The sequence below is a fragment of the Amphiura filiformis genome, chromosome 15 (assembly GCF_039555335.1).
Source record: "Amphiura filiformis chromosome 15, Afil_fr2py, whole genome shotgun sequence".
Classification (NCBI taxonomy): Eukaryota; Metazoa; Echinodermata; class Ophiuroidea; order Amphilepidida; family Amphiuridae; genus Amphiura; species Amphiura filiformis.
In genome coordinates this window covers 44,415,280-44,487,368 of record NC_092642.1, presented here as the reverse complement: position 1 = coordinate 44,487,368, position 72,089 = coordinate 44,415,280, and the positions used below count along the sequence as shown (strand labels likewise).

Here is a 72,089-nt window from a genome sequence, read left to right as displayed (position 1 = left end):
GTGATGTTACATACTGATACAATCGTATAGGACATCCAAATGTAGGAAAAACAACATTGGTGTGTGATGTTACATACTGATATAATCGTATAGGACATCCAAATGTAGGAAAAACAACATCAGTGTGTGATGTTACATACTGATATAATCGTATAGGATATCCAAATGTAGGAAAAACAACATTGGTGTGTGATGTTACATACTGATATAATCATATAGGATATCCAAATGTAGGAAAAACAACATTGGTGTGTGATGTTACATACTGATATAATCATATAGGACATCCAAATGTAGGAAAAACAACATTGGTGTGTGATGTTACATACTGATATAATCATGTAGGGCATCCAAATGTAGGAAAAACAACATTGGTGTGTGATGTTTCATACTGATATAATCATGTAGGGCATCCAAATGTAGGAAAAACAACATTGGTGTGTGATGTTACATACTGATATAATCATGTAGGGCATCCAAATGTAGGAAAAACAACATTGGTGTGTGATGTTACATACTGATATAATCATATAAGACATCCAAATGTAGGAAAAACAACATTGGTGTGTGATGTTTCATACTGATATAATCATGTAGGGCATCCAAATGTAGGAAAAACAACATTGGTGTGTGATGTTACATACTGATATAATCATATAGGACATCCAAATGTAGGAAAAACAACATCAGTATGTGATGTTACATACTGATACAATCGTATAGGACATCCAAATGTAGGAAAAACAACATTGGTGTGTGATGTTACATACTGATATAATCGTATAGGACATCCAAATGTAGGAAAAACAATATTGGTATGTGATGTTTCATACTGATATAATCATATAGGATATCCAAATGTAGGAAAAACAACATTGGTGTGTGATGTTACATACTGATATAATCGTATAGGACATCCAAATGTAGGAAAAACAATATTGGTATGTGATGTTTCATACTGATATAATCATATAGGACATCCAAATGTAGGAAAAACAACATTGGTGTGTGATGTTACATACTGATATAATCGTATAGGACATTCAGGTGCAGGAAAAACAACATTGGTGTGTGATGTTACATACTGATATAATCGTATAGGACATCCAAATGTAGGAAAAACAATATTGGTATGTGATGTTTCATACTGATATAATCATATAGGACATCCAAATGTAGGAAAAACAATATTGGTGTGTGATGTTACATACTGAAATAATCATATAGGACATCCAAATGTAGGAAAAACAACATTGGTGTGTGATGTTACATACTGATATAATCATGTAGGGCATCCAAATGTAGGAAAAACAACATTGGTGTGTGATGTTTCATACTGATATAATCATGTAGGGCATCCAAATGTAGGAAAAACAACATTGGTGTGTGATGTTACATACTGATATAATCATGTAGGGCATCCAAATGTAGGAAAAACAACATCAGTGTGTGATGTTACATACTGATATAATCATGTAGGGCATCCAAATGTAGGAAAAACAACATTGGTGTGTGATGTTACATACTGATATAATCTTATAGGACATCCAGGAAATGCAGGAAAAACAACATTGGTGTGTGATGTTACATACTGATATAATCATATAGGACATCCAAATGTAGGAAAAACAACATTGGTGTGTGATGTTTCATACTGATATAATCGTATAGGACATTCAGGTGCAGGAAAAACAACATTGGTGTGTGATGTTACATACTGATATAATCATGTAGGGCATCCAAATGTAGGAAAAACAACATCAGTGTGTGATGTTACATACTGATATAATCATATAGGACATCCAAATGTAGGAAAAACAACATTGGTGTGTGATGTTACATACTGATATAATCGTATAGGACATCCAAATGTAGGAAAAACAATATTGGTATGTGATGTTTCATACTGATATAATCATATAGGACATCCAAATGTAGGAAAAACAACATTGGTGTGAGATGTTACATACTGATATAATCGTATAGGACATTCAGGTGCAGGAAAAACAACATTGGTGTGTGATGTAACATACTGATATAATCATATAGGACATCCAAATGTAGGAAAAACAATATTGGTATGTGATGTTACATACTGATATAATCTTATAGGACATCCAAATGTAGGAAAAACAACATCAGTGTGTGATGTTACATACTGATATAATCATGTAGGGCATCCAAATGTAGGAAAAACAACATTGGTGTGTGATGTTACATACTGATATAATCATATAGGATATCCAAATGTAGGAAAAACAACATTGGTGTGTGATGTTACATACTGATATAATCTTATAGGACATCCAGGAAATGCAGGAAAAACAACATTGGTGTGTGATGTTACATACTGATATAATCATATAGGACATCCAAATGTAGGAAAAACAACATTGGTGTGTGATGTAACATACTGATATAATCGTATAGGACATCCCAATGAAGGAAAAACAACATTGGTGTGTGATGTTACATACTGATATAATCTTATAGGACATCCCAATGAAGGAAAAACAACATTGGTGTGTGATGTTACATACTGATATAATCTTATAGGACATCCCAATGAAGGAAAAACAACATTGGTGTGTGATGTTACATACTGATATAATCGTATAGGACATCCAAATGTAGGAAAAACAACATTGGTGTGTGATGTTTCATACTGATATAATCATATAGGACATTCAGGTGCACGAAAAACAACATTGGTGTGTGATGTTACATACTGATATAATCATAGAGGACATCCAAATACAGGAAAAACAACATTGGTGTGTGATGTTACATACTGATATAATCATATAGGACATCCAGGTGCAGGAAAAACAACATTGGTGTGTGATAGAGGTGAATTATAAATAAAATACTGGAATAACTTACGAATTTTGCGAATTTTCATCCAATCTCATTGGACTTCATCTGGCAACTGCAAAGATGCTCCGGTATTGATCGTAGTCGGAGACTGGTCACGTGTCAATCGGCAAGGAATATTGACAATCGATGAATCCCAGGCGTGCGACAGTTGGAATCTCAGGCCCCCTCGTTTGTTGAGGGATGGCTTCTCCACTCGTTCCCAAATCGCTTCACGAACTCCCCGCTCAAACCACCTCTCCTCATGATCTAGAATGATAACATCCTCCGTATCGATTTGATGTCCGGAAGTTTTGGCATGAGCGTATATAGCAGAATCCGGTTGCCAGTCAGTAGAACTAGGCCGTCTATGTTGACCAAGACGAGCTTTAAGGAATTGCTTTGTTTCTCCTACATACGCTTCTGTGCAGTCCGAATCCCCACACTTATAACCGTAGACAAGGTTAGACTGTTTGTCTCTGGGGGGCTTATCTTTAACATGCACTAGTTTTCCGCGCAATTTATTTACCGGCTTAAACGCGGTTGTGATGCCGAAGAGTTTATAGATGTTCTTTACTCTTTCAGAGACACCAGCACAATAGGGGATAGTTATCAGTGTTTTGCGAGTAGCTTGTTCAGAGTCTTCATTGGGGGTTACTGGGGCTTTTTTGGCGTCAATTTTTCTTTTGGCCTGCTCAAAGGCCCAGTCCGGGTAACCGCATTTCCTTAAAGCTCCATCAATGTGATCTTTCTCATGCGGAATGTTGATTTCTTCGCTTATGATTGTTTCTGCGCGATAGTGGAGAGTGCGTATGACCCCAAGTTTGTGGACGAGTGGGTGGTGCGACCCAAACTGCAGGTAATGATCTGTGTGGGTCGGCTTACTGTAAACTACTGTTGTGAGCTTCCGTTCGTTGTTAATTTGGACATGGCAATCAAGGAATGCGAGTTTGTTGTCCGTGCACTTCTCTTGAGTGAATTTAATATTGTCACTAATACTGTTGATATGTGTGAAGAATTTGTCCTGTTCGTGTCTGTTGATAATCACAAAGGTGTCATCTACGTAGCGTAGCCAAAGTCGTGGAGGAACACCTTGGTATGTCTCTAGTGCATGCTGTTCAAACCATTCCATAACCAAGTTGGCAATAATTGGAGAAATGGGATTTCCCATGGAACAACCATATAATTGTCTATAAAACTGGCCATTGTTGGAGAAATAGGTTGTATCAAGACACAACTGTTCCGCTTCAATAATATGGTCGATAGTCCAAGTTGTCCTATTTGCCAAGTTGCTGTCTTCCTCTAAACACTGTCTTGTGATCTTAATCGCTTCCGTAGGGGGTATACCGGTGAAAAGTGATGTGACGTCATAAGAGGTAATTATCTCATCATCACCAAGTTCAATGTCTTTAATTTTGTCCACAAAGTCCTGCGTGTTGGTAATGTGATGGGGTGATTTACCAACAATGGGGGACAGAATTTTAGTCAAGTGTTTGGCGAGATTGTATGTCACAGAACCAATGCAACTGACTATAGGCCGAAGGGGGATTGGTTCTGGTTTGTGAATTTTTGCATTCCATAGAAAGCAGGAACACTTGGCTCGGTAGGAGGGATGAGATTGTATTTTTCCTTGTCAATAATCGCTCCGTCAGTTTCTAACTTGTTGACAAATTGACAAACCTTCTTTCTATAACCACTTGTAGGATTATAACCGATCCGTTTATAGGTGTTGTTGTCACTTAATAGTTCACTGCACTTATTTCTGTAGTCTGTTTCATTAAGTACGCACACACATTTTCCTTTATCAGCGGGGACAATGATAATACTTGTATCCTTTTCCAGATCGTTTAACGCTGCACGTTCCTCTTTGGTTAGATTTGAGGGAGGTGGTTTGCTGTTGCGTAACGTAGAACTAATCCTTTGTCTAAGTTCTTCAGATTTCCTGGATCTAAATGGGCTTGTTTAATTGCTGATTCTGTAGCTGTTACAATGTCAGCGATTGGGATTTTATTACTGGTCACTGCATACCCAAGACCTTTACACAACAAGGATGTTTCGTTGTCAGTCAATTGACGATTAGAGAAATTTCTGACCCATTTTTCTTGATTTCCCGTATCGCGTGTACTGGTATTAGCACGCCAGTTTCTGTCCAAATCCGACCTTGATCTCTGTGTTTTATCCTTGAGAATATTAAATTTGTTAGTCTGACGTTGTTTAGTGATCAAATGTTGGGATGTTTGGGCACGGTTAACAAATTCTTCAACTTGATTGAAAACTTCCGGGGGTAGAGCGGCCCGTAGTTTGTTGGATAGTTCGTTAAATTTATTAGTGAGCACCGAGATAGTAAAGTTCACGTGTCTTACTCTTTCATTTAGAAGTTTCCTTTCTGTCGCACGCCTGGGATTCATCGATTGTCAATATTCCTTGCCGATTGACTCGTGACCAGTCTCCGACTACGATCAATACCGGAGCATCTTTGCAGTTGCCAGATGAAGTCCAATGAGATTGGATGAAAATTCGCAAAATTCGTAAGTTATTCCAGTATTTTATTTATAATTCACCTCTGTTTCTACGACTGGATGAATCATAATATACATCAACATTGGTGTGTGATGTTACATACTGATATAATCATAGAGGACATCCAAATACAGGAAAAACAACATTGGTGTGTGATGTTACATACTGATATCATATAGGACATCCAAATACAGGGAAAACAACATTGGTGTGTGATATTACATACTGATATAATCATAGAGGACATCCAAATACAGGAAAAACAACATTGGTGTGTGATGTTACATACTGATATCATATAGGACATCCAAATGCAGGAAAAACAACATTGGTGTGTGATGTTACATACTGATATAATCGTATAGGACATCCAAATGCAGAAAAAACAACATTGGTGTGTGATGTTACATACTGATATAATCGTATAGGACATCCAAATACAGGAAAAACAACATTGGTGTGTGATGTTACATACTGATTTAATCATATAGGACATACAAATGCAGGAAAAACAACATTGGTGTGTGTGATGTTACATACTGATATAATCTTATAGGACATCCAAATACAGGAAAAACAACATTGGTGTGTGATGTTACATACTGATATAATCATAGAGGACATCCAAATACAGGAAAAACAACATTGGTGTGTGATGTTACATACTGATATCATATAGGACATCCAAATGCAGGAAAAACAACATTGGTGTGTGTGATGTTACATACTTATATAATCATATAGGACATCCAGGAAATGCAGGAAAAACAACATTGGTGTGTGATGTTACATACTGATATAATCGTATAGGACATCCAAATACAGGAAAAACAACATTGGTGTGTGATGTTACATACTGATTTAATCATATAAGACATCCAAATGCAGGAAAAACAACATTGGTGTGTGATGTTACATATTGATATAATCATATAGGACATCCAGGTGCAGGAAAAACAACATTGGTGTGTGATGTTACATACTGATATAATCATATGGGAGATCCAAATACAGGAAAAACAACATTGGTGTGTGATGTTACATACTGATATAATCATATGGGAGATCCAAATGTAGGAAAAACAACATTGGTGTGTGATGTTACATACTGATATAATCATATAGGACATACTAATAATTGGTAAATTATGCTTTACAAATCCACTTGATTACTCACGTTTTTAGACGTTTCATCTTCCTACGGAAGACTTCATCAGTAATGTGATGAACCAGCAACACTCCTACTCTCATCTCCAGAGGGTGTAGTTCTTTGTAATAGCTGGTCATATACATGGTTGAGTGAGTATGTCCCTTCATCGCGGTTGAAATGTAGGAAAAATAATATTGGTGTGTGATGTTACATACCGATATAATCATATAGGACATTCAGGTGCAGGAAAATCAACATTGGTGTCTGTTGGTTCACCCCTTTAACTTTCTGATGGTGATGAGACAAAAATGAGAGTTCTTGTCCCTATTAGGTTTGCTTGTCTATTAACGCAGAAGGAATCGCAAGACTTACATAATTGCGGTGCAGCATTTTATTTCCTTGGCAGATTCTTACGATGATGATGCCTAGCTATGCAATTGCATAATATAATACAATTCTGTCTTTTGTAAGATTTGTCAATAAGCTATCAAAATGGCCAATGCGGATAGGAATTATTTATAAGTATTACAGCTCAACGCGGCCATTTGATGTATATAGAATTCGCTTCATTATTAACTAAATGCAAACTATAGATGGCGCTATTTATCCTAAATCATATTTCTTTATTTGCATGGGTTAGGTGATTAATACCGCCATTAAACCAGCTGGAATAAATGAAACAAGCAACAAGGAAATTTTATAAACATATTTTATCAAACAATAAAAGGAATTATTTGTATTAAGCTTGATAAGAATTTATTGACTTGCATTATCATTTTTATATTTCAGCTACAAATGCGTACTGTTTATATTTTAATCCATCTGATAACGTTAATATTTTTTAACTATACATCAAGTGAATACTATTTACTTTAATCCATATGATAGTGTCAAACTTAACTCAAGCGAGATGAATGCGCAACTGTGGGCGTATTCTGATATAATAGATAGGTTCGAGAAAATATGACATGTGTGACATTTTGTTTGAATTGTGCATGTGTGTACTTCAATTCTTAAAACATCCAAATGAACGGATGAACTAGTGCCCATTTGCAACCATTGCATTCTCTCGTGGCAGCCGATACTACTTTCGGATCCTGTCTAATTCATACTGTGGTCTAGTCAGCCATAGTTCAACAGCGAGCTTTAGGGACTTTTTAAAACACTTTCCTAATTCCTGGGGTACCGGTGAATAACGAGACGTATGGCGAATGATACCATTATTCACCAAACTGTGATGGCATCAGAAGTTAACACAACCCATCTAACGTTCGCATGTTTCATCGCATTATCTGCAACCATTGGTAACATTGGAATCATTGCAGCCTTTTGTTGCGATCGTAAAGTCCGTGCCAAACCTGACGATTGGATTCTGTTTGCGATCTCCTGCCTGGACCTTGCCGTTGCCTTAATTGTTCTTCCAATAGAAATTTTAAACATAATAGAAGGTGAATTGTGGATTCTTGGAGAATCACTGTGTTATTTTCACGTATTTTTAGGGTATACACTAGTTACTGGTGGTACGTATTTGATGGTACTTTTAAGCTGGGATCGATGTATTCTTATAGCTAAAGATTTTTCGGATTACATAAAAGCTCAAACACCATATCGTGTAGTTATATCTATCAACGTCATAATTTTGTTAAGTATGTTTCCAGGATTACTTGAAGTTGGATTGTGGAAAAAACTAGCACCTCCGTCAGAGACCTTTCATTGCATTGTACCAACAGCATATTATCCGGCCATAAGCGCAGCAATGGTATGTTTTTATTGCCTTATCCCAGTTCTGATAGTGTTTACGTGTTGTGTTATATTCTTGATATGTCTTCGCCGTAAACTAACACATTGGAGACGTGTCTCACCAGATGCTTGTCAACAGCCATTTACCGACGTTATTCCTGTACCAAAATGGCCGCATCAAATGAGACAGGAACGCCGTCCGCAATGCATGACTAATCCAAAGGCCCTTCAACTTCAGCATGTTACCCCAGTTGCGCGCGTTCGTGCTGCAACAAATCACCAAAGCACATCTAGTGACATGCACTATAATTGTGCTGGGACCTCTGACAATGTACAAAATGGCCCTGTTCCTGCAATCGTTGTAAGTTCTGGTCGGGATGAGCCAGATATGCCAGAAGAAACGCAAGAACCAGAAGTATCTCAAAGGGATGTTTCGGAAATACAGTTTTCTAGACGATATATAAAACCGGCGGCTATTTACAGTGCCTTAGTTATTTGCCTTTTCATGTGTACTACACCATTGGGGATGTACAGTATCAGCATCAGTCTTTTATGTAAAGAATGTTTCGATGAGCACATATTTTTGAATCTTATATTTTTGGCTTATTTGAAGTCTAGTCTAAATCCAATTATAAGTACAATATTAAACACACGAATTCGTCGTTTCTTTAAACGTAAATTACTTGCAAAATATAAATCAATGAATTGCTGTAAAAACACATAACATGTCTGGATATTTTGTAACAATCTATAGTTTTACTAAAACGTGAGTTAAAAGTGATAAGCAGCTTTGCTTTAAATTATGCTCTTAAAAACGCTGTCTTGGTGTTAGCTTTCAAAAAGATTCGGTGCTATACATCGTTTATTAAAAACGGCTTTATTATGTTGATGATAATATTACTTGTAGTTGTACGAATGGAGTAAAAGTCAATCGATTATTATTGGCAGTTCAATTGACTGGCATTACGTGTTTAAGGGTATACGATGTATTGTTGGTCGAAGCAGCAGAAACAAAAGTAGTTCACAGCATCTTTCTATTTGTTTTAAAATAAAACAAAAATTGCATTGCTCAATTCATAACGAGCGTGTAGAAGAATTCAAATATCACAGATACATTTGTAGGTCCTGTGGTTCTTGAGTTGTGTTGTAAAGAGGGCTGAAACAACAACACTTTTGTAAAACGTACATAACTCGTTAACAACAATAAATTAAGCAAGTTCTCAAAGTATATGGTTTGTAGAATGAACATTTGCAAAACACCAAAGTGTTATTTTTCAATAATATATTGATTCAGATATGAAAATCGATGGCTGCTTCGACTAACAATACCTCGTATACCCATAAACACAAAGATAGCAATACAAGAACAATGTAGATAGCACAACGGAGGAAATTAAGATGCATATTTTGTAAATTACAACATAATGTTACACATTGATATAGTCTTATAAGACATCTCAAGGGAGATGTTTGCATGAGTGTGGGCGTAGCCTTTTTTAATGGCTTTGATTAGATATACACTAGTGTGTATTGTGATTTAAATTGCGGATGTTTGATGTTTCTACGCCAATGCTTAAAATATCCAAATGAACGGATATGACGCTGAAACTAATGTGCCCATTTGCAACCATTAACAAGTATTCTCTCGTGACAAACGATACTACTTTCTGATCCTAGCGAATTCAGTCTAGTGAGCCGTAGTTCAACAGCGAGCTTTAGGGACTTTTAAAAACACTTTCTTAATTCCTGGAGAACGTTTCATAACGAGAAGTATGGCGAATGGTACCATTATTCACCAACATATGATGGCCTCAGAAGTTAAAGGGGCAAGAGATATCGCACACAGAAGCTCACAGAACGCCCTCAATTTCGGTCATTATTATGTTTTGATGGATCCAAGTTCTGATAATATTGGATCCAAAACATAATAATGATAAAATTGATGCTTTACGCCAATATTTATTGGTCTCGCTATGAGTTGTAAAATATTGGACTCGATACGTCTCGTCCAATATTTTAAAACTCATAGCTCGACCAATAAATATGGGCTCAACCGATCCAATTTTATATCAAAATCTGGTTGTGTACATATACAAATCATCATCTGAAATAGTTAGGCAAAATTCGGCGTCTTTCGGGTGAAATCCGGGGGTGAAATTTCATGATTTTGGAATAAAAGTCTAGATCTAGACATAAATTTCCGTTGACTGTGTGCTTTGCATCATGGGATTGTTCATCATTCTATTGTCTACGTGTAACACGGGTGATGAAATGCCGGTTAAAATCCCCGTACTCGATCATCCGTTGGCAGACCAATGACAGGCTTAGCTCTATTTTGGAAGGATTCAAGCTGAGCTAGTGATGTGGGGATGTTTGATGAGGATGCGACAGGAAATGGGAGTTCCTGTCCCTGTGCCATATAACTTAGCTTGTTTGTCTGTAAACATGGTAAACGCGGGAATCGCAGGACTTACATATAAACGGCAAGTGCAGTATTTTATGTCTAAATTGATTACAGATTTGTCACAAAAGACCAATACGGTTAGGTATTGCTTGATGGAGCACGGTGGCCGAACGGAACGGGTTCTGACTCATAATCGAAAGGTTTCGGGTTCAAGCCCCGGCGATGCCATCGTGTTGTGCCCTTGAGTAAGGTACTTTATCTCGATTGCTCCTCTCTACACAGGTATATAAATGGGTATCGGCATTCTTTAATGCTGGGAAGCCCAGACTTGCTGTGGAGGAGGGGTAACGATCCCCTACAGCAACATTACATGGAGGAGTCTGGCCCAATCGGCAGTGAAAGAGAGATGGGCACTCCGTTCACTGTTTATATTTACAGGTTCGCCTCCTTTACCTTTAATGCTTGAGGTTAAAGTGGATACTATTAGTTTTTAAACTCCATCTTATAGCGTTAAAGCGTAGCTCAAGGGAGATGTTTGCATGACTGTGGGCGTAGTCTGTTTATTGGCTTTGTTTAGATAAAGTGTGAATCGTGATTTAAATTGCGGATGTTTGATGTTTCTACGCCAATTCTTTATCCAAAATGAACGGATATGACGCTGAAACTAAAGTGCCCATTTGCAACATAACCATTAACAAGTATTCTCTCGTGGCAAACGATACTGTAACGGGATCCGATACCCCTGGGTACGTTATAATAAATCACGCCCTCTTTGGGTCCTTTGAGTCTCCATCATGGCAGAAAAGCAACTAAACCACGTCGTCTTTGCCTCCTGATTTATTGTAGTTTTATGAAGCGTTACATCACGCAACATGGTGTCAGAGTGGTCTTCTGACATTGTGGAGGACTCCCGCCCGTACTGAAACGAGTCCAGTCGCCGTGGACGTCGTTAAGACTGTGAAAATGCAAGATTTCATCTGGTCATCGGGGCGTAAAATATAAGCTTTCTGAACGAACTTCGTCAGTTTCCTTGAGAAGCCGATTGGCCGAAAGTTGAGGTGACGAGCTGTCGTACCTAATTGCCTACGGCTGTGTTTTAGAGAATTGATGGAAGTGCGTATCGGCGAATGCATGAATGTGAATCTGGTCCAAATTTTAAGAATGTCACTGTATAATCGTCCTTGAGTGTGGACACCAGCTTGGAAGAACTGACGTTTGTAAATCGTCGTGTATCATAAACTGTTTGCTGAGCTAATGTAAGCAAGATTGCAAGCATAATAAATTAAATAAAGCAAGTGACAGTGAGCTGTACTTGAACTTTTGTTGATGATGAGTCAATCTTCAACCGCCTTGAGTTGAACTGTAACCTGTATGTATATAGTTATCCAAGACCCTTAAAACCGTGAGGAAGCTATACTATTGTGGTTAAATTTTGCAATCCAAGACCCTTAAAACCGTGAGGATGCAAATGGACTTAGTTGGTCATCAAGATGCTCCAAGAGATGAGATGCACCTGGACTCGAAGAAATATCAACAGAAGCCCAGCAACACAGTGGATGTTGTTTAGCGGTGAAAGGATCTGCTTTTAATGGGACTTGACTTGCTGGTCATTGCTGCCTTCTTCAAGCATGGAAAATACATCATTACATGGACAGATTACATTTATATTGTGAACATTTCAAAAATCAAAATTGAAGATCAAAAGTTGTAAAAAAAATGACAGATAGAGCAACTTTAAGTTTAAAATAACATGTGTGACATAATCTAATAACAAATCATTCTATGATTGAACTTCATCAACGCTTTTAATGGACAATTTGAACAATGAGACTTCAGCAATGATGAACAAACTTTCTGGGAATTACACAGCATACCAAACTTTGTCGCCAATCATCTGTTTAATAAAAATTCCCTTTAAAAGGGAAGGCCAGCCTCAATGCAGAAGAGGTCTTGTAAATAGTTTGGGTCACCGTGAAAGGCATTTTTTAGGACCACGCTTACATCCATGTTACATGACAGTTCACCAAACCATCAATGGTGAGAACATGCACACTGAAACAGCAAAAAGCTTTAACTCCTATAACTCCTGTCAACTCTTTAATTCATTACTCCAAATTTGTCTGTATTTTTGTCTTTACTGCTTTTTACCCATGCTTATTATTAAAATCAAGAAATACACTGCAGTTGTTAGTTAATTCGCTATGTAAACTCAACTTACATGCACATTTTATTTTAAAATGATTTTATATTATTTCGCAATGTATAGTTTACTATAAAGTAGATAGTGGCAAGCACATGATAAAAGGACTGATCATTCACTACAATCGTCACTTTTAAACTGTATTTTTTGAATGTGTTGATTGTTAGTCCGAAACTCCTGCAAAGCTATGGACATGGCATCTTACCTACTCCATTCTGTAATAGTCTGCATTGTGTGTTTTCTCAGTCTTCAATCATTTTGTTGAATGTAATTTTATGAATCAAATAAAAAAGATAGAAAGTGGCCTCACTTTAGTTATGTGTCATTTTACAGTATTTATAATTTATAAAGACAATAATTTATTTATTTTCTATAAGTGCATGCCAAAATATGGGATATATTGTTCAATATTATAGCTAACCCTAAAAACTTTATTTTCCATCGGATTTTTCCCGTTGAAAAGACAAAACTAATGTTAAAGATAGCAATAATATCATCAATAACATTTTGAGTCAATTTTATCCATAAAACGATACAGGGTAGGATAGATAATACTTTGACTTCAATGTGGTCCATATAATGAAGATTTTGATTCTACAACATTATTAGATCTGTTATCAACATCAATTATTATGCACTCACAGGCAACCAAACATCATGCTATGCTCAGTAGTCCACTGATATGACCTTGTCATTTTTTGATATGCTGATTGCTGAACAAGTTTATGTTTATATGTGTAGGCCTAACCTATGATAACTTTTTAAGTCATAATTAATTCAAACATAACTTTGGCAATACTCAATCGTTTTCGTTCGTTGAAACGGCAAAACATACTTTCTTTTCCTTGCAAATCGAATTAGCAGACATCAAAAACATTTCCACCACAAGAAGTAAAAAAATAATTCATACCAATAGAAGAAGGCTATAATCTTAGCTAATCTTTAGTGTACACAGATCCCATCTCAGAATTAGATACCAGCCCTATGGGCTGGCGAAAAAGAGACAATAATTTTTCAAGTATGAACTGGTACCATCAGAGCAGAGCTTTTGGCATATTGTTTATTTGTCAAAGTCATTGTTTTCATTGAAGGAAAATATCCAAAAATCGTAATCCTTGTTCTGGAGATACCGTACTTGTGTTACTTATAAAATGACTTTTAACAAAAATCACAGGCAATGAACAGTTTGATTTAATCACAACCACACGGACAGTCAAATTGACAATATGGACACTTAGTGAAAAAATTCTTTGAGCATAGAATTTTATTTCTCATTTTTTCCTATTAAAGGAAAAGAGATGTAACGGGATCCGATACCCATGGGTACGTTATAATAAATCACGCCCTCTTTGGGTCCTTTGAGTCTCCATCATGGCAGAAAAGCAACTAAACCACGTCGTCTTTGCCTCCTGATTTATTGTAGTTTTATGAAGCGTTACATCACGCAACAGATACTACTTTCTGATCCTAGCGAATTCAGTCTAGTGAGCCCTAGTTCAACAGCAAGCTTTAGGGACTTTTAAAAACACTTTCCTAATTCCTGGGATAACGGTTCATAACGCATAACGTATGGCGAATGGTACCATTATTCACCAACCTATGATGGCATCAGAAGTTAACACAACCCATCTAACGTTCGCCTCTTTTATTTCATTATCTGCATCGATTGGTAACATTACAATCATTGCAGCTTTTTGTTGCGACCGCAAAGTTCGTGCCAAACCTGACGATTGGATTCTGTTTGCGATCGCCTGCCTGGATCTTGCCATTGCCTTAATTGTTCTTCCAGTAGAAATTTTGAACATTATAGAAGGTGAATTGTGGATTCTTGGGGAGACACTGTATTACATCCACGTATTTTTAGGATATACACTAGTTACTGGTGGTACGTATTTGATGGTACTTTTTTTTTTTTTTTTTTTTTTTTTTTATTCATCTGGCAATTAACAACAAAATTGAGACAAAACAACAAATTGGGTCTACTGAGCTGCCGGGGAACACTGAAAGCACAAAAGAGCACTGTCACCATAAGGCGCAGCGCTCCCAACTCAGCAGACCACACACATACAAATCATATTGGAAAAAAATACACAAAGGCATCAATACAAATTAATCATCATGCTCCATATAGTGAGATTTGAGTTGAGATTTAAAAGTAGACTTGCTACAGGTGAGATACGAGTCTCTGATATCGGATGGAATTGAAGACCATAACACTGGGAAATTAACTAAAAGACAGTTTTTGTAAGCATCTGTTTTAGGAGTGATTGATTGTTTAAAAATTAAAGCTTCATGTCTCGTATTAACACACCACCTGGAAAAAAGAAAGGGATTGGCATTAGTAAGACAAGAACAAGCGAATGAAACAGACAAATAAGTCCTTCTAGTTTTCAAAGTTGTGAGATTTAGAGTTCTGAGTCTGTCCTCGTATGATTGATCCCCCCTACGTTGACAAAGAATTGACCTAGTAGCACGATGCTGTATTTGTTCCAATTTATCAATATTACATTTCTTGTAAACATTCCAAACAGGCGAGCAGTAATCTAGTATTGGCAAAATGAGCGACTGGTAAAGTTTGAGTAGAACATAGGAGTTCTTACTTCCCGCGACAATTCTGGTAAAACCAAGTAATTTATTGCACTTTTTGACAATGTTGTTGACGTGACAATTCCACGAAAGATCACTGGAGACTGTTACACCTAGGAGACGAAGGTTATCAGTAGTAGCAAGACTAGTGTTATTGACGTGGTAGACAGGAACAGGTTTGTTTTTGCGCCTGCTTATGCACATGACTTGGCATTTAGATGGGTTTAATTGAAGAGCGTTATTGTTTGACCACCAGTTTAATTTGTCCAGATCAGATTGCAATATAGTAATATCCGTGTCATCTTTAATGATCCTAAAAATGATCGACGGCAAGTAAGGAATGATGTTATCCATTGCAATAAAGGTCCGCGAATGCCGTAGGTCTTATGAAGCTTTTTAATGAGCACATGGTGTGAAATAGAATCAAATGCGCGGCTGTAATCCACGGATATAAGATCGATACGCGCAGTTGGATTAGTCCGACGATCAAGGGCACCAAGCCATTCTGTGGTGGCTTCACAAAGGGCCGTGGTGCATGATTTGCCAGGAGAAAACCCATGCTGATTTTCAAACATGAGACCATTTGTGAGCAGGTGACTTCTCAGCTCATCGCAAACGAGAGCCTCAAGCATTTTACCAACCACGGACGTTAAGGCAATAGGTCTATAGTTAGACAAAGTAGAACGATCCCCTTCTTGTACACAGGGACTACATGGGCTATTTTCCAACCCATGGGCAATTTGCCTAATGCAGCAGACATACTAAATATACGCGCAAGAACTGGGGCTATGCTATGAGCACACATCTTTAACATACGGCCCGAGATGTTATCAGGCCCGACGGCTTTATCAGCAGCCAATTTTTTAATTCTGTTTAGAACCATTTCAGAATTAAACCTGATTTTGGAAAAGGGTTCAACTATGAGTTCTGGAGATGTAATTTCCACAGTATCATCAGTATGTGTGAAGAAACTAGCAAAAAGATCATTGAATCTCTGAGCGATTAAGTCTGGAGCAGTACATGGTAGGTTATCAATATTAAAAGAGATATTTTCAGGTTGAGAGCGAGATGACTTAACAAAACTCCAAAATCTTTTCATATTGTCATTTTTGTTGACCATGTTGAGCCAGTGATCTTGATACGATCTTTTGAGAGCGTATTTTACCTGGTTTCGGAGAGATTTATATTTGTTCCACAGTAGATTGCTGTCAGACTTTTTAGCTTTGTTGAAAGCCTTGTGTTTCTTAGAGATTAACTTTTTAATGTCAGGAGTAACCCAAGGTTTGGCTCTAGAACGCCTAACTGTACTAGGTATAGCTCTATTGACACAAAGAAAAGAGGTTTCAACAAAACCATTCCAAGTATTATCAATATCATTGTCAATGATGATATTGTCCCAGTTGGTTTCCAGAATAAGAGCATTAAGCAAGTTGCAATCGGCTTTAGCATATTGATAAACCTTGCGGTAAGGGGCGACAAGTTTCTTGGTATTGATTTTAATATTGAATGTCACCATGTAATGATCAGATGTGGCCAACTTTTCAGAGGCGGCAACATCTGCTATATGATCAGGGTTGGTGTTGAAAACAAGGTCCAGGATTGAATCTGGATTATTTCGGGTGATTTCGTTTACATGTTGGTGTAATCCAAAAGTTGGGATCTTTTAAGTTGGGATCGATGTTCTCTTATAGCTAAAGATTTTTCTGATTACATAAAACCGCGAACCACATCTCGTGTAGTTATATCTATCAATGTCACAATTTTGTTAAGTATGTTTCCAGGATTAATTGAAATTGGATTGTGGAAAAAACTAGCACCTCCGTCAGAGACCTTTCATTGCATTGTACCAACAGCATACTATCCGGCTATAAGCGCAGCGATGGTAGGCTATGTCTTTATTGCCTTATCCCAGTTCTGATAGTGTTTACGTGTTGTGTTATATTCTTGATATGTCTTCGCCGTAAACTAACACATTGGAGACGTGTCTCACCAGATACAAGTCAACAGCCATTTACCGACGTTCTTCCTGTACCAAAATGGCCGCATCAAATGAGACAGGAACGCCGTCCGCAATTCATGACTAATCCAAATGATCTTCAACTTCAACATGTTACCCCAGTTGCTGCAACAAATCACCAAAGCACATCTAGTGACATGCACTATAATTGTGCTGGGACCTCTGACAATGTACAAAATGGCCCTGTTCCTCTTATCGTTGTAAGTTCTGGTCATGAACCAGATCTGCCAGAAGAAACGCAAGAACCAGAAGTATCTCAAAGGGATGTTTCGGAAATACAGTTTTCTAGACGATATATAAAACCGGCGGCTATTTACAGTGCCTTAGTTATTTGCCTTTTCATGTGTACTACACCATTGGGGATGTACAGTATCAGCATCAGTCTTTTATGTAAAGAATGTTTCGATGAGCACATATTTTTGAATCTTATATTTTTGGCTTATTTGAAGTCTAGTCTAAATCCAATTATAAGTACAATATTAAACACACGAATTCGTCGTTTCTTTAAACGTAAATTACTTGCAAAATATAAATCAATGAATTGCTGTAAAAACACATAACGTGTCTGGATATTTTGTAACAATCTATAGTTTTACTAAAACGTGTGTTAAAAGTGATAAGCAGCTTTGCTTTAAATTATGCTTCTAAAAACGCTGTCTTGGTGTTAGCTTTCAAAAAGATTCGGTGCTATGCATCGTTTATTAAAAAACGGCTTTATTATGTTGATGATAATATTACTTGTACGAATGGAGTAAAAGTCAATCGATTATTATTGGCAGTTCAATTGACTGGCATTACGTGTTTAAGGGTATACGATGTATTGTTGGTCGAAGCAGCAGAAAAAAGGAGTTCACAGCATCTTGCGAATGGTAGTGAGCTTTAGCAAAAATTGGATTGCTCAATTCTTAACGAGCGTGTAGAAGAATTCAAATATCACAGATATACTTTTGTAGGTCCTGTGTTCTTGAGTTGTGTTGTAAAGAAGGCTGAAACAACAATACTTTTAAAAAACGTACATAACTCGTTACCAACAATAAATTAAGCAATTTTTCAAAGTATATGATTTGTAGAATGAACTTTTGCAAAACACCAAAGTGTTATTTTTCAATAACATATTGATTCAGATAATGAAAATCGATTTTTTTTTGTTGCTTCGACCAACAACACCTCGTATACCCTTAACGCGGCTGTGTACTCTAGACATTGTTTCTTTCGCGAAATTGAGCTTTTTTGAAATGTATTTACTTTGTTATGTTTTTTATAAATACAAGGAAAGAAAATCCAGATTTGTTAACTCCAACTGCTCTATTTTATGGATTTTATTTCACTGTTTCACTCGTTTCCGCAATTTAAAAGGAAAGAAAATCTTTGTTGTACCATCGGGGTATACGAGCACAATAACGCATCGCGTTTTGTAGACCCGCAATTTGTTAACGCACAGATACGCAACGCATACGCAACGCTTATCTGCATGCGCGGCGCATCTTATGGAAGCACCACGGAAGCACTGATTTCATAAAAACCTAGCAGTCAAATGGCTCCGTTTTAGCTGATAAAATGTGAATTTTTTCAAGTTCTTTCCCCCGATTTAAACATCAAGATATGAATAGATTTCGCCCAAACTTCTCAAGGGGCCCGATGTTCACGTAATGTAAGGTAGAAAAACGAGAACTGCCGCATTCTCCTGTGAGCTTCGATCAAAGTGCCACTTTAAACTTCAACGGCCATTATTTCAATGTTCATTTTCTCGGTAAAATGACGATTTAGGTACACGATAACTCAATAAATACAGCATATATAGGTAAGGAATTATGCTCATCATAAAAAGCATGATCGACTTAAGAAACGGTTTTCTCATTTTTTTATATTTTGGTCTATTTCCGATTTTAGGCATCATTTTGTGCAAATAGGCGTTTGTGAATTTTAAAAAGTTCTTTTGATGCCTTATATGGTCAATATCTCAAAAAATAAGGCCAATATCAAAAACTAAAAAACTGTTTTTGGAATGGTGTCTCAAGATTAAGAAAAAACAAATTAAAATTTTGGAAGGAGTATTTTTTGTTATGATGTACCGAACAAAAATTGCCAAAAACTCACTTTTTTGTGATTTTCTTCATAATTGTTGTTTTTACACCAAATCTGTATATATATTAAGATTTATTGATGTATTGCCTTTATAAAAATGTATACTTTTATATGCCTTGCGTGAATAATTACAAAGTTATGGCACTTTTACTACATGCATGTCTGAGAGTACACAGCTGCCTTAAACACAAAGATAGCAATACAAGAACAATGTAAATAGCACAACGGTGGAAAATAAGATGCATATTTTGTACGTTACAACCAGGGGTAGCATTAAGGTCCGAAAGTCGGGGGTTGTTTTCTCGTGTTTTTCACTCCTGAGCTTGCAGAAAATCCAAATATATGGGGTGAAAATTAAATCTCGGCGGTGAAAAATATTTTGCAGTGTAGTCAGGGGTAGGAGTAAGGTCCAAAAGTAGAGGGTCAGAGTTCATCCCCGAGCTTGCACATATTCCCAATATAGAGGGTGAAAAATTAATATTTTTTTAATTTGAAGGGTCATTCACCCCCGATCGGGGGTTAACGCTACCCCTGGTTACAACATAATGTTACACATTGATATAGTCTTAAAACATGTCAGGTAAGGAAAGTTACACACTGAAATAATCATATATGCCACGCAGGGAACCCAACATTGGTGTCTAATGTTACACACTGAAATAATCATATAATAATAATAATAATAATAATAATAATAATAATAATAATAATAATAATAATAATAATAATAATAATAATAATAATAATAATATGGAGGTGCTTTTAAGTGCATAAACTAAACATGTAACTGATCATGTCTCTATGCCCTTTACAAACAAGAAAATCTTAACTACAAACTTACACTACAAACAATAGATACAAATAAGGTTGTTCTGAACCCTGGGATTATGGAAACTTTCGGGCCTCATAACTGCTAAATTGTTGGTGTAAAGTATATAAAAGTATACATATTTAGAATGGCAAAGACCCGACAAGATCATCTGTGGGGGAAATGCTCATTTTGGTCCAATATCCCCCATAACGGTCTTTTGGCCCACTTCCTTTTCGTTAATCGCAACAAAAAAAATCTTGGGCCAAAAAAAATATAGGACACCCAGATGCAGGAAAAACAACATTGGTGTCTAATGTTACACACTGAAATAATCATATAGGACACCCAATGCAGGAAAAACAACATTGGTGTCTGATTTTCCACACTTAAATAATCATACAGGACATCCAGATGCAGAAAAATAACTTTGGTGTCGGATGTTCCAATGAAATAATCGTATAGAACACCCAGGTGTAGGAAAAACAACATTGGTGTCTGATGTTGCACATTGAAATAATCAAATAGGATATCCAGGTGCAGGAAAAATAACATTGGTATGTGATGTTACATACTGATATAATCATATAGTACATCCAGGTGCAGGAAAAACAACATTGGTGTCGGATGTTCCAATGAAATAATCGTATAGATGGTATAGAACACCCAGGTGTAGTAAAAACGACACTGGTGTCTGATGTTACACACTGGAATAACCATATAGGACATTCAGGAGAAAAGAATGAAAAACAGCATCGGTGTCTGATGTTACACACTGAAAGTTTATTTTAAAAGTTTATTGCTGCCAAGTTCCATATCCGGGAGAAGGAAAAACAACATTGGTGCCTGATGTTCTACTCAATCCTAGCACATCCCGGAACGAGGCAGGAAAAACAACATTGGTGTCTGATGTTACACACTAAAATCCTCCTCCTAAGGGACATCAAGGTGCAGGAAAACAACATTGGTGTTTGATCTTGAACATTGAAATAATCATATAGGACAATGCTATTTAAGCATAAATATAAATTCAGTTAGAAATTCAGTTTGAAAGTTTATTATACTGCCAAGTGTGATATTTTGAGATTTGTACAATAATAGAATAAGAAAAAGTTACCTTTAAGGCAGTTATTGCAGATACGACCCTCTTGTACTAACCCATCAATAATTATGATCTTTTTCAAGACTTAAGATATGTATTAAATACGAACTCACCCCGTGTTTGTTTGTCTGTTTAACACGGTTAGTCTGTTGGGACTACGCAATGATAACAGCTTGTCATCTCATCCGTGACAAAAACATCCGAAACCATACAACGTCGCTGGGCAGGAAAAACCTCATATGTAATTTCAAAGGTCATAAAACCTCATAAGTAAAAAGTGGGCCCATTACAAAACCTCATGTAACGATTTTGCCATTTTGTGCGAGACGCAAAAACGGTTAAAAATTAACAGGATTCACATAGAATATGGTGTTTGTTATTTGGTTATTTACAGACACTTATCCAGTTTATGGTTTATAAGCACCAGAATGTGTGTTGGGACATTTTCTTTAAGTTGACACACAAAAGTAGAGACAAAAAATCATTTAGAAGCTGAGCACCCAGAAAGCGATTAACCTCCCTGCTGAAGCTGGCCCTTGATCTAATGGCTGGAATTTGGCAGGAAGAGAATTCCAGAATTGGGCTGAAGATGGTAGAAATGAGCTTTCATTGCTGACAAAGTTTGATCTTGGGACTTCTACTGCAAGGTCATTGGATATCACAGACCCTCGTAACCTGAGGTCATGGACATGGTTGTCTGGTGTCAGCTGGCATAATAACTCATGGGGTTTCCTTATAGAATATACAATAGCAGAGGGTGGCTGCGCCAACTGCCCTGCGGTGGCTCAATGGCTGAATACGATGATCTTCATACTCATTCGTTGGCAGACCAATGACACGCCTAGTTCTATTTTGGATGGATTCAAGGTGAGCTAGTGAGGTGGGGATGTTTCATGAGGATGCGACAGGAAATGGGAGTTCCTGACCCTTTGCCATATAGCTTAGCTTGTTTGTCTGTAAACGCGGGAATCGCAGGACTTACACATAAACTGTAAGTGCAGTATTTTATGTCTAAATTGATTACAGATTTGTCAATAAGAGACCACAAAAGACCAATACGGTTAGGTATTGCTTGATGGTGCACGGTGGCCAAACGGAACGGGCTCTGACTCATAATAGAAAGGTTCGGGTTCAACCCCCGGCGACGCCATCGTGTTGTGCCCTTGAGTAAGGCACTTTATCTCGATTACTCCTCTCTACACATGTATATATGGGTACCGGCATTCCTTAATGCTGGGAAGGTAACAGACTCGCTAGCGCTGTGGAGGAGGTGTAACGACCCCCTACAGCAACATTACATGGAGGAGTCTGGTACAATCGGCAGTGAAAGAGAGATGGACACTCCGTTCACTGTTCATATACAGGTTCGCCTCCTTTACCTTTACTGCTTGAGGTTAAAGTGGATACTATTATTAGTTTTTAAACTCCATCTTATAGCGTAAAGCGTAGCTCAAGGAAGATGTTTGCATGACTGTGGGCGTAGTCTGTTTTGATTGTTTATATACAGGTTCGCCTCCTTTACCTTTGCATTTACAGCTTGAGGTTAAAGTGGATACTATTAGTTTTTAAACACCATCTTATAGCGTAAAGCGTAGCTCAAGGAAGATGTTTGCATGACTGTGGGCGTAGCCTGTTTTAATGGATTTAGATATACATTATGAAGTGTGAATTGTGATTTAAATTGCGGATGTTTGATGTCTCTACGCCAATTCTTAAAATATCCAAATGAACGGATATGACGCTGAAACTAAAGTGCCCATTTGCAGCCATTAACAAGTATTCTCTCGTGACAAACGTACTACTTTCTGATCCTAGCGAATTCAGTCTAGTGAGCCGTAGTTCAACAGCAAGCTTTAGGGACTTTTGAAAACACTTTTCTAATTCCTAGAGGACGTTTCATAACGAGAAGTATGGCAAATGATACCATTATTCACCAACCTATGATGGCCTCAGAAGTTAACACAACCCATCTAACGTTCGCATGTTTCATCGCATTATCTGCAACCATTGGTAACATTGGAATCATTGCAGCTTTTTGTTGCGATCGCAAAGTTCGTGCCAAACCTGACGATTGGATTCTGTTTGCGATCTCCTGCCTGGATCTTGCCGTTGCCTTAATTGTTCTTCCAATAGAAATTTTGAGCATAATAGAAGGTGAATTGTGGATTCTTGGAGAATCACTGTGTTATTTTCACGTATTTTTAGGATATACACTAGTTACTGGTGGTACGTATTTGATGGTACTTTTAAGTTGGGATCGATGTATTCTTATAGCTAAAGATTTTTCGGATTACATAAAAGCTCAAACACCATATCGTGTAGTTATATCTATCAACGTCATAATTTTGTTAAGTATGTTTCCAGGATTACTCGAAGTTGGATTGTGGAAAAAACTAGCACCTCCGTCAGAGACCTTTCATTGCATTGTACCAACAGCATATTATCCGGCTATAAGCGCAGCGATGGTAGCTCTTTATTGCCTCATTCCAGTTCTGATAGTGTTTACGTGTTGTGTTATATTTTTGACATGTCTTCGCCGCAGACTAATACATTGGAGACGGGTCTCACCAGATGTAAGTCATCAACCATTTACCGACGCTCTTCCTGTACCAAATTGGCCGCATCAAATGAGAGACGAACGTCGCCGGCAATGCATGACTAATCCAAAGGATCTTCAACTTCAGCATGTTACCCCAGTTGCGCTCGTTCGTGATGCAACAAATTACCAAAGCACATCTAGTCACATGCATTATAATTGTGCTGGGACCTCTGACAAAGTACAAAATGTCCCTGTTCCTGCAATCGTTGTAAGTTCTGGTCAGGAACCACATCTGCAAGAAGAAACGCAAGAACAAGAAGTATCTCAAACGAATGTTTCGGAAATATTGTTTTCTAGACGATATATAAAACCAGCGGTTATTTACTGTGCTTTAGTTATTTGCCTTTTCATGTGTACTTCACCACTGGGGATATACAGTATCAGCATCAGTCTTTTATGTAAAGAATGTTTCGATGAGCACATATTTTTGAATCTTATATTTTTAGCTTATTTGAAGTCTAGTTTAAATCCAATTTTAAGTACTATGTTAAATTCACGAATTCGTCGTTTCTTCAAACGCCAACTACTAAAACTTAATTTGTTGAATTGCTGTAATAACCCGTAATGTGATATGTGTGGATATTGTGTTTGCAAACTATAGTTTTACTGCAACGTTAACCCCATGAGAACTACCTGCCGATTGGCCAACAAGAAGTTTCCATTATCAATTGGACCAATCAGCAACATTGTTAGAATAATTTCACCACACACACACACAAATTGGGGTGAATTATTTGCAAAGCTCCATTCCGATTGGTGATTAAAGTGAAGATATCATGTAATTGACCAATCAGAGGCAATGTTAGATTGGCAGGTAGTGCGCAGGGGCTTAAAAGTGATTGGCAGCTTTACTTGCAAAAACGCTGGCTTGGTGTAAGCTTTCAAAACGTTTTGGGTGCCATGCATCCTTGATTAAAAACCAGCCCTATCGTGTTGATGATATTTGTACTCGTCAAATAACAGTTATTGATTATTATTTATTATTGGCAATTATTTTAAGAATGGTCTAGTTTATACACATTTGGTTCAGGTCAGTTTATTGACATTTCCAAATATGATACACCAAAATAATTCAAACAATTTTGCGTGAGAAATCCATTAAATGAGTACTCACGACTTTAGCTTTCGCCATCGGGGCTGATGGCTTGATTACAAGTGACTTGGTCCACTGCTTTTCCCGCGAAACGGCTTGTTGACTTTCCAGGAAGTGATGATGTTTTTGTTTTCGAGCAGTTGATCGTATTCGTGATCGAGAGATGATACGAGACCTTAGTCGCGGTTGATTGCTTTGCCCCCCCCTTTTACGAATGTAGATTACTTCCCTAATTCAATTGCTGAATACATTTGAGTCCTTATCGAGGATTGTTTAATTGATCCGACTAGAAACATCAAATTTGCCTTCAAGGACGAAGATCAGTGCAAGGTCCCGTTCTTAGACATGTTAATCATGCGCAAAGAAGACAGCTCCGTGGAGCTGCTGGTATACCGCAAAAAGACACACACGGACTAGTATTTCAATTTCCAGTCACAGCACCCTTGCACCAAAAACTTGGGGTCATCTGCATCATCCAAAGGTATGATATAGTCATACCCTACGTTGAAGGCTCGTTGGAGAAACTTAACAGAATCTTCAGGAAACATAACATCTCCACAGCCATGAGACCCACCAATACGCTTAAAAGTCTGCTGGTCCACCCGAAGGACAAGAAAGATATTGGGCAGACTAGTGACGTGGTGTAAAATATTCCTTGTAAAGGTTAAGACAAGTCTTATATGGGGAGACTGGACGACAGTTCGGAACAAGACTAAAATAACATAGGACTCTGAAACAATTGCAGAAAGTTCACGAGAGCAAACAGAAAAGAATCAACCTCAGAACAGCACAAACCAGCCATTACAGATCACATAGCTCAAGATAATTATATCATAGAATAGGAATGGCAACAATCCTCGATAAGGACTCAAATGCATTCATAAAAAGGATATGGGAAGCAATCTACATTCGTAAAAAAAAGGGGGGGGGGGCAAAGAAATCAACCGCGGCAAAGATCTCGTTTCTCTCAATCACGTATACGATCCACTCCTCAAAACAAACACATCATCACTTCCGGGAAATGTCAACAAGCTATTTCGTGGGAAAAGCAGTGGACCAAGTCACTTGTAATCAAGCCATCAGCCCCGATGGCAAAAACTAAAGTCGTGAGTACTCATTTAATGGATTTGACAAGCAAAATTGTTTCTATTTATTTAATTGATGTTGATGTGTTTGATGTTACCACTTAATTACAATAGGACATCCAGATGCATGAAAAACAACATTGGTGTCTGATGTTGTATATTGAAATAATCATATTGGACATCTAGGTACAGGAAAAACAACATTGGTGTCTGATGTTGTACATTGAAATAATCATATTGGACATCCAGGTGCAGGAAAAACAACATTGGTGTCTGATGTTGTATATTGAAATAATCATATTGGACATCTAGGTGCAGGAAAAACAACATTGGTGTCTGATGTTGTACATTGAAATAATCATATTGGACATCCAGGTGCAGGAAAAACAACATTGGTGTCTGATGTTGTATATTGAAATAATCATATTGGACATCCAGGTGCAGGAAAAACAACATTGGTGTCTGATGTTGTATATTGAAATAATCATATTGGACATCTAGGTGCAGGAAAAACAACATTGGTGTCTGATGTTGTACATTGAATTAATCATATTGGACATCCAGGTACAGGAAAAACAACATTGGTGTCTGATGTTGTATATTGAAATAATCATATTGGACATCTAGGTACAGGAAAAACAACATTGGTGTCTGATGTTGTACATTGAATTAATCATATTGGACATCCAGGTGCAGGAAAAACAACATTGGTGTCTGATGTTGTATATTGAAATAATCATATTGGACATCCAGGTACAGGAAAAACAACATTGGTGTCTGATCTTGTATATTGAAATAATAATATTGGACATCCAGGTGCAGGAAAAACAACATTGGTGTCTGATGTTGTATATTGAAATAATCATATTGGACATCAAGGTGCAGGAAAAACAACATTGGTGTCTGATGTTGTATATTGAAATAATCATATTGGACATCCAGGTGCAGGAAAAACAACATTGGTGTCTGATGTTGTATATTGAAATAATTATATTGGACATCCAGGTGCAGGAAAAACAACATTGGTGTCTGATGTTGTATATTGAAATAATTATATTGGACATCCAGGTACAGGAAAAACAGCATTGGTGTCTGATGTTGTACATTGAAATAATCATATTGGACATCCAGGTGCAGGAAAAACAACATTGGTGTCTGATGTTGTATATTGAAATAATCATATTGGACATCAAGGTGCAGGAAAAACAACGTTGGTGTCTGATGTTGTATATTGAAATAATCATATTGGACATCCAGGTGCAGGAAAAACGACATTGGTGTCTGATGTTGTATATTGAAATAATCATATTGGACATCCAGGTGCAGGAAAAACAACATTGGTGTCTGATGTTGTATATTGAAATAATCATATTGGACATCCAGGTGCAGGAAAAACAACATTGGTGTCTGATGTTGTATATTGAAATAATTATATTGGACATCCAGGTACAGGAAAAACAACATTGGTGTCTGATGTTGTACATTGAAATAATCATATTGGACATCCAGGTGCAGGAAAAACAACATTGGTGTCTGATGTTGTACATTGAAATAATCATATTGGACATCAAGGTGCAGGAAAAACAACATTGGTGTCTGATGTTGTATATTGAAATAATCATATTGGACATCTAGGTACAGGAAAAACAGCATTGGTGTCTGATGTTGTATATTGAAATAATTATATTGGACATCCAGGTACAGGAAAAACAACATTGGTGTCTGATGTTGTATATTGAAATAATCATATTGGACATCCAGGTACAGGAAAAACAGCATTGGTGTCTGATGTTGTATATTGAAATAATCATATTGGACATCCAGGTACAGGAAAAACAACATTGGTGTCTGATGTTGTATATTGAAATAATTATAATGGACATCCAGGTACAGGAAAAACAACATTGGTGTCTGATGTTGTATATTGAAATAATTATATTGGACATCCAGGTACAGGAAAAACAACATTGGTGTCTGATGTTGTATATTGAAATAATTATATTGGACATCCAGGTACAGGAAAAACAGCATTGGTGTCTGATGTTGTATATTGAAATAATTATATTGGACATCCAGGTACAGGAAAAACAACATTGGTGTCTGATGTTGTATATTGAAATAATTATATTGGACATCCAGGTACAGGAAAAACAGCATTGGTGTCTGATGTTGTATATTGAAATAATCATATTGGACATCAAGGTGCAGGAAAAACAACGTTGGTGTCTGATGTTGTACATTGAAATAATCATATAGGACATACAGGTGCAGGAAAAACAACATTGGTGTGTGATGTTGTACATTGAAATAATCATATTGGACATCTAGGTACAGGAAAAACAACATTGGTGTCTGATGTTGTATATTGAAATTATCATATTGGACATCCAGGTGCAGGAAAAACAACATTGGTGTCTGATGTTGTATATTGAAATAATCATATTGGACATCCAAATGCAGGGAAAACAACACTGGTGTCTGATGTTGTACATTGAAATAATCATATTGGACATCTAGGTACAGGAAAAACAACATTGGTGTCTGATGTTGTATATTGAAATAATCATATTGGACATCCAGGTGCAGGAAAAACAACATTGGTGTCTGATGTTGTATATTGAAATAATCATATAGGACATCCAGGTACAGGAAAAACAACATTGGTGTCTGATGTTGTATATTGAAATAATCATATTGGACATCCAGGTGCAGGAAAAACAACATTGGTGTCTGATGTTGTATATTGAAATAATCATATTGGACATCCAGGTGCAGGAAAAACAACATTGGTGTCTGATGTTGTATATTGAAATAATCATATTGGACATCCAGGTGCAGGAAAAACAACATTGGTGTCTGATGTTGTATATTGAAATAATCATATTGGACATCTAGGTACAGGAAAAACAACTTAGGTGTCTGATGTTGTACATTGAAATAATCATATTGGACATCCAGGTGCAGGAAAAACAACATTGGTGTCTGATGTTGTACATTGAAATAATCATATTGGACATCCGGGTGCAGGAAAAACGACACTGGTGTCTGATGTTACACACTGAAATAATCATATAGGACATCGATATCCAAATGTAGGAAAACAACATTGGCGTCTGATGTTTCATACTGAAATAATCATATAGGACATCCATGTGTAGGAAAAACAACATTGGTGTCTGATATTGCACATTGAAATAATCATGATATTGGACATCTAGATGCAGAAAAAAATCTGAAAATCAAAATGTTACTGAAATAATCATAGGACATCCAAATGTAGGAAAACAACATTGGTGTCTGATGTTACTGAAATATAAATCTTAGGGCATGAAAAAAAAATATTTGTAGGCCTATCTGATAATCATAAAGGACATCCAAATGCAGGAAAAACAACATTGGTGTCTGATGTTACTGAAATAATCATAGGACATCCAAATGTAGGAAAAGCAATATTGGTGTCTGATGTACATTGAAATAATCATTTTGGACATCCAGGTACAGGTGCGGGTGTCCCGCTAGTTGAAATAATCATTATATTGGACATCCAAATGCAGAAAAAACAACATTGGTGTCTGATGTTACTGAAATAATCTTAGGGCATCCAAATGCTTGAAAAAAAACCCATTGGTATGCTTAATCATAAAGGACATCCAAATGTATAGGAAAATAACATTGGTGTCCGATGTTGTACATTGAAATAATCATTTTATAGGAGTATAGGGCATCCAAATACAGGAAAAGATATCAGACAAAGTGGATATTTCAGGTAGGCATTTTCAACATTTCAAACTTACATTAGAGAAAAAGAGGGGACATATCGGTTATGATGATCAACGCCGTGAATATGTGAAGTTGATGTTAATTTTCATGAATTATTATTACATAATCTAGTTCATTTCCAAAAACAAATTAAGTCTACAGAGGACCTATATAATATTATTTCATCGAAATATCAGACACCAATGTTGTTTTTCCTTCATCTGGATGTCCTATTATAATTTAAGGGTCTTTTTATTTTTTCAGTTTTGGTTTCTATTTCTGTTTTCGGTTTCAGATCTCATTCTTATTTGTGACACGATATAGTCCATGGGGGCCAAAGGCGGCAAATTTGAAACTGAGATCAAGGTAAAACTATGGAGTAAAAAACATTCAAATACATAAGAAAATAGACATCAACAACTTCATAATTTTAGAACCAAATATGCTAGACCTTTGGTGTTTTCAGTAAATGATAGACTATTGTATGTATATAATGTAGGCCTAATAACTGCAGTAACTCGTTTTTTGCTAAAGTAGCTTCAATTTTGAATGAAAATCAAATCGTAGAGTAATTGACAGACCGTTGAGAAATAATGTTGGTAGTTAGATGTCAAAATTAACGTTCCACAATCAAGATATCGATAATGTAACAAAACAGTTTTTTCTCAATCAAGATTCTCGAAAATGTTCCCCAAAAACGGGCTTTTAAAATTTAATCGGTACTGTATTTGGTTCTTCCCCATGGCAACATTATTTCTTTGATCGATTTGTAGTACAATACAAAAAAAAAAGAAAAATACGTTTTTTATACGTTTCTTTGTGTATCCTTTTAAATTACCCTTGACCTTAGGTAAGAAAAGAGTTTATCACGCCTAAAAATAGAGAAATGTTTTTGATTTTTTTTTTTTTTGTTATCTGTTTTGGCTAAGTAAAATACAACTTTCACAACTTATTGTAAAAAATGACACACATATTCAAAAAGTTCTAGACTAGACTGTCAATATCTTTTGTACTTTATTACATCAATGTACAATAATATATAATTACAAAAAGTTTGATACCCCAAAATCAAATAAAAAAGGATGCAAGCAGGATCATTGGCTGGAAATGTAGTGACTATTATATTCACATTTTTAACGTAAAAAACAATAGTATTAACTTCTTAGACATAATTTAGGACACCATGCAAGGAGTGCAACTTCTTTAACGACAAACACACACACACGCCCAAAAAGAATTTTCCACCCAAAATTCAATTCGTTGAACCACCTTAGGGAGTGTTCAGAAATACTCTGGTGGGGGGGGGGGGGCTGGAAAATATGTATTTGTTCGTGTGTGCCCCCGAAATTTTATTCACCACCGACCAAGAAAACTGGCTACGCCCCTGTATTTTGGGCTAAAATAGTATTGTTTTTGCGCGCTTCGCCGCAACAAAAAGTCCCAGTAAACATAGGCTTAGATCCTGGGGGGATGGCACATACAATCATCCCCCAATGTTGACGCCTGTATGTGTGTTTCTGACCAAATTAAGCTCATGAATATTTGGCCATTTTAGCCCCCAAAGTACAAATTTTTGCGAGCTTCGCGCGTATTTAATCCACTTTTGCATCAAATTTCATTCGTTTAGCTTCCAAATGGCAAAAATTTTAGCGCGCTACGCACGCATTTGTACCATTCACTTATTCTGTCGTCAAATTGGTAGGCCTACTGGATTCATTATACTTTTTCCATCCCCATCCCCCATGTCAAAAAGAAATCTACGCCACTGCCAGTAAAACCAGAACAATGTATGGTTTACTGGGTTGCATAAACATACTTATGCGTCTTTAAAACATTTGCACAATTCCACATATTTTATGTCAGTGGCATGGATACAATTTCATTGTACATGAATACAAATTTTCGTATCATTAATATGTCCATTAAGAGGGGGGTCAAAAAAGTTTTGGGTTCACGAAGAGGGGGGGTTAAAAAAATTTCGACATGAAAAAAATATTTTCCAGCCCCCCCCCCACCAAAGTATTTCTGAACACTCCCTTAAACAAGTGATCTGTCGTAACGCCACAATTCTTATTAATCTATGTATATGAAACATATATAGTTACTAGGTCCTGGGCCCAGAGGGGGTTCTCCCTGGTTGAAGGTATACTGGGATGTGCCACGGTTTTGGGGTACCTTTTCAGCGATTTTGGTATATCGATGGGTAGGTTTTCATTGGAGACCTATGCGCCCAATTGGGCGTATTTTGGCAAAAGTGCCCTTAAACGCGCACAATTCGGGCAAATTTGGGCGATTTTTGTTGAAAATTGGTATATTGGTGGGTAGCAAAAAAGTAGGTATAGAGAAAGTCAGCATCCGAAAGTCTGTGTGGCACATCCCCGTACAAAATTTTTTGAAGACCCCCCGGGGGTCATGGGTAACACAAGGTCCTAAAATTTGTCTTATGGACAAATAATTTCCTCAAATGAATAAAAAATTAGATCGATACAAACATTGACTAATTTTGATCTAAATTTTAAGAAGTTGCGACAAGATTTTTTACTCTTAAAATCAATAATATGCAGGGTTTATTATTTAGAAGTTGTAAGCATAAATTCCTATCCTGGTTCAAATATTTTGGGTGGGAAATCCAGTGTTTGGACTTGTTTTCAAAAATGGGTCACTCTTTCAAAAATTCTGTAGACACCATTGTATTCCTTGTCTTTGTTACTTTTAAAGATATGGTACCCCGGTATACAGTATACCATATAATACAAAAATAAATGAAAAAAATCCACTCCTGCACATCCTCAATTCTTTTGGGTTCCAGACCAGATTGTGCTACTTTTTCAGTGTGGTGTGTGATTATTATACTATGCCAAAAATATTGCTTCTAAAAGTTCTCAGTATTGTACTTAATTTTTGAACAATGTCTACAGGTATTTCGAGGCTATATAAATCCTCAAAAGTAGATTTTAAAACTGGTCAACAAGAGGCTCGCTTTTTTAACCAAATAAATCATATTTGGGTCATATAGATGTAAATTCACATTCATTTAATACTTCAATAAATGAGGTGTACATGCTTTCATTTACACACAATGTTTTTTTTTCCAACCTAGTTTTGCGCTGTTAAGAAGACACATTTACTGAGAATTGATTATAACTAGGTTTTAGAATCAGGATTAGGGTTAGGACTAAGAAATATTGATATTCTAAATTTGCTAGAGTCCTTTACTGGACATATTTTAGGAACTTATTTATAGTCCAACTTAGACTGGACAGACTATAATAGCAACTTATTCTAAACTCTGTTCAGTACAAGGTGCATGCAAAATGACCCCATCCATTTACCTTTGTTATTTCATACACCATCCAGATATTCCATCTAAAATATGTTGACTGTTGACTCTGTTCTACCGTATATTGGCAATATGACCTTGCCTCATTTGTAAGATCCATGCATTTTGGAATAGGTGCATGTTCCACCTTATACTAGACAGTCTATAAATTCTTAAGACCAATGATATTAATAAATTTCAAACTTAAAGTCACTTTTCTTTTCACACCCAACAATGACCAGGATTTTTTTAAATTCCATATCAAAATGTTACTATTTAGATTGAAACCAGAATAATTGGCATCAACAACTTACAAAATACACAGACCATGTGCAAACACAAAACAGATCAACATCAAAATACGGGTAATTGCAAGGAGGCCCTATCTGCAATAGCTGCCCTATAGACATTTAACAACTTTTGTATTATATTCTGTACATATCACCACCTGGCAGCTATTACAGATAGGGCCTTCCTGTAATAACCCCTTGATACATAACACAATGTTTGACTATGTCTTCCTTCTTGTTATATGGTCATAGATAACAACTTGAATATATTGTTCACAGTCGATAGGTGTCCGTGTTGAGTTATCGCCTGGAGATGATGCCTGCAATTGAGATGAAGATAGAAATAAGATATTTTAAATGAGTGAATAAGAAAATAAACAAATGTGACACGATCAAGGGAAATGAGTCGGATGTCGCTAATATTGATTTTGAGTTATTGGCAAAGAAAGTGTTAAAATTCTTTTTGTTTTATATTGTCTTCAGCGATTGATAAATTAGCGTAACTTCAGAAAGAAAAGTCGTATCAACATGGGGTTTTCAGTTTCTGAAAGTTCTAAATGTCCTCTTTAGAAACATGTGTAAAACTCTTTTTCGACAAGTGCGAGACATGTGACTCATTCCCCTTGATCATGTCACAAATGATAAACAACAAACAAATTTATTCATCAATATGGAAAACAAGTTTGACTTTAAATCAATTAGCAGGGGCATAGCCAGGGGGAACTGATCGACCAACAGAAATTTTTCAGGGATAAAATTGGGACCGCAAAGAGTCAAGTATCCTTAAAATGACTAATAAAAATGAGACAAAAATTGACAAATGGGGTAACTGAAATTTGGCTTTGCCCCCTTATACTAAAATCCTGGCTATGCTGCGGTCAATTAGTTTACTTTAAAACCTGTGAAAAGGGAATTCAAATTGATTTTAAGATCTTCAAGTTATAGTATTGATTTCAATGGATTTAACTTAATGCAGTTACCATATTCAATCTAATTGGCAATTGGGCGCTTTAATATGTAAATAATCAGACGAGGGCGCTTTTTCATATCCCAATTTTGAAAGGGACGATTTTTGACTAAATTTGAAACTGCAATTGTATGTATACTTCAAATCAAAATGATTAAATATGGGTCGTGCTCAAACCATGAATTTTTATGCAACCAACCAGTCAGAGCTAACTATAATAAATACCCTAAATTACTATCCCCACCCCAAATTATTGCCTCAACCAAACTTCAGTGAGTATCACTTACCTTTGGGTCAACATTGAGAATCTTACGATCCCTCTTATTCTTGAAGAGCAAACCTGATGCATTTTCAGCTATTACTTGATAGTTTGGTGTTGGGTTGGATGTGGAAGTTTGTGTTTCCCAATTGTAAAAACTGTGCAAAATAAAAAAATATATTTGTAAATGACAATTTTTTAAAAGAATTAGTAATTATGCTATTATAGAGTGTGAAATTTGGGGCATTTATAAATATGTTAAGGGGACTGCCAATTCTGCAATTTCAATAAATTTGAGACCTGGATGATAACATTGAAATATGTTTTATTTGTGTGGATGACTCTGGTTAGCAGTCTCTGGTGTACAACAAAATTTGATGCATTATGTAAACAAGCAAAATCTGTTTGGACATTTGTTGATAAATGCCAAATTTGTAGAAAATCCAATATAAACTTTACCACTACTGCATGTATAGGTGTAAAATATTATGAGCTATTTGGATTACCGGTACTTTTTTCATGTTATTAAATTTTGACTTTTCTGCAAGTAAAATTTACTGGAAAACTCATCCAATTTAAACCATGATGGCAGTAGGTTATATGATATGCACTGTTGTTTAAATATAACTGAAAACAAGGACCCCAGAATGCCTGTTACATAAAATGTATCTCAAAATATGAGTGACAATTATTACAAACTATACATTATGAAATACATTACCTTAAGTCTGATGGTCTTGGAAGAAGCCTTTTTCTACCAGAAAAATAAGGTTCAAAGTCCTCTGTTTTCAGTCGATGTGCATAGTCAATATATCCAGAAATCTCTTGCCCTCTTGAGTTCTGGTCTCTGATAAAAATAATGGATGTCATCTTCCCGCTTCTATTTGCCTCTTCACGCTGGGCAAGTGCCCTCAAGAATGTGTTTTTAAGTTCTTTTCCTGAGCTAGCTAGTGTCCTATAAAAAATAGGAAAAAACAAAAATTAAAAATCAATCACATGTATACATGCATGTATAGTCATAGTTTATAAAACACGTTTGTAAAATTACATTGGTGTGCAATATGACATTTCAATTCACCCACCGTGATATTTGCAGATATCTACATAAAGAGGAAGACTCTTTTTTCCCTTTGGCTTTCAACTGTCTCAGTGGGGAGTGGGGGCCGGGGGGGGGGGCAAAATTTTTAAAAATTGGGAAAAGACAAAAAATTTCCTGGTTCCATTATTTTGACCCGGTAATTTGGGTGTGATAAGTACACATTTTTTGATAGTCTGTACATGTAAACTCTTCACGCTTCCAAAAAAGGGCTTGATAGGGACAATGTTTGTGCATGGCAATCAAAATTTTGGTTTAAATCTTACTTTTGTTGGCTTCGTTTTGATAATCGACTTGCTTCTGCTGCTTGTTTTCTTGCCTCAAACTCTTCTCGTTTTAACACCTCACCACTACCTCTGTAGCCCAGTTCTACAAGTTGTCTGGCCAGCTCTTCATCCTGAAATAAAGAGTTGAAAAACAAAATTAAATTCTATTGGTATTCCTGCTTTTTAAAAATTTGGTAATGAGCTTCTAGTTGCGTAGTCCTCTAAGGGCATTATCACATCAGGCACTTTTGATGTAGGGACGTGGAGTCGACCCTACATCGAGACCACTTCCCCATGTAGTGTGAACACAAAGTAAGTGGATTCGACCCTACATCAACAATGTGGAACGAAACTACCTGGTTGAGGTAGTTTCGACCCTATGAGGTGGGTTAAATTTCGTAATGTGAACGCGATAATGTGGAGTCGATCCAGATCGACTCCACATATACCGGAATTGGCTGTGGTCGTACGGGCCGTTATGGTGAACATCAATGGAACAAAACGAACTGTATTCACTGGAAATTGACTTCATGACATTTAGATGCTAAAAAATAATTCAGTCCACAGCATGCTCAACATAAGCTTACATAAATTACTTGTTTTACGATCAGACAGGCCGTGTTACGGGCAATCCCAAATAAATGGCCTATGCTTCTGCTTCTCTGGGGTGATGGCTTTATGAAATTTGGTATCTTACGTATCTATGCTGCGTGGTAACGGCGCTTTACTTCTGGGTCATTCTAACATCCGGGTATGTGGATTCGCTCCACTTACGTCATAACCCACTTTCGATGTAGATTAGCTTGGTGGTGTGAACGCGAACTCAATGTGGATTCGATGTGGATCGACACCACTTCACTACCTAGGTACGAACCCACATTGTGTAATGTGAACACGCCCTAAGTCAGACCTTTAAAATGTCAAAAAAGTTAGGGCTGAACTCGGTGGGAAGCTGTACTCGGTGGGATAGAGTCAGCTTTAAAAATATGTTTACTACATGTATGTACATCGTATGTATAGAATAAAAAGTTATGTTCATTCTGAATCACTGGTGGTGCAATAATAATGTGTACCCAAGGGTGCATGGTGAATTCTCAAAATGGTCTGCCAAAAATTGCTTGCTTCCTTTGGCTGTGCCAACAAAATCTTTGCATACCCCCTCCTTTTGACATGCAAAAAAATCTTTCCCCCCCCCCCCCCTACACAAATCACAATCAATGGGAACCCAAATTTAAAACCTGAAATTGTCTTATCACGGCAAATAAAACTGGTGGTGCAGTGAGTCTGACTGCTTAAAAAGCCATAAGGGTAATGAAATGATTAGTCTCCCATCACATTTTTTCAGTGAAATATGAGGTCATGATTTCATTATTCATTATTTTTGAAAATTTCATTATTGTCAAAACTTTCATTTATATATGTATATGGATACAGCTATTACCTATATTGTTGTTGATTGATAAAAGACTAGCTCAAAACCTGATGCTAAGATCATCATTACAGACATTTTGCAACAGATTGAGAAATGAGTTGAATTTGTTTAAATTATTAAAATGAAAAGAAATTTGCAATTTTGTAAGGCCAAAAAAAAAAAGGTTTGCCTCAAAGCTGGCGCGCGCATTTGTAAATTCGTGAGATTTGGAAAAAAAGAAATGCGGATTTTTTTTTTAATTTAAAAAAAAAAAAAAAATTAGGCGAAAATCAGATTTTTTTCTCCAAATACGAAAGTCGGGAATACAAAAAAATAAAAAATCGCATTTCGCATTTGTTTTCAAACCACTCGTGAGCTTTGAGACAAACCATTATTTTTTTTTTGGCCTAATCACTAGAAATATGATGAGGTGATCCTTAAATTTCCATTATTTACCACATCCTCTACCCCTACAACTAAGAAAACTGCTGATTAGGGCTAGGCCAAAAAAAAGATGTTTGCTTGCCCTCAACCGACCGACCCTAATTTTGGAATCAGAAAAAAGTTTTTTTTCTATTTACTGTACAGTGTACAAAAGAATACCGACCCTAAGGCCGTGTAAAATTAATATTTTGGTTCTCGTCCCCTCCCTCCTCAATTTCTGGGATTTGTCAGATTTTTTTATTTTTTTTTAGATTTTTCAATTTTTTTAGACTTTGGAATGATTTATGAAATCTTCATGTACATATAAATAAGTTTATTAGAGAACAAGCATCACTTCCAAGTCTTTTGTGGTACTCTAGGGGTTTATCCTCAGAATCTCACATTTGAAAAAAAAAAAGGGCCTCATTGTTTCCTCGAGCACTGTTGGAGAAGACCGAAAACTACTGACAATGCTAATTTTACATTGAAAAAAAAAAAAAAAAAACACCTCCTCCCTCATCAATTCATGAAAATCCTCTGGACGAGAACCAAAACATTAATTTTATACGGCCTAATTTTGGAAATTCCTGAAAAGGTTTTTTTCTTTTCAAATTTTTGCATTCTGAAGATGTAAAAAAAAAATTTAATTAGAGCTTTTTTGTTCAATATTTTATTTTTGGATGTTTTGTAAATAGTTTAATAAATAGTTGATTCATTTTGACACCAAAATTGTCTGATTTTCCATATTTTGAGCCTTAGGCTTAATTAATACAAACAGTAGAGTTTGTTAGGCGTGGGTCCGTGTGTGACACAGTCGCTGTGATGTGACTCAGCGTGTCATGTGTGTGTGTTTTAACTTAATCACTGTCATGCTGTTTATCATGTTTATGTGTTTATCATGTTTAATTGTTATAAGCTTACCTCCAAGTAATACAAATCCAACGAGGTTATTTGCGAATCGAGAAATTCTTCATATGTATTAAACTCTGTAACAATATTGTCACTACCAGGTGTTACTTCCTCCTCCATTTTGAATGAATACAGATGTGTTTATGCTCAAATTTGGTAAATTTTCGAAACTAGAAATCTAGAATTTTTGCCAAACCAAAACAGTGCCGCGCAACAGTCAAAGGTCAACAATGAATTCTACCGCGGTCAATAAAATAACTCTACATTTATGTTCCTTTTGAATGGCTAAAAACAGAATACCTCCTTTAAAATCAAGTTTTATAAAATTAAAGTTACCATAAAAGCAATAATTTTTGGTTATAGTGATAGAAAACGTCAATTTTATTAATTGCGGATTAATATAGGAAAATAGTTGTTGCTAGGCGACAAAAAGTTATTTACATCCTCTTTCACATTGTTGATTATTTTATCTGATTATTTGATTATATCTAGAGATAGAGTATAAATCGTAGCTAAATATTATTCAAAGCTCATTAATATATAAGTTTTATCGACTGATTAAATTTATTGGTAAATTGTTCTCAAATTGATTTAATATTATGTGCACTTTGGCCCTAATTAACATAATTGATTGTCACCTGGGCGACTGTGTACAGGTGCATGTATGCAGCATGTGTCAGGTGGAATTGCACTGTTTACAAAAGTGATTGGACAGCTAGCAGTGCAGTGTAGACTACGCAAATTGCAGCAAAGGTAAGAATCGTGAGATAATATTTTTGAAGATGTAAAACAATAACTGAAGCCATGGCATGCATGCATGCCTGGCATTGGGCTTGGCACCGGGGGGTACTCAAGTTTGGTTTTGGTTAGTGCCGTACTATTACGCTGACTTTCCTATTCGGAGAGGATGTCAATTTCGACATCCTCGTCTGTTTACAAACAGAGAGGTAGACAAAAGGAATACAGGACACTTCGCCCACAATGCACTTCGCCTACACGCAATTTCGCCTACACGCCATTTCGCCTACGTGCCATCTCGCCCCCTAATTAGCTATAGCGGCAATGCGACGCAATGGCATTGTGGATGTATACGATCGATGCGCACAGGATGTGTGTGTATTCAGACCGTACTATCAATGATGTATTCATTAAATCGCCCCTATTGAATGGACGAGAATAGGCCTAGTGACCACGTCCTGGTGTAGTCTTGAGAATAGCGATATAGGTGGATGATTGTTTTTAATGATCGTGCTGTGGTGATTTGAAGTTGAGAAGTATAGTTTTATTTCCCCCTCACCTAATTTAGCTAAAGCGGTAATTAGAATAGTAGCTCAGTATTGCGTTTCCGAAAAGTGCATCAAAATTTAATAGGCCTACGTTTTTATGTTTCCCTACGGTACCGCTTTTTAGTCTTTTGGACTTTTGCATGTTTTCTAATTCTTTATTGGGTAATTTGTAATATTCGTCTTTTATATTTCGTAATGGTTTTTTTTTTTAGTGTTTGGCTTTGTTGCTGTTCTTGGTTCTTGCTATAATTTGTTATGTTGTTTAATGTTTATTTGTTTTGGATTTATTAAAGCTTTGTCTGAGTGGATTTTTGGTTATATTTTCAATTTAGTTTTTTCCTTTAATTAGTGTACTGTTGTTTATGACTTTCTTTGTTTGGTAAATTAATTTCTTTGTTTGGGATAGGCCTATGGCTTTTTGCTTGTTTTTGTTACGTTTCTAGTTCTATTTTGGCTCGGTTTGGGTTAGTTATCCTTTTCTTTATTTTGTACTGTTTTGTAGCCTACTATATACTAATTTGGTACGATCGTATTGTTTTTTGTTATTATGCGTTTTTGTTTGTTTTATTTTGTCTGTATCAATTAATGTTATGTCTGTCTGTATTTTGTACTGTTTCCTTTTGATTTTGTTTATTTGGTATTGTTTTCTGACATGTTTGGGGGTTGGGTTTTTGTTGTCCTATTTTTGTTTTTCCGTTATGTTTTTCTTTAATTTTTTTTTTTTTTTGCGTATATGGTTGTGTGCCATGAATTGGGGGCCAAATGCGTTACATACTATAAAATTGAACAATTTACATGTTTTTGTACTTAAACTGGTCTAATTCATAAACTGTTCATCAAAACCCTGTAAAATTATATATCACTGTAAAGCTTAGAGTACCAGGAATGCACACATACAAACAATTGGTCAATATATAGGGTGCCACAAATGTCATATAGGGTGGAAAAGTTGAATTTTGGTTCAAAAAGTATACTTTTTTGCTCCTCTCTTATTTACTAACATAAACACCTGTTCTGCTAAAACCTTTTTAGATGTGCTAATATCATTGTAGGCTTTCTAAAAAAGCAAACTTGTAATGATGAGTTATGTTGCCTAACTGAGATACAGGGTGTTCAAAAGTCGTACATAATTTTTATGATTTTTATTACATTTTCAATCAAAACAATTTTCCTCCATGCCTCACACAAAAACCAGTGGCATATTTGAATTCCTCATCAAATTTCCATCCAAAAAATGTAAACTTTTACAGCAGTGGGGTAACTCCTTCAAGAAATATGACCTTCAGAACATTTCGGAGCATAAATGAATAGTTAACACAGTAACGTATAGGAAAAGCCTAGAACCCATGACACAGAATGCAACACACTTACAACAAATTAACCTAGCTTGGAGTAAAACTGGTCAAATTGTAATCTAGACATCAATACCAAAACAATGGTACATAATCCATCTCAATACCTTGCTCGGTTACAAAGTTGCAGTAAAAAATAAATTTGGGAGGCACAAAAAATCAATATTCCCTATACTTTAACACATGCCTCAACCGTAGGCACCTCAACCGTAGGCACCTCCACCCCTGACTCTGCATCGTTTGAATTGCAATATCTCAAAAGTATATACAGTGTGAAGTTTTTACTTTCCACAATTTTAGCTAGATAAATTAGCAACAAAATGAGGCCAAAGCTAGCTCAGTACCCCTCTCCATTCTTGAGATCTGGGACAAAACGTCCCGAATAAAATGAAAAAATGTAACGCCTCCACCTTTTCCTATACCCCAATTCATGACGCACGACCATATGCTTTTCTTTGGTCTTGCTTTCTTTTGGATTTAGGCCTTTTTGTTCTATTTTTATGTTTGTTTTTCTACTTTTTGTTATGTGTTATGTTATTGTTTAACTTCTTATTATTATCTTTTGGATGGATTTCCGTGGTTCCTGGTGGGTTGTTGTTGGCATCTGAGTCTGACTCGCGGTAGGCCCTATCTGATCGGTTTGGTTTGGGTCCAAGTTGGTCTTTTATAATTTTCCTTTAGCTCCCGATAATAATATGATCTGCGAACTAATACACATATTGTAGGCGCTGGAATGAAATAGCAATTTTCTTCGTTTTACCTCATTTGTTTGGCTCGAAATTAAAAGGGGATAATGCGATCAGTACGAGCTATCAGTGAAAACTATAAATAGGAAGCTATTCTTTATGCAAATCACACATTATTGAAGGACCACTTCGTATGAAATGGGGATGTTTTGTGTAAGAAAATAATGTATCAACAAAGTAATTATATATAAATATAACATATTATTGTCTTTCTCGTGTGCCCACGGACAAACAAAGTATTTAAACGAATTTAAAAATATGCATAATATTGTACTAGTCATATATTATAATGTAAGAGATGCTTTTGTATTTGTGTTGTGTATGTTATTTTTTATTCTTTCTATCTTTTTTTTCTCAAGTTATTTGTCTTTTGTCTTTTGTCCTGTTTAAAATAAATGCAAAATGAATAAAAAATTTTTTTTTAAAGGACCACTTCATATAACTTCCAAATCTGGGAGTTTGATAAACCTAGATTTGGAAGACACGTAGGCCTATCATGTGCACTTTATTCATGCATATCGTATAATTTATACGGGTGTTGAGACTTTGCTTTATAAAACAAACTGATAATGATGATTTATATGTTTAAGCTAGTACTCTATGTCGTACTCAATGCTATTATTTCCCGGTATTATTAACCGTCTCAGCTTTTTGATAGTCCGAGTAGGACCTTTTTTTCTTTATAGTTACCAAACTCAGACTATGATCACTACTAGAATCTCACATTGCGTAAGAGAGACCATGAAGACGAATCGCGAAAGTTCCTTTTCGGTTGGGGCGGTTAGTGTACTTTCACAGTTTATCTTTCTTGACTGGCGAGAACTTCTCTTTGACCGTTCCTCATCAGGGATATCCCTTTTAACAAAGGAGCACCTGCGCATATGATGTAGCATAAACACCGTCATCATGATCTGACTCGTTATAATTAATTGCTTTGGCTTCAAGTATTTAGCATGTATCCTATATAATATATTTATTTGATTCAAATGCAAGTAATGCTTTAGGTATTAGGTATTTTAGTTGGATGGGAAAGAGAAAAAATGATTATAATGGGTGTACTGAAATGACATGTGGAGTCCTTCTTTCTTAAATTTCTTGGTGACAAGCTCAAAGTCGAACCTTCCCCTTATTTCTTAAGTTTCTCTTATTAATTTAGGTGTGCCGAAACTGAGCTGTCAAGAGCCGGGGCCAAGCCATATAGTGTAGGCCTTCGATCGTTTTACATAATACGTTTCAACCCTGATCATGCTGATTTTTTGGCATTGTAATTTTTAAACATGTCCACTGAGTATACATGTACATCAAATTCATTCTGTTTGTAATACATCGGAGCTACCGTGGGAAAAAATTTCAAATAAATGGAAACATTTTGTGTAATAAATGTGTTTATTGATATACGGGCTGTGATTTAATTTGAAACTTCACGTAACTCGTTATTTTCCCCAGATTTGGAAGATGTAGGTTGTTTGGCTTTATATACCGGTACAGGTATGATTCATTTTAAACTTCATATAACTCGTTATTTTTCCTAGATCCTGTTAACACGCGCACCGCATAGGTCTATCAAATACCATGCATGATTTCATTTTAAACTTCATATAAATCATTATTTTGCCTGTTCATGTGCGCACCGTCTAGGAAGCTCTAGGAATAGGTCTTCCCTATCTAGGCTTATCAAACACCCAGATTTGGAAGCTATAATTACTCGGATGTCGTTTGCATGATCAGGCTGGCCATACACACAATTAACACTTGTCTAAAATAATTCCTTCCTTGTTTCTATTATTATATTATCTTTCTTTCATTTATCATGTGTATACCTTCTTGTATATTATATATTATGCACATCCTATTTCTTTACTGATTTCTAACAAACACCCATGATGCAGTCATGGTCCATGGCAAAGCGATTCGACCTTTGTGGCATTAAACCCAGTTAACAGGAAATTAATCCAGTAAATCGATTCAGTAAAACAAATAAGCTCATGCATTCGATCACTAACGGCAACCAGCTTCGGTCGATTACCCCAGCTGCAGCGTGTGTAAACTCTAATTTGCATAGAGGCTGTACGTGAAAATATTGATTGGCTCCAAACAAAGGATTTGAACCGGTGCACGTAATCATGGCGCAGTGCAGTCCATTCAATCAAATGTTGTCATCAACCTATTTGATCGCAGTGCATTGTTATGTGTGTGAGACGAACTGTCGCGGTTGATTGCAATCAAACAAACGATGTCTTATGTATTACTTTGTTCCGTGATGAAAATCGTGATGTTTTATTCAATCACTCTTGAAAAATGTATTTCTTTTGTAGGCCTATTACTTTGTTTTGTGATGAAAATCGTGATGTTTTATTTCATCACGCTATAAAACAAACGATTTCTCATGTATTACTTTGTTTCGTGATGACAATTTTGATGTTTTATTTCATCACTCACGAAAAATTGATTTCTTATGTATTACTTTGTTTCGGAATGAAAATCGTGATGTTTTATTTCATCATCACGCTCTAAAACAAACGATTTCTTATGCATTAGGCCTATATTTGTTTTGTGATGAAAATCGTGATGTTTTATTTCATCACGCTCTAAACAATAATTATAGTTACATGCATTTCAAGAAAAAAATCTTATTAAAACGGTAGGCCCTATGTTGTTTAGAAAAAATGTAGAAAGTGATGATGATGTCGATGATGATGATGATGATGATGATGATGATGATGATGATGATGATGATGATGATGATGATGATGTCTCCAAAAGTGTCCCGGTTTGTTTTTCTTGCCCTAAATCGTATGCGTATCTATTAATAAGGCACTTCAATAATCAATAATCAGTCCGTGACGGCCTCCACTAACTAGCTACTAACTTGGGTTTATGGGCGCTGATATTTTCTGTTCGCTGTCACTTATTTATCGGAAAAGTGCGACCATTTGTCAATCACCTACAGTACCCAATTTCGGCATACTATATCAGAAACTCATCATGATGATTGCCAGAGAATAGTTAAAATGTAGCTTGTACCGTTTTTTGTGGCATCCTTCAGAAGTGAGCGGTCCGATACCAATATTTTCGGTCAAATCTCCATTCAATTAACACGGGAGTTGGCTAGCTATGCCTTGCCCTCACTCATATTTTACAAAAGTGCGACTATTTCTGAACATCTAACCTAGCTGTAATTTTAGGTCATGTTAGAGAAATATATTTGCTAGAAGTTTGGAGAATAGCTAACATATTGGCTGGTTATTTTTCACACAGTGATGTTAACTAGGCAAGTGCCCATTCTTCCAACGTAGATCATTTGTAGGGGTCACGCGTCAATGGTGAGAGCACTGTGTATTGTGTATAGGAAAACGGACAGTAACTGCAGTATGCACCGTCAAACACCGAGAAAAAAATTATAATTCGGATGTATGCGCATAAAAGTAACATTTCCCATTTCCGCTTGATTCTTGAGATGTATTCGTGAAGGGGTGTGTATGGAGTGTTAGGTGGGGGTGTGTGGGTGGGGGTGGGCGCAGGGAAGCGTAGAGAGAACAAATAAACAAACCAAAGTCAATGAGAAAGATTATAGAATTACAGGAGAAAGAAAACCAAACACAGATTCAGTTTTATGCGCGCAAAAGTAACATTTTCCATTTTCGCTTCATTCTTCGAGGTGTGTTCATGAAGGGGTGTGGGTGGATATGGTGTGTGTGCGGGAGTGGACGTAGAGAGAACAAATAAACAAACCAAAGTTAATGTGAAAGATAGAGAATTGCAGGAGAAAGAAAACAAAACACAAGTTCAGTTTAATGCGCGCAAAAGTAACATTTTCCATTTCCGCGCTCAATTCTTCGAGTATAGGGACTAGCTATGTGCGTTGGTTTTTGCCATTCAATCGGGGATATATTCCAATTTTTTAACCTGTAATTGGGGATATACGTAAACGGGATATCCCCGATTTTAAAAGGACTCTATACAGGGTAACAGGGGATACACTCTACAGGGCAAGGGGGTGATGTCTCCATTTGCCCTGTAGAAAGTCAGGAATGTTTGACAATTTCCTAGTCAACTGGGGAAGATCGGGCTCTATTATGTGCCAACTGGGTGTCCCCATTTTCATGGTTACGCAACCTGTGTAAAATGTGTATAGGCCTACAGAAATTCAGCTTCAGTTATCTCTGGTCTTTAAGTAAAACTAGTAGGAGACCCGGGTCCCCGCTAATATAATATATTTAATATTATTATTTGTGGTCATAAGGTATTTCGTGGGCAAAATTGTGCGATAAATAGGAGTAGGATAAAAAAAAGAGGTCTTTCGGGGCAGTTGCTAACAAATGAGGCCTTTCGAGGGAAAACCCCCCCCCCCAAGAGTTCTTTCTGGGCCATATTATAAAATTTAGGACTTTTCCCACAAAGTGGTCTTGGGAGCTGGCCTTTTGCGTGAAAATGATGGGCCTTTGGATGTGTAGGCCTATTAGGTAGCGTGTTACTAATAATATTTGACAAAGAATAACCCCAAATTAAAATTTTACCGAAATCGTATTTAGTATTAACCAGTTTTGCAAACATTTGCAACTTTTTCTTCTTCGCGTAGGCCTACCTCCGATAGGCCTACATCGCAAGCACAAAACATGGCGCGTTGGCCCGTATACTGTTCTCGGGGTCTTAATCAAACTGAGAGCATGACCCGGGACTTGTCAAGCAATCGATCGTACATCAGTGTGTAAGGCATGCGGCCACGCGCGGGGCCCGGGACTTGTCAAGGAAGGTAAGTCGGTGTATTCTGCCATTTTTACGTGCTCAGAATCACGGTACCATGCATTGATTGAACATAATCACACCCGGCGTTTTCGTGTAAGTGGTAGCTAATATCCGCCGCTAACACGCGGTGCAAAAAAAGTCACTGCACAGCACCCCACAAAATATCTCAAAGCTGCATGCTGCTGGCGTTTGTTTTGCTAGTTGTGCGCATTTGTCTTTGAAAAATTTGCCAAATATTCTTTCCCTTAATTGTTTCATTAGGCTATGTCAAAGAAGATCTCTGATTTAATATCTTTTATAGGACTGCAAGTTTTAAAAGTTTTGAACATCTCAAACTTTATTTTAACTGAGTTTGAGTCGGTAAAATGAATGATTCGGTTAAATAAAAATACACAAAAATCGCAATTAGCGCTTTTTATTGCCATATAATATATAAATTATTAGGCCATACTGGCCATAATTAATTTAACACTAAAAAGTATGAACTTATATGAAGTAAGTAAACATAATTTGTAAAATAAAATAACACATTTCAAATACATAATAGGAGCCTAATTGATTCTTTGTTCAATCGTGAAAACATACCTGTAAAAATAAAATACCCCAAGTAAAATACATTCATACTTTCATTACCCTTATGATTTAGCCATAATTCAATGGCTTTCCTTCGTCTTCGTGTGCATGGTCCGGACTTACAAGCACAAAACATGTTTTAACACGGCCCGCAATTACAAATTTTTGTTGCGCACACTACCAAATCCTCCAACAAGGCTGGCAAGTAAAGACTTCGCGGGTATGACATGGGTAAATCAATGGCACTGTGACCGTAGCACGCAACGTATCCAGTATATTCAATTTCCGGGCCATTCCGTGGTTTGGCTGGCGGTGTGCAGGCACGCAGGGGACTTGTCAAGCAAATCGTCGGCAGCAAATACCCGCGGTGTAAAAAGGGGCGAAACGCATAGCACATCAGGCCTCCCTCGCGGTTTGTTTTAAATTTGTCTCGGAGAAAATGGCCAAAATTGATTTTAAACACTTTATCACGTTATCAAGTTATTAAAAGCAGGCTGAAAGTTTTAACAATCAATGGTATCTGGGAAAATATTAAGAAAATTAAGACTGCCATATTTTTCTTTATAATTATCTTCATAAAAAATTATCTTCATAAAAATTCACGTATAACACTTTAACACGAAGTTATCAAATTATAAAAATGCATGTTGAAAAATGCATACACATATTAAAATATTTAAAAATATTGTTATAACCACATCAGCACGGTGTGTTAAAAACCGAACATAATCTACACTTTCGATCTGAGCTGAGTTAATAATAGTCTGACGTTTTATAGTGCATGGTTCATCAGATCATCATTCACAGGCTGATGTATGTTTCAATTCGAATTGGTCTGGCTTTTACAGTACAGTGCCAGGTTTTAATGAGTCAAAACACGAAATAAAATGTAAAAACCCGCTAAGTAGGACCAAGGCCTATTATACATATATTTCCTTCCTTGTCTCTTTCTTTCCTTCCTTCTTTCCTTTCTTCCTTCTTCTATCTTTCTTTCTTTCCTTCCTTCTATCTTCTTTCATTCCTTCCTTATTTCTATCGTTCTTTCCTTCCTTCTTTCCTCCCTTTCTTTCGTTCTTTCTTTCCTTCCTTCTTCTTTTTATTCTTCCTTTCTTTCCTTCCCTTTCTTTCTTTCCTTCCTTTCTTTTCATAGACACTCAAATCACCATCGGCCTGAAAAAGCCGTTCAAATAAGTTTGGCTAAAATTCACCATTTTGGCCGCCATTTTGAATTTTGGAACATAAGGAAGCCATTTTGGATTTCGTAAACTGTCTAAATGACTTTCTCATGTCCATAAACATATATTTAGACACCAAAATCACCACCATTGGCCTTAGAATACATTTTTAGTAATTTTGACCCCCATAGCACTTTGGGCACATTTTTAATTAAAGTGGACTACGGGAGCGTGTTCTACGCAAAATTTCAGTCTAGAAACCGTATCAAACATAAACTACCTTTCGGAATCCCAACCAAAGTGAACACTATTTCCCATCCTCGCGTGAATGAGAGCCCGACTATACATCCGCAATCGCCATTGCAATGCATTGCATTGCATAGGGGGCGAGATGGCACGTAAGGCGAAGTGGCGATAGGCGAGATGCCGTGTAGGTAAGTGCGTGGGGCGAGGTGTCCTGTTTCCAGACAAAAGACCGTTCCGCTTGTCCAAACACACAAGTATCAGAAAGATGGTCCACAATAGCGTGATTCACGTAACATGAATAGGGATTTTAAAAAAGCTGTCAAGTAGAACCATGTGCTTCTTTTGTCCAATTTGCCATCAAGATTTCATATGGAAACAGTTCAGACCCAGAACACGATCATGTCAGAAATTAATAATTTGTTCTGGGACTGATTATTCGGACTAGGTTTTGGTAGGGACGTGCCGCTGAGATTTTGGAAGTGGACCCATAAATATACCAATTTTTCAAGAAATTTGGACCCATTGATATACCAAAAGTCGAAATTTTCGGCCGAATTTAACCAAAATTGTCTTAGTTTTTACAAATTTTCCCAAAATTTTGGGAAAATTTTGAAAATTTTGGCTAGAATAAGGAAAAATTGGGCTGTTTTCCGAAAAAAAAATTGAGAAAATTTTGAAAAAGGACCCATTCATATACCAAAATAGGCTTTGAAAAGGGGGTCATTGATATACCAGAAGGCTGAAAATGCTACCCATGTTTATGCACGCCCCCAGTATGGCCATTTGTACTGAGTACCTCCCGGGCTTGGCATTGCCAGCCCCCCCCCACACACACATGCACTACACAGAAGTTGTATATATGCTAAAACTGCTAAAAAAATTTGGTTTCAATGACGAAGAACTAATTACTGTGTACAAAGGTTATGTAGCGCCCTATTCTTGAGTACGCAGATGTCACCTGGCACTCCTCGTTAACAACAAATCAGACAAAGTCACTTGAACAACTCCAAAGACGTGCATGCAGTATCATTTTAGGCCAGAGATTTACCTCATATGCTGAGGCGGTGCAAGCTTGCGACCTTGAGCGCTTGTCAGATAGAAGAGAAGATCATTGTCGAAGGTTAGCCGAAGGGCTTGCCGACTCAGACCGCATAAAAGATCTTCTTCCTCCATCTAGACAAAGTGCTCATGGTCGCAACCTTCGCAATGCGCACAAATTCACCCAACTGCGGTTCAGAACCTCTCGCTTCCAAAATAGTCCCATACCATATACTTTGTGGACCTGCTAAACAAGTAATGTGTAATTTTTCTTTTTATTCATGTGCTCATTGTATCCTGCATGCACAGTGGCCGTGCAATCAACCCCCTTTTTCTGAAGTGAATTATGCAATGTGTAGCTTTCCTTTTTTTTTCTTTTTTTATTATTTAATGATACGGTACTATTTTAAAAGTGCAATATTAGTTTCTTTAAATGAAATTTTATACCATTTTATGTGTTTTATAGATGTAATTCTTTGTAAATTTATCATGTAATTTGACCTTCGGGTCACCTTTTGATAATAAAATATGAATATGAATTTTTTAGTATCTACTAGCGGGGCCAGAGCCAAAAATGGTCATCACTCAACCTAAAATTTAGAAATTGTCACAGGAGTGAATTTCTCCTCTGGTTTAATAGACTACTAACCAAAGATTATGAATCGGCAAAAAAAAAGTAAAATTTGCCCGTCAATTTCGGACTGCAAGCAATTAAATACACATGTAGCGCCCTCTCGGTGTGGCGGGACGGAATTGTTAAATTTGATTTGACTACATATTTAAAAAAGATAGGATTTTTTTGTTTATGGTATTATATTAGGTCTTCTGTATAGACAATTTCAGCACTAGAAAAAATATCAGTGGACTTTGCAAAAATAAAGAAATAAATTAAAATATGTGTAAAATTCCGTCCCGCCACATTTTGAGGTGATTTTTTTACGTTCTGGAAGGGACGAAAAAAATTTTTTTAGTCAAAACTTTCCAAAATATCAACTATTATGGTAATAAACATTCCTGAGTACACAAAAATTGAATTCATCAACTTTGCTAGACTCAGAGCCATTTTAACTTCTTCTTTTTCAGGCCTTTTGTGGTAGGATGCCAGCAATAAGGCTATTTTTAGGGTCTGTGGTGTAAAACATGGCCCTGCCACATTTTGAGATGATTTTTTAAAGTTCAGGAAGGGATGAAAATTTTCTTTCTTAATCTTAGTTTATATTTTGCAATAATTTTTCATTGGAAGTGAAAGAAAAGACAATTTTGTCAGTTTTAAAGTGAATCAATTGTTTTTTTTCTTGATTTTGACATGGTGGACAAAATTCCGTCCCGCCACATTCCGGCCCGCCACAATGACATGATTTTTAAAAATTAATGAGCGTACTATAAAGAGGGGGGTGAATTTTATAATTCCTTCCATAACAAAAGAAGGATAGTTGAAGTTAATACCAATGTTAGAAACAAATGTTTTATCCCAGTACTTTTGATAAAAATTCAACAAATGTACTGTCTTCACAAATACATGAAGTTTATCATTCCGCCCCGCCACATCGATGAATTTGTGTTACCGTGGCAACATGTTGATTCTTTGGACTATTTTTCTTGTGTGTGAATGTAGTCTATAACTTACTTGTTTATATTAAGAACATGAAGAATCCATAAAATAAACAGTCACAGAGCTACAATTTAAAAGATCTATCAAAATTCCGTCCCGCCACAAACGGGAATTTTGGCTCTGGCCCAGCGGTCACCCGTCTTTCGCGGTTCGTAAATAAATGCAATTTTACAAATGCATCACTTCTTCGTTGTCCCCCGTGTTGTCCCCTATCCTCCCGTTCTTTCGGAGGATAGATCTTTCCACTGATCCCCCTTTAGGTCACATCCCTCTTCTCCCTCTTTGTAGGAAGAGGAAAGTAATCACATCCCACGCAATCCCAAATAAACAGAAATCAGTTGCCGTAGTTCGACCAATTGAAGTAGCTAATGAGTCGGCAGTATCTGAACACATAAAAGGTGACACCCGTATCCAGATAGAAAAGAACAAAGAGCAGAGAGTAAATGGAATAAAGAGGAAGAGTGACGATTCTACCATTATTCCAAACAAAAAGAGAAAGGTTACTGCAAGTAAAAAATCTCTCAAAGTGCAGTTTTCCTGGGACAAAAAATCAAAAGATGAAGGAAGTAACAAGAACTTGGAGAAGCAGACAAAACCACGAACATCGAACAACGTGCAATCAAGACCTATTGTACAACATGACAGATGCAACTCGGAGACCAAAACAGGAACACCGCAAGGTGTCTCTCCAAGTACAAACCAATCAGTTAATACGTATTTGTACTCTCCAGAAGGGGAGAAGATTGAACACAAAATGTTGGTAATTGACGGCAAAATACCACTTCTTTGTCTGACGAAATTGGACAGTAAAGCTATTAGGTGGTAACGTCTCTTGTGATATGCTGGTGGAAGATTCGGTAACTAAGACAATACTATCAAAGACTATCCCTAGTATCATGGTTTTAGTACTTCTTCCTAGTCAACTGCTAAAAAAGTTGTGAATGTAAAACATAAAATGTACAATTTTTAAGTCAAAGTAGGTCCTATGCTCAAAAATTTATACCGGCTAATACTTTGTATTTTTGCCATGTTCGCAAAGTTTGATGGTCACCCGGACCCATGCATCGCCAACCCATGGCACCCATGCACTCTTCTCACTCATTTTGATTTTCCCGTGTTTATTATTCCCACTTGCTTTAGATTTGGCGTGTTGATACGAGATGACGCGAACTTAATGATACGCATTTTTTTGTTTGACGCGGCGTGTTGATACGCGAAGACGCAAGATTTGTTTGTTTGACGCGATGCAATTGTTAGGCGGACATAGTAACTGATGCTCACTATTTTGAGGTCCCTGGATATTTTTAAAGGTATTTTTTGCTCATGTTTAGACTTTAATCACTAAGATTTTAAAAAAATGAGGTGAATATGCAGCGTAACTCGGTGAATGATTAGGTTTGCAATTTAAGTGAAATTTGCAGTTGCATCACCGCTGTTCGAGTTTTTATCACGGAAAGTTTTGCAACTCGGTAATTTGTTATAGATGGTTGCAGCAAGCCTATACTATAGCTAAAGGCCAAGTTAAATAAAAAACATGTTTCACGTCCGGGACCGGTTTTTGAAAAAAAAGGAGGAAGAGGGTCTTTTATTTTTTATCGCAAAATCGGTGTAAATACCCATAGACTCAGTACACCGGTCGATCTTACCGCTTCCGATGTTGATTAAGATACTTCTTGCATCGATCCCGAGATGCGGAAAAACCAATAGTCATTTTGTCCCACATAAATGAATAAATAACAAAAACCCGATCCCCGGTGGACTCACCCAAAAGGTGACGCCACACCATATGATAAATCCCTTATCCTCCTTGGTCTCCGACTGACACAGACGTGCCTATCGATTGTTCATACCACTGTGTATCAATTTCTCGACCAAGGCGAGATATACGGTTGTAGTTTCACACCTTAGGTAAAACCAAACCGGTATTGTTCGGCTGAGGATAGTTTTTGACGGCATTTTCTGGCGAAAAAGTGACAAAAACGATCCAAAACTTAGCTACATATCGTGCCTCCGCTTGTATCACGGGACACACGAGCAATTCAAAATGGCCGCTCGTTGACGCCATTCATTTTGTTTCCCACGTAAAACAACCATTGCAGCCTGTAAGTTACAATAGATGTTTGTACATACACATTGTATTTCATGTACGGTAGGTTATTGTTGCTATGTTAGGGTGATTACTCTATCGTTATGTCTTCATTACCGTCCGATAAGACGAAAGTTAATCAGATATTCATACGGTGGGGATTGGTAGGGACCCGCCTGACATTTAGTAATAAAGTTAGCCAGTCCTTACTTTACCACTAACGTTAGCGACCAGCCTCCGTGCTCAGGTTTGCTTACTGGGCTTGAGTCGCGTGTTGGGGGGGTAGTGCCCCCTCCCTTTTCTCCTCGCCGCCTCGGCCCTGTCGGGCTTGCCCTTCCCTGGTGACGGAGCGGGACCCACACCCGCTCTGTTTCACCCTCAGGAGTGCTCACGATCTTCTAGATGTCTTTCTTTTGCTTAGGACTCTCCGAGTTCCAGCTTGACGATTGGGATAGGCTCCATCATCGCCATAAGACGAAGAAGAAATCTACCAAGGGCACTGGTAAGGTCGACACGGTGGATTCTGCTGTGACAGCCCCTATGGGTCATGGCAGGTCTGCTTAAGGGGCTCCGTCCCGGACAAGCAGGCGGTCCTTCGGGACTGCTAGCGGCGTCCAAAGGCTCAGCAGCCAGCGTAAAGCACTGACTATACATCGGAGCAAAGTAGCAGGCAGCAGAGCGGTAACCACCAGCGAAAACCCTAGCGGGTTTTGCAGCAGGAGGATACCAGTCGATACGGTAGATTCTGCTGTGACAGCCCCTATGGGTCATGGCAGGTCTGCTTAAGGGGCTCCGGTCCCGGACAAGCAGGCGGTTCTTCGGGACTGCTAAGCGCGTCCAAAGGCTCAGCAGCCAGCGAAAGCACTGACTATACGTCGGAGCAAAGTAGCAGGCAGCAGAGCGGTAACCACCAGCGAAAACCCTAGCGGGTTTTGTAGCAGGAGGATACCAGTCCTCTAGCCAAAAATCCTCACGGGTTTTTAGCAGGAGGACACCCGCCTGTTGCAGGCATATCTACGGGCTCAACCTGCCACAGTAGTAGCCAGCGACGGGCAGCATGCAAGGGTACCCGGCTTGCCTGGGTTGAACCCTAGCATGCATGGGTTCAGCAGAGACGATACCACGGCTAACGCTGTGGGTGTAGTCTTAGCAGAACCAACTGGGGTTGTCACACGGCAGCGTTCCATGGCGGGACCGCCGAGTGATACCCTGGGCCCTAGAATAGCTGCTGGCTGTCCACAGGAACTGGCTGGCGATTATTCAGGGGTTGGGCTCGCAGTCTCTCACGGGACAGGGACCCAGGTGCATTCGGTGGCAGCTACAAAGACGAGCTACGGCTTGACTTCAGTGGTAGCCGCTATGCACCCGCCCATAGCTGCCGTGAGTGGTCCGCCACACACAGCGACCTTGGGCGAAGCTCTAGAGGGTACAGTAAGTAGCTTGAACAGCCTAGCTGATCAACAACCCACTTATGTCCTCGAGAGCCAGCGGAGCTTGGGTGATCCATTATCGCCAATGGGTCAATTACCTCTCTTGATCGATCACTGTCAAATCAACAGGGCATAGCTCCATTGATTGACGCTGCCTATTCAGGTGGCGAGGGGATTGATCGGGGGTATGCACGCCCAGCTACCCGTGGTACTAGGCAAGCTCCCTCTAGCCAAGGGACAGCCGGTATAGCGGGTACCCATACACACGGCTTGATCCCCTTGCGGGGAACGCAGTGAGGCATGGGTACAGTGGTACACAGCCGGAGCCCTCACGGGCACCTACGCTGGAACCACGCATACAGCGGTACACAGCCGGGAACCCTCACGGGTACCCATGCTAGTACCGCGCGGTACCACGCCAGCACACAGCTTGATCCCCAAACAGGGAACGCAGTGTGGCGAGGGTACAGCGGTCCACAGTTGGGAACCCTCAAGGGTACCCACGCTGATAACCGCACCGGTACCGCAGCCCCCGCCTTAGTCGCCGCCGCCTATGTAGCAACAAGGGGGGAGGCGGTGCTGGTACTGCAGTACCATGGGGTTACCCTGGTGGCGGATCCTTTCAGGGTCAGCTGCCTGCTGGGTATGCCCGTGGTACCCGCCGCAGGGTGTTTCTTCCACGGCCCAGCACCGTGGGCAAGTGTCGCCAGCGATGGCCATGCAGTACCAACATCAGCTGTTGACCAGGCCAGCCGGCATGGGGCTAACCCAGATCTTGATCAGGGTAGGCCCTGCTGCTAGCGCTTAGGACGACGGCTGCGAGAGCATGCGGACCCAGTGGTGCCATGGCGGATACCTCAGGGTCTTGCGGGAGTACTCCCTCTTCTGCTGGCAGGTAGTCGGCGAGCCACACAGTGGTTATGCCTTCTTACCCGCTTTCAGATGCCCGTCCTCAGTTACCGCCATCATCGGAGCATGATACGGATACTGTGGGCGAGGGAAAGGAGTCGGAAGCTGAGTCCGGTAGTGACATCACTACAATCTCCTTCCCCCGCTGCCCCGCGAGGGGAGCAACAGCACTGATCTTCCTCCGGACACCCCCTATGGGGGAGTCCATGGAGGAGGACCAGGGGATCCTTTCAGTAGGATGCTCAGCTGCTGCTTCCTCACAGGGGACGCCTGCACTCTCATTCCCGCAAACCTCACGGGTAGATATCGAGGGCTGTCGAGCTCAGTAGAGCTATGACGCCGCGTGCTTGCACGCTTCCTCTGCGGTAACGCGGGAGGACCACGGGACCTACCTGAGGGGATCCGAGAGGGACCCAGATGTCGCCAAGCGTATCACGCCAGACAACATCTGAGCTCTTCCGCGAGGTGAGCCTATTAGCGGTGCTAACAGCTAGCCTCAACGAGAGCTCCATGGGCCTAGCCCATAGGGTGTCCACTCAGCGCCTGGGTGGGGCCTGCCACTCCAATCGCTCAACGCGATGGAAAGGCAGGGTCCTTTTTCTCTTTGGATGCTTCTGCGCCACGGTGGAGGACCGTGCAAAGAAGTTACTAACGGAGCACTCTGAAGAAGTCGGAAACTGCCCTTACCATGGGTAGGAGCTCCGACTTCAGCAGGCCGTGCACCACCAACAGTACCCGAGCCCACTACCTCTGTAGCACCCATTTCTGGGAGGCGCAAGGGTAGCACAGGAACAGCTGGCAAGCCCGAAGAAGAGCAAGCGCTCTTCCAAGGGAAGCTAGGCAGAGCATTCCTGGGGGCTCAGCGGTTTTTCCACAGGGGATCTCCCAGTGGATTGACCGCTTATGGCTTTCACCCAGAGGTGGGAAACCATCTCTTTGAGCGCCTGGGTATGGTCAGTGGTGAGTGGGGGTTACAGACTGGCAACCCAGTCTCCCCACATTCGCCTGCACATTTCAGAGGTCCACAGTAGTGCCGCCAGACGGCCCCCAGCGCCGGGCACTACTGACAGGGATCACACAGCTTCTCACGAAGCGGGCGATTGTCCCGGTCTACCCCCGTTTCTACGGGTGATCTTGGAGCCATTGGCTCCAAGGAAGACCGGCGACGGGAGCCCCATCCGGAACCGCAGGCTGTTGAACACGCTCTTCAGGCCCAAGAGGTTCAGAATGGGGACTCTCGCCGGTGCTAGCCTGCCCCATCAGGGGCATGGGAACAGCATCGCTAGATCTCTCGGACGCCTATCTGCATATGCCAATCGCCTCTCAAGATCGGAGGCATCTGGCGCTTCTAGGTACAGGATCAAAATTACCAGTTTTGATACCGCCATCCGCCTGTCCATCTCTCCCAGGGTGTTTAACACTCTTGGTCAGAGCGGTGGCAGCGCATCTGAAGCACAGGGTGTCAACATCAGTTGCTACCTGGACGTTTGGCTCATATACGGACGCACTCCACTGAAGACTACGGGTCTCATGGGGTTGATAGTCCGAGGGTGCGGACCCTGGATTTTTTTGATCAGCTCAAAAAGTCCAGCGTGGTCCCGACGCAGACACCACTATTTGTAGGGGCCCAGATCACCCTCACGGAGGGGTTCGGCGGTGCTCTCACCCGAGCGGGTGACTTCGAACATGGTGCGGTGTGCCTGACTCTTGGCCGAGTCTCGGCAAAACCCGCTGTGGCATGGATGAAGGTGGTAGGCCTAATGGCCAGTATGGTAGACCTCGCACTGTACTGCCGCTTTCTACGTTAGGGCTTACCCAACTACACCTTCTAGCCTGCTTGCAGGCCCAGTCGTCACCCAATATCCCTCGCGGTTCCGTTGTCGGAGATCGCGCGAGAGGAACTCTGGTGGTGGACCCATCAGCCCAATTTGACCCAGGGTGTCAGGTTTCCTGCACCCCGGTATGTCACGTAGTGACGACCATAGCGCCAAAACGGGGCTGGGGGTCCACATCCACGGAGACTCCGCCTCGGGCCTATGGGGCCATAGAGACAGAGTTTCACATCAACCTCCTCGCTCACGAGGAGGTGATCGTGGAATCACATACCGTTGTCCTGACGGATAACACAACCGTGGTAGCCTACCCCAACAGACAAGGGGACTCCGAGCCACGACGATTGAGCCTGCATGCACGACACCTGATAGGGTGGGGCAAGTTCAGGCAGATTACGATGAGAGCGATACACATCGCGGGCGTCACCAGCATCCTCGCGCACAATCTGTCACGAGGAAGGGTGTCGGGACCAGCAGAATGGTCCCTTGTCCGCAAGAGGTCGCTCAGACGATCTTCAAGGGATGTACCACCCTCGAAAGATCTGTTCGCATCTCATCGCAATCATCCACTGCCGTGTACTGCTCAAGGGTCGCGGACCCCCAAGCATTCACCGTGGACGCTCTGTCCATAGACTGGGGAGGGATGACAGCTTATGCAGTCCCTCCGATCTCACTACTCATGAGGGTGGTGACCAAGATCGGGTGGGAAGACTGCATTGTCATTCTGCTAGCGGCAAGGCCGCTGGCACTCCCCGAGGTACCAGACCTACTCCGGATGCCCGGAGCGGAGGTACCCAGTCTATCACTAGAGCACCTGCAGTTAGCTGCATGGCCCTTACCAGGAACGCGCAGCGGAGGGATACTTTTCATCAGAAGCTGTTTTTCTCATCGCCGGGCTAGACGGAAGTCTACCCTCCGCACGTATAGCCAGAGTCTGGCTCCATACTACGCTTGGTGCAATGAGACAAATAGCTCTCCCGCTAGAGCCTCTGTGCTGCTAGTTCCGGAGTTTCTGACAGAAAAGTTCCAAGCAAGACTTCAGCGGGCCACTGGGGCCAGCTATAAGTCAGCTGTCCTCTCCATTCACCGAGGTTTCAAGACGGGTCGACTATCATAACCGATGGTTACCTTATTAGTCTACGCCTCGACGGTATGTTCAACGAAAGTGTCTACCAAAAAGGAAAGTGATCCTCCTAAGGGATCCCAACACAGTCTTAGATTACTTTAAGGGTCACCCTTTCCGTCAAAAGCGACGCTTAAATACGTAACTCTCAAGATGGCTTTCCGGTTTGGCGTTGGCTTCGGGACGGCGGTGCTGAGTTGCACACGGTCTCGAGGTTAGCTTCCGTGTTCACAAACACTGGAGCGACACTGTTTCGGGCGCTCTGTTCTCGTGACTACTGAACGGGCGCGGTGCATACCGACATTCGCCCCTCTCCAATCCCCAGGGTTGGGCAAGGTTCGGCTGAAGCCAAAGATAGGCTGGGGTGTCCGATAAGGCGCTGCAGCACTATTTCTTCCGAACACAAGCCTTGCGAGGGACTCACGACCGCATTCATCACCCTTACAGAGCCTTTCGGTCCAGCCACTGTCGCAATGGCTGGTCCAGGTGTTGGTGGGGTCCGGGATCGCGAAGGTTTCGCGTATTCCCCACGACCCACTCGACACGAGCTATCTCATCATCTTGGGTATACCGTTCGGTTGTCCCTTGAGGAGATCTAGCAGGCGGTGTCCCGGAAGCCACCGTCGCCCTTCTCTACGATACTTCCGTTTACGTTAGTAATCAGAGACGGGGCGGGAGGTTTACCGGGACATTGTTCGGGCGATCATAATACGGTGGTGTACGGGTACCAGGTTTTCAGACTATACAGAATACTCAGCATGGTAAGAACCAGTGTCACTATTCTTAACCACCAAACTTATTAAGTAAGGAGGTTTATGTCTGTGATCGCGTGGTCTTTCTTGTTTTCCCGACCGCTGGGGGAAAATATTTCTGACCTCGCGAAAACCATCGCTACCCGCTCCCGATCCCTGATCAGATGCTGACCAATCTTGTACCTCCATCCGTCGGTTACTTGCTAGATTGATCTTTCAGATGTTGATGCAAGAAGTATCTTAATCAACATCGGAAATGGTAAGATCGACCGGTGTACTGAGTCTAGTCCCAAACAAAAATGTTTGGTAGACTCATAACCGGTGCGATCTTACCTTTCCGATGTTGATTATCCCGACCCCGCCACCCCTACAAGTTTGGTCCGAGTAGGGGATCCCAAGTCGGATAAGGGACGCTCATTTGGTGTGACGTCACCTTCTGGGTGAGTCCACCGGGGGATCGGGTTTTTTTTGTTATTTATTCATTTATGTGGGACAAAATGACTATTGGTTTTTCCGCATCTCGGGATCGATGCAAGAAGTATCTTAATCAACATCGGAAAGGTAAGATCGCACCGGTTATGAGTCTACCAAACATTTTTGTTTGGGACTAATTAGAGCTGTTTTAGCGTATACAATAATTCCTAGTTAAAAAGGAGGAGGCCTCTTTTTTGTTGTTCTGGGAGACAGGCCCCCTCTAACTATCACAAAACCTTATAAAAGTGTTCCTTGTACAGGGTGAGTCAAAAAAAGTGCAATAGAGAAAATAATCCATTTTTATTTAAGAACCGATTTGAACCTTTTAGGTTTTAAAACATTTTATAAGTGATATATCCATTAGTGACCTTTTGTGAAAAAACCAAGGAATTAGCATTTACCGTTTTGTTTTTATGACCCATTTTATAGCGATACCCAATTTTAATGTTTGTCCAAGAAACGTCCAAAATTTGAACGTCAGCCCACTCTGTGTAAGGTAGATTTGGAACAACTGCTATTTTCTTAACCTCATTGGCATTGAAATAAAATGGAGCACCCAAATGTTTATTGTCCTTGGTCTTGTTTAAGGAAAACAAACATTATTTGTTGTTATTTTCATTATACCTTTACTTTAAAGATGTTTATTCTCTATCAAAAACATACACATTTGTAAGCGGATTTTGTCAAATGTCGAAATGAAATGCGAGCAAATTGAAGTGGAGTGAATTATAAAACATCCAGTATTTGGACATATTGGGGTTTAAAAAACTGGAGTTGGAGTCGAGTGAGGTATGAAGGACTTATAGGTAATGTTAGAAAGTTTGTTTGAACAGAAAAAAGAAATTGAAATAATGCAAAAATCAACCTTATTAAGGTAAAGTCAGTTTCAGAGCTGGTGACTTTATCGGGCATTGTGTGCTCTCATTCAAAGCACATGGTACCTCGTGGACAAATAATGAAATTGGGTATCGCAGCAAAAGGACTCATAAAAATGAAACGGTAGATGTGATTGGCTTCATTTTTTTCAGAACAGGTGACTATTGAGTGTGGCATTTATAAAAACTTTCAATAATTGGAAAATTCAACGTGGTTCTTACACAATTATCGATTCTTTGCTCTATTGCACTTTTTTTTACTCACCCTGTATATTAGCAAGGCTATAGTATAGAAAGCATCTCTACTTCCTAGACATATTTTTTGAAAAGTTATAACTGAATTTCAAAAATTAAAAATTAAATTGAAGAAACCTCAAAAAAGGAAGCGGGAGGGGACGGATCACGTGAAACATGTTTATTTTTTTATTTGGCCTATATCATAATAAATTTCCAAACGGCTCTCCAAAATCGCTTGCTGAGTAGGCCCTATAATGCTCCCCCCCCTTCGGCCTGCCAAAAATTGCTTGACACCCCCGGCCTGCCAAAAATATTTGCTACCCCTTGGCACATGCCAAATTTTTGGGATCCCAAATTTGCAAACCTAAATTAGGGGTTCATTCATATATTTTCATGACTAAACGGGTAAATGCCCGAGGGCATAAACAACCGTTTAGTCATGAAAATATATGAATGAACCCCGTTCATACATACAAGAACATTTTGTAATTCTTATTTCATCAAAATAATAAAAAAAAATTACAAGTAACATTATTTAAAAGTCAAGATTTTCCTTCATTTTTCCTACCAGGCAATCGCACATCCGGCTCTCGACCAATCACGCGCGCCGTTACATAGCGTGTATGTATGAATGGTATGTCTCGATACATGTTACGAGTGCAGCGAGCAGGAAAATTTGCATTTTAAGCATTTCCGTACCGTTTTCCCAAGCCTTTTTGGACTAGAGCGTTTAGTTTGAAAGGCGCCTCATCATCTCATGAATGTGTGCCAAAAATAGCTCCCCCCACCTCTCGGCTTGCCAAAAAATTCTCCCCCCCCCCCAACTTGACCATCCCACCAAGGTTCATATAATTATTGCACCATAGTCAGTTAGTAGGACCATGGAGTATCTAGTCTGTTACAACTACTAGATCATGAGGTACACAACTCACTATTGCAATAGTTATTTACCCTCCCCCCACCATGCTCCAAAAGGGGGGGGGGGGTTGAGGTCCCAGGGCTTGGTCAACTAGCAATTGAAGGGCTGTCAACTCTCAGTTTCTCATGCATGGGGGCGTGAGCGCATTTGGGCATTTCTCATGGTCTAATGCCAAAGTAGTGTAATAAACTCATGTCATGGCAAATGGAAAAAAAAAAAGGTATAGTAAATTCTCAGGCCAGCCAAGGGCTATTAATTAATAGTAAAATCTTTCACGTATCATAAAACTAAAGTTGAATTCCTACCCCACTATTCTTTTGCACAATGTTATTAACCATCCTTTTTTTAAAATCATCATAGGGAGTACATCTGGTTGACCTGGCAAACAGAATGGCAGCAGAGGGTAAATTGGCGTCATCATGGGATGCAAGTCCAAAGCGAGTGAGATCACGCTATGATAACCTAGCGATAACAACTGCAGATCCAGAAGGAGAAGAAGCCAAGGAATATGCAGCTTTCCTCAGGTATATTTGGCTATTTCAGTTGAAATCCATATACCCCCTAGAGATGGAAGATATGACCTTAATTTTCCACACAGGGACTCTCAGGGAGTGTGAATTTCGAATGGAGTCACCCATTCAGAATATAATTCTGAACCCGGGTATTCTGAACTCAGGAAGACATTCTAGTTCATGAAAGGTTTCTGAATCTATTTCTGGATTTACAAATAGTACTGCAAACTGCGCAGAATGGCCGGGTCAAATAATCATCTCAAAAACTTTTTGCTCAGAAATTTGACTTTTAAAAACTCCAGTCTTGTGCGTAAAATTTGTTTTGCTTGAGAACTTGCTATTGGAGTTCACTGCAAAGCTTTTAGTTTTCAAGATAAGTTAGTCTAGAGTAAATATTAGATTAGATCTTAAGAACTTTTTACAGGACTGACAAACAAGTCTACATTGCTTTTGGTCGATACAGAAGTAGTTCTGCACTTTTCTATTGGACTGGGTGGCTGAAAATAAACATTTAGATTGTTTATATGTGGCCGTTTTAAAATGATTGAAAGTGCTCTTCGTTGAAATGAAGGGATCTAAAATGAGCGTTTATTGTGTTTCGACAGTATTTTTGTGGGACATGAGAGCACCTCGGACCTATCGAATTGCATTCTGAATCTGAAGCATGTCTTTCTGATATCAAATAATTTTCATTTTTGAAAATCACAATATAATGGCTCAAAATAAGCTAAGGTGTCATAAAAGTGTAACACACAATTATTTTTCCAGCTCTTTTCTTTTGGTCTCCAACCAGGTTTAAATTATAGTATGCACATATATCGTTCATAATACACTAAAAGAAAGATAAGTTATAGATAAGTTATAGACACAATTTTGATGATTTTCTGCAATCAAATAAAAATTTATAAAGTATTACATAAGGTATTTTGTGGTTATTTAGGTGTAGGACCTACAGCAACTGATTGTGGAAAAAATGTGTCCAAATATTACAATAAGGAGGATAAATTGTTATAAATAAAATATGTGTGTCTGTCAAGCCATAACATACGCAAGATGTCTGTCAAATGTAACATACAGAATAATAATTTGGCAAAAACAGTAGTTCAAGATGGGAAATTGAATAAAGATCACATGCAGTTTATAAATCGCATGTTTTAAAACACTTTTATAAACTCTAAACTATCATCATAATGTGAACATCAAGTGATTTTTAATTTTTTAAACGTATTATGTATGTTACTTTTGACAGACACATACAAATCTAGCGTATGTTACTTATGCACAAATGTTTGACAGACAACACTTAACAATGGATTGTGTCATCAAAAAAGCTTCTCCTCACAAAGTGATAGTGCCACAAAGCTAGGTGGAGCTAAATGCTATGTCATGTAGCATAATTAGCTGTATCACCCTAGTTTAGCAGGAATTACAGCACCGTCTTGCGTATGTTACTATTTGACAGACATTTCAAGAAAAATTTTGAAATTGTTATATGTTCAAAAAAGATGGGAGCCACTTACAAATTGATTATAATATGGAGAAATGAAGTTATTTACAATAGATTTACCCTTTAGTTTATGCTTCAAGTCTTTGTTTATAAAAAACCGAGGGACTTCAAAATCAATCAAAAGTTTGACAGACAATAGTAACATACATAAAGGCAAACTTTTAAATCCTTTTTTGATCTGTTAACTTATAATTCATAATGCCTCTTTCTGTTTTTTTGATTGGTTTACTGCACCATTTTGGGAAACAGGTCACATGAATTTCTATAAGGATCCATAAAAAAATTAAAAGCTGTTGAAAAAAGGCGTCTCTTGGCATGTTACAAATAAAAGTGTAAAAATAGGCATTTTTACAGCCATTTTTTTTTTTTTTTTTTTTTTATTATTTAGAGTGAAAGGATTTTACTTAAATTGTGTATGCTATGTCTTTATACTACCTAAACTTGCCACTAAACTAGCAAATATTCCATTTCTATAATTATTATTTTAAAAAAAAGATGTCAAAATATATGGCTATAATATGACACCTTAGCATATTTTATGACAAATTATAAAAATTTGATATTTTTCAAATTTTTATATATAACACTCCTCAAAGTAAATTATATAAATCTAATGATATATTCTTAAAGTGTATGTAGCAGGGAGGAAAAGCCGACGGTCAATTGAAAATTTTGACCTTTCATATTGAAGATATGGATTTTTTCCCAAAAGACCTAATTTTTTTTGGTGTTTTGGGAAAAAAATCCATATCTTCAATAACGAAAAGGTCAAAATTTTCAATTGATCGTCGGCTTTTCATCCCACCTACATACACTTTAAGTATAAATCATCAGATTCATAAAGTTTACTTCGAGTACTGTTAAATCTCAAAAATATCAATTTTTAATCATTTGCCATAAAATGTGTATTACATTGCGAATTTCAAAAAAATCAAAATTATTTGATATCAGAATGACATTCTTCAGTATTCAGAATGCAATTCAATATGTCTGATGTGCTCTGATGTCCCAAAATAAATACTGTCCAAACGTTCATACCCCAGCCCTTAATCTTTGGAAATTCTGCATCATAGCTGCTGCGAAGCTCCCAACCAAACTCTCTGTGTTTCCTCTTAATCCCCCTTTGACATCAAAGTTTAATAAACAGCACACAAAAACAAAGTCCACACGTGTTTGTAGGGTCATAACTCTTAAAACATGATATAAATAAGAAATTTATATGAGCATCGTAAAGATTTGTGTAAACTTGATATTGGTATTATGGTATATCACTTGTGTAAAAAGAATTCCAACTTGTGCAGATTAAATTGTAAAAATTAGTGCAATTTGAAAGTTGCCAATTCAATTGGAATCGTTCTGTGTATAAAAGACCTTACATTAAGGGGGTACTACACCCCTCGATAAATTTGTGTCTATTTTTTCATTTTTCTCAAAAACTAATAACACAGTGATAACAAAAGTTACATATATTATAGGGGCAAGGAATCCAATTACTACACTGGAATTTCAGTGACCCAAGACAAGCGGTTCGTTATTTATGATAAGAAAAGAGGTACCGCTAGAATGTACCACATTTCCTATCATGTATACTGAACCGCTTGTCTTGAGTCACTGAAATTTCAGTGTAGTAATTGGATTCCTTGCCCTAATAATATACATAACTTTTGTTACCAGTGTGTTATTATTTTTTGAGAAAAATGCAAAAATAGTCATGAATTTACCACAGGGGTGTAGTACCCCCTTAATTGCACTAAGTACTTGCCTCCAAAACTCTATTTGTCATTTGCCATTACATTTTGAAAAAACAACAACATTTTATATTATATACATGTATAATATTGAAATGTTGACTTTCCATTTCATTTGTTGATACAGAGAAAAGGGCAGAAAGTGTGGTCCAGATGGCTACCTTGATTCCAATAAATACACACACACATTCCAAGTCCAGGGCAAAGTGCTGGATTCAAAGAACAAAAAACCAAAGAAACCAGATGGCGAGGAGTCGCCACGTGGAGGGCGAAGGAGCGTCCTGGGAAAATACAAAGATGGTGCTAAGAATACAAACAATGTGGTGGGACTTTTTGCTAATATAGAGAAAGACAGCCAAAATTTTGACCGCCAAATGAAGAATATTGAGGTAAGTTATTTCAAACATTTTTGCATGACAAATCCATTAAGGGATTTGGAATGAACGTTTTGAGCATTTCGACAGTATTTTTTGTGGGACATGAGAGCACATCAGACATATTGAATTACATTCTGAATACGAAGAATGTCTTTCTGATATCAAATAATTTTCATTTTTTGAAATACACGATATACATGTAATACAAATTTTATGACAAATTATTAAAATTTGATATTTTTCACATTTTCGATATATAACAGTCCTCGAAGTAAATTTTATAAATCTAATGATGTATTCTTAAAGTGTATGTAGCTGGGATGAAAAGCCGACAATCAATTGAAAATTTTGACCTTTCATATTGAAGATATGGATTTTTTAACCAAAAAGACCTAATTTTTTTGGTGTTTTGGGAAAAAAAATCCATATCTTCAATACAAAAGGTCAAAATTTTCAATTAATCATCGGCTTTTCATCCCACCTACATACACTTTAAGTATAAATCATCAGAATTATAAAGTTTACTTCAAGTACTGTTAAATATCAAAAATATCAATTTTTAATCATTTGCCATAAAATGTGTATTACATTGTAATTTCAAAAATTCAAAATTTTTTGATATCAGAAGGACATTCTTCGTATTCAGAATGCAACTCGATATGTCTGATGTGCTCTACTGTCCCACAATAAATACTGTCCAAACGTTCATACCCCATCCCTTAAGGGGGTACTACACCCCTTGATAAATTTGTGACTATTTTTGCATTTTTTTCAAAAATAATAACAAAATTATATATATTATAGGGGCAAGGAATCCAGTTACTACACTGGAATTTCAGTGACTCAAGACAAGCGATGCACGTTATTTATGATACTGAAAAGAGGTACCACTATAGAATGTACCTCATTTCTTAACATGTAACTCATGAAAATATGCTTTCTATTAATGAGAAAATGGCAAAATGTTGACGATTCCAATTGAGAAAATTGTGTTTAAACTATGTGTGATTCAGGATTTGTCCTCTCCTTCTCTGTACAAAAGTACCTGGTAAAGGAAACTTGTTTTCTGTGGAAGAATATATGTGAAATAAGATGTAGTTCAGTAGATAAGTATCAGCATTTTCACCAAAAAATTCTACAGCAAATATATAAGCCTAAGCAGTGAACCGCCCTTAGATTATGAAATGAAGCATAAACAAGTTATAATGAGCCATTTTTAGCTGGAGAGTGGTTCTTTCCCAAAGGCAGTGAAACCCACACATTTTTTTTATAAATACCTATATGCCACGCTGACAGTCCCAGCTTTTGTAATGAAGCACAAGTTAATCAATGAGCCAATTTAAAACATCATTAATTATTAAATATTTTGATGAATCCAAAACATAATAATGATCGAATTGGATGCTTTACACCCAATATTTATTGGTCTTGCTATGAGTTTTAAAAATATTGGGCTCTCGCCCAATATTTTTAAAACTCATGGCTCCACTGACAAATAAAATGGTGCAATTTTATATCAACATTGTAAGACTTCTGTAAAAAGTAGATTTTATTTTGTTTTCACAAAATATTAGTTTTCAATATTGCTCCCTTGTAATTTCTCCCAGTGCCTAGATTATGAATCAGTGGAACGACAAGGGGGCAGCCCCCCCCATGCTGTCATTGTGGCATTTTTGGCCTTAATTAATCCATTTTCGACCATTTCCGTAAATTTCCCCTCTTTGAAAGTCGCCTTCCCCTTTGTCCCCCACTTATGAAAAAGTCAATAGAAGAAGAAAAAAGAATTCTTAATTGGAATATTGACTTTTTAAGACCAAGTGAGAGCAACCCATCAGAAGAGTTTGATTTTAAGCTTGTGATTCAGAGAATGCAAATTTGCAACTTTCCTGTTATTTTGTGCGAACTGGTCTTTTATTGCTTTTTATTTTAATTAAGAGAATGTTTCATGTCCAATGGCAATTACCCACACCTTCCTTGACCTATGCCGTTCACTCCAACTGGGGGTTAAGTGGTGGCATCCGCATCACAATGTCCCGCCAAACTGTTCTGTCATCTGCTGTACGGCTGGCATTTACTATGGAGTTTAGGTTGGTTCTTTTGCAGTCAGCTAGCAGACAGTCTCTCCACCTCTTTGGCTCCCTGGATGTGACATTCAAAGGCCATCTTTGGAAGGCGTGAGGGAGGCATTTTCTGGACGTGGCCAAAATAATGCAGTCTCTTGCGGGTTATTCTGTCCAAGATGGAAAATTCAACACCCAGGGTTTTGCGGATGATGGTGTTTCGGATCCTGTCTCTCTGTGTTACTCCCATTATCTTCCTAAGGCATATCACCCACACCATTTTAATATAAATCTCAATGCCATTACTCTCAAAATGCTTACACACAGAATGGGCTATTCCATGTAAAATCAACACTACCCATGTGGAAGATTTTGGAGATATCTTCCACTAGGGGGAGTATGAATTTCAAATGGAATTAGCACATTAGGCGCTTCTATTTGAATTCCATACACCCTCTGAGAGAAGATTCAACCTGAATCTTCCACAGAGAGAGGGTGAATTTCAAAAAGAGCTGGTTAGTGTGCTAGCTGTGGAAGGTATTTCCACTATAGTGTGAATATTAAATGGAACGGCCCAATTAGTCATAAGGCTGAAGGTAAAAATACTTGTTTGCATTCCACTGATTACTAATTAATTTTAATAAGTACTGTTTTCTTCTCCAGGATCACATGTGGCAGCATAAACAAGAAGAAAGAGAGCTGAAGAGAGCGGAAGGTGATATTGTCAAAAGCCAACATGAATTGAAGAGGACAATGAGAGATTATGAATTAGGTACAATTTCTGCACATTTTCTAGAATTTTTTGCACAATTTTTTTGCCGGCAAAAACCTATTTTTGACAGTTTTACCTGGGAAAAATGGCAAAACTCATATATAGTCTGTCAAATATTAGAAAGTAACACAGACTCATAACAGTAACACACAACTTAAAATGAGTCAACATATTGTTTTTTTCTCATCAAGTCCTTAAAATGAAAATGTTTTGAATGTGATATGACACACACTAGTGCACACTGAAAATGCACAACTTAAATTTCTTAATATGTTACCGTACTTATAATTGTAAAATCTGGCCTTATTACACTCAGGAAATTATTTATGATACTTAGCGATTTGTTTTGAGATGAAAAAAGTGAAACAATTTTCACTTTTTAGTTGTTGCCATTTTGCTGCTAAGAATTTGTTTTTTGCCAAGTGGAAAACACTATGGGGTTTTTCCCAACCTGCAGTAAACCCTGTAACAATGTAATATTTTTTGTTAATGATCTTTGTTTTTCAATCAAAACCTGATTTTGAGTTGAAGAGTAAGTCTTGCAATATGAGTAGGGGATGATTTGAAGTGACTTCCACTTGAGATGAGTCTGGTATTTATTCCTTACTATTGTGGAAAAAGAGACACGCATAGCAGCCGACAAGTACATCCTTTTGATATGGATCTACATAATGTATTATTTTACAGCTATTAACAGAAAGAAGCAAGCTGAGGCCAAGAAGCTTCTACAAAATAAACAGAAGGAATTCCTTATCACAAGAGACCATATACATGAGAAGGAAAAAGTAAGCTAATAACCCGGGGGCACTCAAGTATGATAGTGTACGATGCATGTGACCAAATTTTCTTCAAATACCCCTAAACGAAGTTTTACCCTACCAGCAAATTTAGGCCCTTAATAAGGAAATTTAATATAAAATTTACCCCCAAATGAGTTTTTTGGCTAGTAAAAATGAAAAAATGTACCCTTTTTGGACTCGTAATTTACCAACAATTTGAAAAGGTACCCTAAACAAGTTGTTCAGCTTCAGAGAACTACCCTTATTCTTGAAATCAGTGTTTTTTAGACCCTAAATGCGTCACCCGCGTAACTTGCCTTGCCTAAAAAAACACCCCCTTTTCCTTGTTTTTTTGGTCACGCATGCGTACAGACCATTTATGTGAGTGATCCCCGGGCTAATAACTAACTGTGATGAACAATTAGATACAACATAGAGAGAGAAGGGAGAGAGAGAGATTTGTGAGGTTGTGATTTTTATACCCGTCTAAAGGCAGAAAATGGTGGGAAGGATAACAAAGACCGTAACCAAGCTAATCCTGGGAGTGCAGGGGTGGCACATGTATTCAAAATTGTATATTACTGTACACATAAAATGAGTAAAAAGATCTTTTTCATGGCCAGGCGTGATATATGCATCAAAAGCAGCAACAATTGGAAAAAAAGGTACCTTAATCACACACTGGTACTGGAGATGTATTTATTACATGTGAAAGCCACATCTTTTAGGTAGCATTTGCATAAAACCAGAACTCATTTGACAAAATTTACAGTTTTTAAAGATATGATTGGATATAAAAATGGTTGCAGGATCAATGTTGAAATTTTCTGCTGACTTATAGTCGCACTGTACTGGTGATTTACACACATACAATGCATCATGTGTTTGAAGCTTTTTTGTGCATACATCACGTGGCTCAGTTTGTCTCATTTTTCTCAAAAATCAAACTCTTTTGGTAAAAGGTGAGACACGTATCTTAAGCAAAATTTCCGAGAATTTAAAAAATGACATTATTTATTTCGCTTTACGGTGCTCGAGTTACAGGGAAAATTCTAACAGACCTATCAGAATTTTTAAATTCTTTGATATTTTCCAAGAATTTCTAAGCCATCTTTGAAATTCTCAGAAAATTTTCTATATGATACAAAATCAGTTTCTACTGAAATGTTTTGATCTTTTATATAAAAATAACAAATGTTTTTAAATTCTTTGATATTTTCTAAGAATTTCTAAAATGGCTTTTAAAAAAGCCATCTTTGAAATTCTCAGAAAATTTTCTCTATGATACAAATATCAGCTTCTACTGAAATGTTTTGATCTTTTATAAAAAATAACAAATGTTTTTAAATTCTTTGATATTTTCTAAGAATTTCTAAAATGGCTTTTAAAAAAGCCATCTTTGAAATTCTCATGATACAAATATCAGCTTATACTGAAATGTTTTGATCTTTTATAAAAATGACAAATGTTTTGATCTTTGATAAAAATGGCAGTATATTGGTTCACAAATTGTCACACATAACCTGCACCTACATGAAAATTGTAAAATTGGATCTGCAACCATTTTTACATTCGAGAGCGTATAATGTTAATAAACGATTCTATGAAATGAAATCCTATGCAAACACTGACTGACTATTTAGAACAAATTGTAAGATTTCATTTCATTGGGGGGGGGCCTTCTTTTTTGGGACACCCTCTATGTTAACTTAAACCATCGAGATAATTTTATCTCGATGCTTAAACAGAATCTAACCTGAGAGAATTGCATCATATAATCATTTTGAATGTGCGCATTATCTTATATTTTGTTTTCAGCTTACTAAAGAACGAATTGAGAAAGTAATAAGCAAAGAACAGCAAGCCAAAGATGAAGATAGGAAACTATTTTTGTCAGTGTAAGTAGACAAGACTATGGAAACAGGCTGATGGAAGATGGAATAAGGGATCGGTCACCCACATTTGTGGGACCTGAGACCACA

General features: G+C 38.0%; 2 protein-coding genes across 2 annotated transcripts in view; one reads left to right on the top strand and one right to left on the bottom strand.

Moving 5' to 3' along the window:
- Positions 1-32,001: 32,001 nt before the first annotated feature.
- LOC140171701 (cilia- and flagella-associated protein 299-like) lies at positions 32,002-39,185 on the bottom strand. The gene is made up of 5 exons (XM_072194997.1): positions 38,954-39,185; positions 36,199-36,329; positions 35,558-35,791; positions 34,865-34,994; positions 32,002-33,930 (listed from the first exon to the last, which is right to left on the bottom strand). The coding sequence occupies exons 1-5, from the start codon at positions 39,059-39,061 to the stop codon at positions 33,832-33,834; spliced, it is 702 nt and encodes a 233-aa protein (XP_072051098.1). The 5' UTR covers positions 39,062-39,185; the 3' UTR covers positions 32,002-33,831.
- A 23,517-nt stretch (positions 39,186-62,702) lies between these two features.
- Positions 62,703-72,089, top strand: part of LOC140171700 (uncharacterized) — a 21,427-nt gene continuing 12,040 nt past the window's right edge. The window contains 5 exon segments of the mRNA XM_072194996.1: positions 62,703-62,876; positions 66,247-66,508; positions 69,220-69,328; positions 70,016-70,113; positions 71,926-72,005. Of these exon segments, the coding sequence (XP_072051097.1) occupies positions 62,743-62,876; positions 66,247-66,508; positions 69,220-69,328; positions 70,016-70,113; positions 71,926-72,005 (683 nt within the window). The 5' untranslated portion in view covers positions 62,703-62,742.

Bases quoted from the DNA above. Each gene is read 5' to 3' on its own strand.
- LOC140171701 (XM_072194997.1), bottom strand. From the start codon at position 39,061: ATGGAGGAGGAAGTAACACCTGGTAGTGACAATATTGTTACAGAGTTT. The intron at 35,792-36,198 runs GTAAGATTTAAA...TATTTTTTATAG, and splicing joins TCAAAACGAAGCCAACAAAA to GACACTAGCTAGCTCAGGAA. The intron at 33,931-34,864 runs GTAAGTGATACT...TCTCAATTGCAG, and splicing joins TTCTCAATGTTGACCCAAAG to GCATCATCTCCAGGCGATAA.